Source organism: Phodopus roborovskii, unplaced genomic scaffold (genome assembly GCF_943737965.1).
Source record: "Phodopus roborovskii unplaced genomic scaffold, PHOROB, whole genome shotgun sequence".
NCBI lineage: Eukaryota > Metazoa > Chordata > Mammalia > Rodentia > Cricetidae > Phodopus > Phodopus roborovskii.
Genome location: NW_026125281.1, coordinates 35,865,739 through 35,937,649, shown reverse-complemented (window position 1 = coordinate 35,937,649; position 71,911 = coordinate 35,865,739). Strand labels below are relative to the sequence as shown.

Below are 71,911 nucleotides of genomic sequence, written 5' to 3'. Positions count from 1 at the left end.
GGGGACCCCGAGGGAGGGAGGGAGGGAGGATGAAGAGATGAGAGACACGAGAGATGGAGACAAGGCAGTATTCTGATCAAGTCTCCTTTAATGAATATAACCACAGGGTTTAAGTAGTGGAGAAATGAGGGACTGGGCCAGAGGGAGGACGTGAGGGAGGCAGAATGTCCTTCCAAGCAGGATGCAGGGGTCTGCTGTAAGATAAGTTGCTATACGATAAGCCTGCAGCTGGGACTCTTTCAGGGTCAGGCTGCATCATGTTTAACAGGAGAGCAGTCATAGGAGAATGGAAAGTATCTAAGTATCTAAGAGAGTAGTAGGAAAGATGGCTGTTAAGATGCCAACTTTGCTCTGGGTTTCCCCACAAACATTCCAATATAATTATTTATAGACTCAGCTTCATATGGAAAAATAAAAAACCCAGGATAGTTAAAACAATCCTGAATAATAACAACTTCCATAAGCATCACCATCCCTGATTTCAAGTTGTACTATAGAACTATAGTAATAAAAACTGCATGGTATTAGCATAAAAAGACACACTGATTAAAGGATCAAATCAAAAACCCAGATATAAATCCATACACATATGGACATCTGATTTTTAAAAAGAGGCCAGAAATACATAATGGAAAAAAAGTAATCACCTTCAACAAATGGTGCTTTTCTAACTGGATTTCTACATGTCAGAGAATGCAAATAGATTCACATTTATCACCCTGTTCAAAACTCAGGTCCAACTGTATCAAAGTCCACACACACACACAAACACACACACACAAACACACACACAGAGACAGACACACACACACAAGACACACGCACGCGCGCGCACACACACACACACACACACACACACACACACACACACGTTGTGCACCAAACACCTGACTCAACTTGATTCCGGGCCAACAAACAAAAGCGAAATTGTCCTATTCCTCAGTGAACCCAGGAGAAAACTGGTAACAAAATCAGTACAACTCCAAGAGAAGACACTGGGGACGAACAGAGCTGGGCTGTAAAGATTCACACAACAGCAAGACTGGAAGTTTGCACTGAATTGTGGATTGTGGTCAATCCTACGAGATGGTTGAGTTCAACATTTTTAAACTGGAGACTTGGCCATGTTTAAGTTGTGGGAGTGGTTTGTCCAGTAGTAAAAAATGTAGAGCCAGAAGAAGAAGAGGAAGAGGAGGGGGAGGAAGAGGAAGAGAAGAGGAAGAGGAAGAAGAAGAAGAAGAAAAAGAAGAAGAAGAAACTAGACACATCAGGAAACCAAACAATACAATTTAAAAAATGGAATGCAGATCTAAACAGAGAAGGAATCTCAAATGGGCAAGTGACACTTAAAGAATTGTTTCACATCCTTAGCCATCATGGAAATGCAAATCAAAATGACTCTTAGATTCCATTGTACACCTGTAAGAATGGCTGTGATTAAAAAAAAAAAAACCCACAAGTGACAGCTCATGCTGGAGAGGATGTGTGTGGAGTGAGGGGAACACTCCTCCATTGCTGGTGGGAGATCAGAAAATTTGGAATAGAAATACCTCAAGAGCCAGCTGTACCATTCTTAGGCACACACCCAAAGGATCCTCCATCCTACCACAAGGACACTTGCTCAGATGTGTTTATAGCAGCTTGATTTGCAATACCAAGGAACTGGAAATAAGCCAGATGTCCTTCAAACCAAAGAATGGGTAAAGGAAATGTGGTACATTTACACCATTGAGTATTACTCGGCAGTTTAAAAAGATGACATCGTGAAATTTACAGGCGAATGGATGCAACTAGAAAAAAAAAATTGTCCTACGTGAGGTAACCCAGACTCAGCAAACCACGATGGGTACATACTCATTTATAAGTGTACATTCGCTCCTGAGTAAAGGATAACCAAGTTATGATCCACAGACTCAGATGGGCTAAGTAACAAGGAACACTCAAAGAGGGCACCAGGATCTCCCTGGAAGTGAGGAATAGAATAGACTTTGCAGATGGATTGGGGGTGGGTGGGGATGGAGCTAGTAGGGATCAGGTTGGGAGGATGGTGAGGGAGAGTACTGGGAGAGACGACTGGAACCAGGGGGCATTTGGGGGTGACGTGGAAACCCAGTGCGGTAGAAACTGGAATTTATAAGGGTGACCCTAGAGAAGACTTCCATAATGAGGGATATGGAGCCTGAACATCCATCTTCTGTAGCCAGGCAAGGCTTTTTACGGTGGGAATGGGACACCACCCCAGCCAGAAAACCTTACTCCTGTAATCTGTCTGTCCTGCTGCAAGATGTGTAGGACAATGGAGGCACAGAACTCATAGGAATGGCCAGCCTGTGACTGACACTGCCTGGATGGCCAGGGATCAGAGGCTTAACCCAGAGACCTAGGGCACACCAAAAAATGACTGGCCAGAGAGAGAGACAGACAGACAGACACAGAGAGACAGAGAGAGACACACACAGAGAGAAAGGGAGAGATAGAGAGACACAGAGAGACAGAGAAAGAGAGAGGGAGAGAGGCAGAGAGAGATAGACAGAGAGAGGGAGAGAGAGACAGACAGGCAGAGAGAGAGGGTGGAGAGGGAGAGAGACATGCACACACACAAAGACAGAGAGAGGGAGAGAGAGACAGAGAGAGATGGAGAGAGATGGAGAGAGATGGAGAGAGAGACAGACAGGCAGAGAGAGGGAGAGACAGACAGACAGATAGACAGAGAGAGGGAGAAACAGACAGACAGAGAGGGGGAGAGGGAGAGAGACATGCACACACACAGAGACAGAGAGAGGGAGAGAGAGACAGAGAGACAGAGAGAGAGTGAGGGGGAGAGAGAGAGAGAGAATAGGGATTTTTTTTATAATGAAGTCTTGCGGGATTATCACTACATTTATCATAGAGGAGGAAGCTCTGTTGCTGCTCAGGAGTCCTGGTGGGTCTCTCAGAAGTAGCTAGTCAAACTGGGACTTCAGTCTCCAGCAGTCTAAAGCTTGTGTCAAGTTTAGCCAAGGAAGCCCACCACGGAGGGGTACCAGCTATGAGGAGCGGGAGCTGTAGGCATGGTGATCAGCCAGGAAGTTGGGAACATGGAGGACAGGCCACCAGGAGGGGCAGGCGATGCTAGATGCGGCTGAGACTGCCACCCTCAGGCAACTTTCTTTCCCAGAGAAAGTTCAGCTTGGCTCATATGACTTTGCAATGTGGGTCACATTTATGGAATGCCTCTCAGTCACATGCAGATTGGCGATCGATTGAAAGGGGGAGTGCAAGCCAGCAAAGCAAACACATCCGAAGACAGCCACAACGTTCTTTATGCTGTGCCTTCTACACATGAATGAATTCAGAGTAGGTAGACCCCCCCTCCCCATTTCAGAAGAGTGGGGGAGGGGACTCGGCAGGACACAACCTCATAAGCTCACACACTAATTAAGGACCAGACAGACCAAGCCCAGGCCTCCTCATGCTCAGCTCAGGGTTCGCCTGCACCTGTGGGGCCTGATGGACAGGGTGTGTAACAGGATGTGTGTTCCATGTGCTCAGGAGAGGCACCAGCAGAGAGCCAGCTCTGCCTTCTAGACCTTCTAGATGAGATCTGGGAAGCACACTGATGTTGGCTGGCTGTGAGCAAAGAGAATGCATTGCTGCTGGCAGCAGCAGCTGGAAACAGGTTCACCAGAGGGGAGAGGAGGAAGGCAGGAGGCCTCCTCAGAGGAGACCACAGACCTTGTAAATGGGGGTCCCTGACCTGGAGGTTCACTCACCACAATTCCAGTCACTGCAGGTCAACCGTGGTCTGAACACACTCCGTGTAAAGCTTCAGAAATCACTCACGTGTTTTTAATTGCATGCCGTCTGAGTAGCACGACGGGATTAGATGCTGCACAGCTGGCCACAGCCTGGACGGGAGACACCTCTGCCCTAGCAGCGGGAAAGAGAGCTCCGGAATTGATTTAAAAATGTTTTGAACGCTCCGGAATTGATTTAAAAATGTTTTGAACAAAGGAGAGATATTGAAGGGGTTGGAGAGATGGCTCAGTGGTAAGGCGTGCTGACTGCTCTTCCAGAGGACCAGGGTTCAATTCCCAGCACACACACAGGGCAGCTCATAGCTGTCCCTAACTCCAGGAGCAAGAAGGGGAGGGGGAGGGAAGAGGAGGAAGATGACACACACACACATCCCTAGGAGGGAACGCAAGTCTTTATAGCAGCTGGCCTAGCCTTGTCTAGCAGGCTCCTGAGTAGAGCCATATCTGAATAGGGCTCGAGTCACCTCATTATCTTGAGGCTGTAAACCTGTAATGCTGTTTGTCACTCCTGAGACTGACATTTGGGGGAGGGTCCTGCACCTTTCAGAGTCATAGTAGCTTGTATAAGATGTCACTGGTCATCGTGACAGGTTCTGAGTGGCTGGGTTTGTCTTTTGCTGTTTTATTTTGGGCCCTTTGTCTTTACAATCCTTGTGTGCAACAGTAGATGCCACCGCCTATGTGCCAGTGTGTAGCCCTGTGGTCTGACAAGGAGCAAAAAAGAGCCACTAGAAGCAAGCCCTTCAGGGCAGGGGCAAGTGTGTGGAATATTGAATCCTGAGACCATTAGCAGAGCCTGGGCGAGATGGAGCCATAGGCGTCACCTCCAGCTAGGTGAAGCATTAATCTCAAGGCACTGGGTCCATGTCCTCTTCCCTGACATAATGTGGAGAAAAAAATGCCAGGTGTGTGGTTGGCGAGTGTCCCCTGTCTACACAGACACTGCAAGAATTAAGACAGGAAGGCCCAAGGCCTGCACATCCCTTCCAGGGCAGAGCTAAGCTGAGGGGTTCAGGGTGCGTAGGACAGGTAATCAAGAAAGAAAAAGAATCAGATCCCAACTGTAAAAGGTGGAAACAGTAAACAGTTTCTGCACAGGCAGTCTCCAAAAATTAAATCCAAACCAAGTGTGTGGTGTCAAGGTCATCCGTGCTGCACATGACTTCAGTGCAGCCTAGGTCTGAACACGCAACACGTGTACTTCCTACCGCCTGTGATTTCACATGGCACAGAGCCAGCGGCTGCCTGAGAAACCCCGGGGAACCATGTACACATTTTTCTGCTATTACAGAAACAAAATGACTGAATCACAGAAAGTGAAGATTTCCGGTGTTTTTCTGTGGTGTTCTTCAGCATGTGTCAAATTGGTATATCTTCTAGATTGTGCTGTGTTAGAATGATTGGTCTTAAAATTTGCTGTTTGAGTTGCTGACGTGAGTTCCATGAGATTTGTTTAATGAATTTTAGGTTGAGTAGGATAGAGTTTTCCAGAGTTTCTGGAATGGCCCTAAATCTGCTTTTGCCATTTCGTTCTTTCCTTTTTCTCTTTTTAAAGAGTTGTTTTTATTCACACACTTGTATATGCCTGTGTTAGTGTTTGCTAGAAGACACTGTTGGATCTCTAGAGCTGCAGTTACAGGTGACACAAGTCATCTAATGTGGGGCTGAGAACTGAACTTGGAGCCTTCACCAAAGCAACAAGTGCTCCTAACCACTGGGCCATCTCCCCAGAAACACTTCCACCACCTTTTACAGATGACTATACAACCAATATATCAGTACATTGAAACACAAGACACACAGACGATTATACAACCAATATATCAGTACATTGAAACACAAGATACTTTATATCTCCAGCATCAAGTACATAGCAAAAATTTAATTCTATATTCAAAAATAACAAAGTGTGTGCTGGAGAGATGGTTCAGCGGGTAAAGTGCTTGCTGTTTAAGTGTGAGGACCCAAGTTTGATCCCTTAGCACCCATGTAAAACCTCCAGTGATGTTGGTGTGACTCTGTGACTATGCAGGGATGGTGGTGTGTGTGTGCCTGTGCAGTGATGGTGGTGTGACTCTGTGACTGTGCAGTGATGGTGGTGTGACTCTGTGCAGTGATGGTGGTGTGACTCTGTGCCTGTGCAGTGATGGTGGTGTGACTCTGTGCCTGTGCAGTGATGGTGGTGTGACTCTGTGCAGTGATGGTGGTGTGACTCTGTGACTGTGCAGTGATGTTGGTGTGACTCTGTGACTGTGCAGGGATGGTAGTGTGACTCTGTGACTCTCCAGTGATGGTGGTGTGACTCTGTGCCTGTGTAGTGATGGTGGTGTGTATGTGACTGTGCAGTGATGGTGGTGTGACTCTGTGACTGTGCAGTGATGGTGGTGTGACTCTGTGCCTGTGCAGTGATGGTGGTGTGTGTGTGACTGTGCAGTGATGGTGGTGTGTGTGTGACTGTGCAGTGATGTTGGTGTGACTCTGTGCCTGTGCAGTGATGGTGGTGTGACTCTGTGCCTGTGCAGTGATGGTGGTATGAATCTGTGCCTGTGAAGTGATGGTGGTGTGACTCTGTGCAGTGATGGTGGTGTGACTCTGTGCAGTGATGGTGGTGTGACTCTGTGACTGTGCAGTGATGGTGGTGTGTGTGTGCCTGTGCAGTGATGGTGGTGTGACTCTGTGCAGTGATGGTGGTGTGACTCTGTGACTATGCAGGGATGGTAGTGTGACTCTGTGACTCTCCAGTGATGGTGGTGTGACTCTGTGTAGTGATGGTGGTGTGACTCTGTGACTGTGCAGTGATGGTGGTGTGACTCTGTGCAGTGATGGTGGTGTGACTCTGTGCCTGTGCAATGATGGTGGTGTGACTCTGTGACTGTGCAGTGATGGTGGTATGACTCTGTGACTCTGCACTTCCACCCTTACACATGTAAGAACAACTAAATAATAATATTGGTAAAAGATATACTGGTTCATTAGTATGCAAATTTGCCATCGACTTTAGTAAAGGTTAAAATGATTTGTGCATCCAATAAATGTTTCAAAATAAATTTCTTTATGATTTCTATATGATCAGTAAATGTTTCATTTGTGTGCCCGTTTTATATAACAATATACTTGGAATCGTGTAAAAATCTCTTGGCAGAAAGGGTATGGGAATGGAGAAAGTTTAAAAAGCTCCAGCAAGGTCACGCTGTGGGACACCTGACCACAGCCAACCACCACTAAATTGCTGCTCAAGGGAGGTCTGGAGCAGCCCTGCTTGGCTCACCAGGCAGCATTTCCTTTGCTACCTCACCACCTCAGGCTTTGCGGTTCTGCGTAGAAAGAGATGCTTTTTTAGTACTGGGAGCTGTTCCTAAGGAGGAGGAAGAGCTGGAGAGAACCAAAACCAACCCCACTAGGATTAAAGTCCCAGGCGCCTTTTGTCAAGGAATCAGGGGAAGAAGTACAGAGTGTGGACAACACGGAAGTAGAGGCTGAGGAGATTCTGGAGATTCTGGTATGCCTGTGCTGTGTACGCAGGGCCTGGCCTTCAGTCATGCTAGGCTGCATCCTGGCCAAGTACACGCTGAGTCCACTCTGCCTCTCACAGAGAAGTGCTCAATCTCCCGGGTAAGTTTTTCTCCCCATGGAGGATGACGAGATGCCTATTCTGGTTGACGAGACTCAGTATGTTGAGAACTCTAAGCATCAACTGTTAATTGTCAGAGGTACAGAAGCCCTTCAGCATTTAATAGACACTTGGCTTTCTAGAGAGAGCACACATCACCCTCAGGAAATAGCCCCAGCAGTGAAGATCAGAGCAAGGGTGGCTTTCCATTTGGTGTTCAGCCTAATGCAAGGCCACGCTATTGTTTTTACTTTTATCTTTATTTCTGTGTGTGTGTGTGTGTGTGCGTGCGTGCGTGCGTGCGTGATACTGAGGATAGAACTCAGAGCCTTATACATGTAGGAAAATATGCCATGCTGAGTTATATCATTCAGCCCCCCCCCTTTTTTAATTTGATAAAGAGTCTCACTAAGTTGCCAAGGCTGGCCTTGAACGAGTTCTGTAGCTTAGGGTGACTTTGAACTTATAATCCTCCTACCTCAGCCTTCTGAGTAGTTAGCAGGGCAGGCCTGTTCTTTTCATTCATGGGTTGCTGATTTATTGCACATATGTTGAAGGTTCAGGGACAGTCAGCAGAAATGAGTCACGCAAGGGGGATGAAATACCTTTTTGTTAGCAATAAGTTGATAGTGGGAACATGGCGTTGGGGTAAACAATGGTGGATTTCTTAATACTGAATCTAGAACTGGATTAGGTGCTTCCCACATCACTTAGTATGATGAGAGAAATGTATACAGGGAGCAGAGAAAGGGTGAATCACTTCTCAGCTGGCAGCTACGCAATATCAGAATATACATAAATAGGATAATACATAAATACTAATGTAAAATAATTTTATATGTGAATATATAGTATATACGCTAATATATTAGAGGGAAGACCTGCATTTACAGGTGTGTATGTGCATGACAGTGTGTGTGCTCACTCCTGCTGCCAACACATCCCAAACATGTCAAATTCAGTAAGACACCATTAGCTGACCACACGGGTCCTAATAAAAGCTTGGCTTACCCCTTTGGAGCGTTAACTGCCTCAAGATGCTGATGTAAGACCAGACAACCATTAGCTCTACAGAAGCGTGCATACTCACAGCACAATTGTGCAAATCATTGCAGGGTGGTGTGACCTGCCTGGAGCTGGGCTCTGCAAGGCTCCATGAGAACCCTTCAGAAGATGGGACACTGGCGTTCTAGAATTCTCAGACAGCATTCCGGTTGCATTGCAGAGTTTCCTTGCTGCACCCGAGGGGAAGCACTTGAACAATAAGGTTAAAATAGAGGAACCTGCAGAACAGAGAGCCAAGAGGCCAGGTCTGACAGCTCAGCTGAAAAGTTACAGTGGTTATGAAGTCATGTTCGAAATAATGGATGGTTTTGTTTCTCTCTTTTGACATTTAAAAATTGCTGGGATCATTTTTATGTTTAAAGGGAAGAGGAGTAAATACCTGGTGTGGCTCCTGAGCAGTTGGCATTTCCGGAGACTAGCTGTTTGCCATTTTGGCTGCCTCTCCAGCTCACTATCCAGTGGACACTGTGGCTGGATACTTGATTTTAACCCTGCAGATGATCTGGGGTCCCTGCAGGTGATCGGGGGTTCCCTGGATTCCCTGCAGGTGACCTGGGGTCCTCTGGGGTCCCTGCAGGTGATCTGGGGTCCCTGTAGGTGATCTAGGATCCTCTGGGTTCCTTGCAGGTGATCTGGGGTCCCTGGATTCCCTGCAGGTGATCTGGGGTCCCTGCAGGTGATCTGGGGTCCCTGGATTCCCTGCAGGTGATCTGGGGTCCCTGCAGGTGATCTGGGGTCCCTGGATTCCCTGCAGGTGATCTGGGGTCCCTGCAGGTGATCTGGGGTCCCTGGATTCCCTGCAGGTGATCTGGGGTCCCTGCAGGTGATCTGGGGTCCCTGGATTCCCTGCAGGTGATCTGGGGTCCCTGCAGGTGACCTGGGGTCCTCTGGGGTCCCTGCAGGTGATCTGGGGTCCCTGTAGGTGATCTAGGATCCTCTGGGTTCCTTGCAGGTGATCTGGGGTCCCTGGATTCCCTGCAGGTGATCTGGGGTTCCCTGGATTCCCATCTACCTCCCTTACTTGAGTCGCAGCATGCCCTGCACTGGCTACCATACTCACCACTGCGACCACATTCCTGACAGGAAGCAGCTTTGGGGAGGAGTTATTTAGTTCCCGATCTACAGAAATTGGCGATCATGGCAGGGAAGGCATTGTGCCAGGTGTCTTCGCCATGGAGGGAGCACAGGACGGCTCATGTCACAGATCAGAGGGTGGGCAGAAGCCACGGCCAAGCTGTACTCAGCAAGTCCTACCGCACCTTTCCTAAGCCATGGGTCTTCAGGTGTGAGGGTACAAAGAGCTGGCAGGAGCTTCCTCAGCGGGCAACAACCAACTCAGTTAACGCACGGATGCGTCTCCGTATTTTGGCAGGTGTCCCCTATGTCACAACACACCAGGCCGTGTCACCTCGGCTCAGGCCCCAGGCAATCCTATGCCACAAACAAACGGCTGGGTGTGCCATGTTTCCTGTTCTTATAGAAACACAGTGGTTTAATTATGGAAAACAGACTTTAATGTTTTTCTATATTCCCCAGCATGTAATGATCTAATCAGTATTCTTTGGGTTGCATTAAGACAAACAAGTACATCCATCAAGTTAGTATGCAAACTGGCTTCCATTTTTAATATGTGATAAAATTATATGTATACCAGAGAAATGTCATAAAGTAATTTTTTCTCTAATTTATTACTGTTACAGAGTTTGTCCCCTGGGAAAAGACCATTCAATTATAATTAAGAGATTTCTTGACTAGCTGCTAGCAGGATGGACAGTCTCTGAGCCAAATCTGAGATTGCTGTGAAGGAGGAGTCTGGGGAAGGACTTTTAACGGGGAAGACCACAGGAAGACCTTCCATATCTATTATGCCCAGTTAGCACAACTGCAAAAATCCACTTCTAAGGAGGCCACTAACCAAATAGAAGACAAAGGTTCTTTTATTTCAAGCTGCAGCCTGGATTCTACACACTCAGAAGCAAGCAGAGTACACTTTACAACTAAATGGGGCTTTTAAAGGGGATAATCACAAGGCTGGAAGCCCGGAGATTACGTTTCTGTGGTGACATAGTAAAGTAATAAACATGTGTTTCGCCAGGTTAAGTGATTAAGGCAAATCAAAACCATCTTTGGGTGTCTGTAACCAAGTTGCAGAAGAAAAAAAAAGCAGTTAGTCATATCATATAACAAGTAGATAGTCACGGCTACACATTTTATGTTTTAATTACTATGCCTAAGAGATTTGAGAAACAGCAATGCCTCTGATCTGCAAGCCCCTTGCCCAAGGACGGACAGCTCCTGAAAAGCTGGAGGCTATTGTTACTGGAGATAACAAGCCACAGGTTTTCACTCCTCTAAACAAGTTCGTCTGACCCATCTGCACCAGGTGTGCGAGATCTCGTGTGGATGGGAGGTCCACAGGCAGGAACTGTGTCAGGATGCACACTTGCCCCTGGTTGGACCTGGTGGGGAATGCAATGAACTATGGGGTTTTCCTTCTCAGGCCTCTGCTGTACTTGATTCTGGTCCATTTCCTAGGAACCTGGGTATGGACCTGGCTAGAACCCATCCACCTGGCCATGATTTAATTAACACTTGCTTCAAATTTGACTTTAAACTGTAGTAATGCCTTATTCTTGATCAGTGGGATTAACACCAGGAATTTATCTTCTGGGGACTAAAGTCAGAGAGAAATGGCTGGTGAGTGGCAAGATGGATACTTTGCATACAATGGAGCTTCTTTTGCCATAAGAACTACCAGTAAAAGTTTGATTTGTGTACCAATTTTACATACCTATATACCTGGGGTTGCAAACAAAATTATTGGATGAAAAGAGGTTGCAGGTGGAATATATTTAAGAAGCCTGAGCCTAAGATTATCAGAGCCTCCCAAAGCAGGATGGCATCTGGGGGCCACGGTCTAAAGTGGAGCCCTAGGGGGCGTCCTATGTGAAGCCATTGCAAGGCTCAGGAAGAGAACAGCGAATTCCTTTTGAGCCTTTGGTGTCCCTGGGCTACTCCTGCCGGACATGAAGAAAACTGGGGGTCACTCTGGTGGTGTGTGGTGTCACTGTGGTGACACAGTGGGTCTAAGAATCGAGACAGAAAATGCCTCTGGCAAGATTGTTTCCTGGGTGTTCCCCCTCATTTTATGGCAACCTATGGCTTAAAATGGGAGGGATGGATGCTGCCCAGGGTCCCTGGTTCTGACATAGAACTGCCTGAATTTATTTTCCTGATAGAGTTGATTTCTCCAGATAGCCCGAGCTTCAGAACCCTGCAAAGCACAGCAGACTGTTAGTGCTGGGTTTCAGTGCTCTGCTGGTTTAGCGTGCTCTGCTAGCTGCACAGGAGCCATGCAGCTGACCCCGAAGAGACACTGTGGAGCCCACATGTTTGCCTGCGTCTCTTTTGTCTCTGGAGGACACCTTTATGTGGTAGGAGGGCCCTGGTCGATGGTTTTGTCCGCTCCTTCAGAGTGTCACTGGCTTGTATGGTTTCAGCTGACTGGCCTGCTGGTGGCCTTACGGAGAGTCTCTTTATATGCCACAAGGCTTTCCCTGTTGATGCTGTTAATAGTCCCCTTTTAAAATGCAATATCGGTCAGCCCGCAGTGTTTTCTTTGACGTAAAGCCATTTGGGTCTGTATGCTCACAGCTCTCCCTAGATTTAAGAGGGTTTTGGCTATTGTTTCCCTAAGTGTTTCCTGTCTTCTCCCTCTGAAGCCTCTGCAATGGACGCTGACCGTTGATTCCACATCATCCTTCTTGGAGGCTTCAATGGTTTGCAATCTTTTCCTGTTTTCGCTTCTGACTAGACACTGCCACGCGACCCATTTTTGCTTAGCTTCACCAAGTGCATACTGAAATACATTTTTTCATTTTATGTTGACTTGACACAAGCTAGAGTCATCTGAAAGGAGGGAACCTCAATGGAAAGTGCCTCCATAAGATTCAGCTGTAGGGTATTTTCTTAATTAGTGATGAATGGGGACAACCTGGCTCTGGGCGGGTGGTCCTGGCTTCTATAAGCAAGCAGGCTGAGCAAGCCATGGGAAGCAAGCCAGTGAGCAGCTCCCTCCATGGCCTCTGCATCAGCTCCTGCCTCCAGGTTCCTGCTCCGACTTCCTTCAGTCATGAACAGTGATTTGGAAGCTTACGCCAACCAAACGCTTTCCTCACCCACTTGCTTAGGTTATGCTGTTGTATCAAAGCAATAGAAACCCTGAGACAGTGCTTTATGCTCTTCAGCTGCAGGATTTGTTTAACCCATTCTTGAACCTTCATTTTTCTTCATCACTGTTTACCTGATGCTGTTGCCCCGTGTACCTACGTCCCTATCAATATCTTTGTAAATTTGCAGGTGAAGGCCCACAATGTAGGAGAGTTGATGAAGGAAATGGGGTTCTGGGGATTGGCCCCGAGGTTGTACAACCTGGCCCTGTTTCCTGTCCATTTCCACTTCCTGATCTGTGACATGAGCATGCTCCATCCATCCACCTGGGACATGAGCATGCTCCATCCATCCACCTGGGACATGAGCATGCTCCATCCATCCACCTGGGACATGAGCATGCTCCATCCATCCACCTGTGACATGAACATGCTCCATCCATCCACCTGTGACATGAGCATGCACCTTCCACCTGTGACATGAACATGCTCCATCTATCCCCCTGTGACATGAGCATGCTCCATCTATCCACCTGTGACATGAGCATGCTCCATCCACCCACCTGGGACATGAGCATGCTCCATCCATCCACCTGGGACATGAGCATGAACCTTCCACCTGGGACATGAGCATGCTCCATCCATCCACCTGTGACATGGGCATGCACCATCCATGTGCTTGCTGAGCTGGCTTTGATGTCAGCTAACCAAAGATCTCCATTTCTTTGAGTGTGCTACTATGGTAATATTTTGTTTATGATCTAACAAATAAATCTTACCTGAAGATCAGAGTGCAAAGCTAGCCACAGCCAGAGAGGCCTGCGTGTGGCGGCCCACACCTTTAATCCCAGCCCTCTGGAGACAGAGGCAGACAGATCTCTGTTAATTCAAGGCCATCCTGAGCTACACGAAACCGATGCAGTCTAAAAGAGAAACAGCTCACACAAAGGGGATCTCAGCACTTGGTGTCCCACGCCTTTAACCCCAGCACTACAGAGAATAAGGTGGGAGGAGATTGGAGCTCAGTGCAGTCTAAGGGCAATGCAGGCAGGATCCACTGAGGTTCGGATCGGCCCTTCAGTGTGAGCATTGGTAGAGGTGGGAACTCTCTGGTGGCTTGGCCAGTTTGCTTTTTTGATCTTGAGCTTTAACCCCAGTATCTGTCTCTGGATTTTATTATTGGTGCTAGATGCTACTGAACATGTCACCGTGTTACTTGGCTAGTGTCATTTTGGTTGACGATTCTTCATGTTCCTGGGAAGTTGTGTTATTGCCAGACATTGCAGAAATAGTTAGCTCTTTACACTCTTCAATAGAGGAGCACACCAGTCATCCCAGCTAAGATTTCTAATAGAGGAGCATTCTAATAGAGGAGCACATCCCAGCTCAGTACTCAGAGACTCTCAGACCTTCCTAATGGGTGTGTCCAGTCAGTCACACTGCATGTGTCCTCCTGGAAGGGAACTAGGTTTGTGTGTCCTTTGATCCTACAAAGCCAAACAAAGCAGACAGCCTCTCATTTGGTTCTCTAGGGATGACGGCTCAGAAGTGCTCAATTTCGTGACCTTTCCTCCACTCACCATCACAGGGTACATTTGAGGGACTGGCCTGGGAAAGTATCAGCAAAGAACAGAGCCAGCCAAATGTCCTTATATTACACAATGGAATTTACTAGAATGTCTTAGAACCAATAGGGCTGGATAGTTCAATAACAGCTGTCTAGGCACTGGAGAGACTGATAACCCAATAGTTGCTTGTTCCACAAAGCTAAGTACCTCAGTAATCCCCACCTGGTGCTGAAGGCCTGGAGAAGTCTTGGAGAGCTGCTGATCTTCAGCCCACATCGGAAGGCTGAAGAAGCTGGAGTCTAATGTCGTCACAGGATAAGATGTTCTAACCAATAAGGAACAAAGGCAAGCAAGCACTAATTACTCCTAAGACCTTTTCCTCTGTAGGATGCCTCCCAGAGGCAGTACCCTCTCTGGGGGTGGGTCTTCCCCCCCCCCCAGTGACTCTTTGCTGAAAATTCCCCTGTAGAGCCATCCAGAAGCCTGCCTTGTGGTTGATTCTATCTCTCCTCCAGTGAACAATCAAGACTAACCATCGCTGATGGGAGGGTGAACCGCCATACTGACTTCCAAAGTGGCTGTACAAGTTTGCACTCCCACCAGCAGTGGAGGAGTGTCCCCTTTCTCCACATCCTCTCCAGCATATGTCATTAGTGTTTCTAATTTTAATCACACTGACAGGAGTAAGATGGCATCTCAGAGTTATTTTGATTTACAGTCCCCCGATGGCTGAGGATGTTGAGCATTTCCTTAAGTGCCTTTTGGCCATTTGAGATTCCTCTGTTGAGAATTCTCTATTTAGATCTGCAGCCCATTTTGTAATTGGATTATTTGGCATTCTGGTGACTGGTTTCTTGAGTTCTTTGTGTATTTTGGAGATCAGCCCTCTATCAGATGTGGGGCTGGTGAAGACCTTTTCCCAGTCTGTGTGTGGGATTTTAAGCTTGAAGGGTTTCTCTCCCATGAAAAGGAGTCTCTCCTAGCTTTGGCACGCACACTTTTTATTTTTTTATTTTTTTTTTTTGTCGTTGTTATATGACTGTGTTGTTTTCACAATCATTTGCTTATCTACTTAGTTCAAGATGCTGAACAACACACTTTTATTTCTTACAGCTCAGATGCTGGGAATCTCCATGTCAAAGCAACAGGAGACACAGTGTGTGGTGTCTGCTGAGGACCCCTCCGTGGCGGTGGATGGCCACTCTCTTGGGTATTGTCACCGGGGCTGAGGGAGGGATACCTGATTTATCCATCTGTATATTCCTACCTGATAGCACAGTCCTTGGGGCATGGTAACATAGACACTATTTAATGAACACATGACTATGTGTGTAAGTGTCGGAGTGCAGCCCACCATCCACACCTCCAGAGAAGCTAGAGAGCAGGGAGGACCCTAAGAGAGACATGCATGGTCCCCCTGAGAAGGGGAAAGGGACAAGATCTCCCAAGCAAATTGGGAGCATCATGGGAGGGGAGAGGGAGTCAGGAGAAAGAGAAGGGGAGAAGAGGAGGGGGGAGGAGGACATGAGGGAGCAGGAAGACTGAGTCAGGGAAGAATACAGGAGAGGAAGAGAAGAGACTCCATAATAGAGGGAGCCATTATAGGTTTAAAGAGAAATCTGGCACTAGGGAAATGTCCAGAGATCTACAAAGACGATCCCAACTAACAATCTGAGCAATAGTGGAAAGGCTACCTTAAATGCCCTTCCCTTATCTGCCATCCTAGAACCTTCATCTAGTAGCTGATGGAAGCAGAAGCAGACACCCACAGCTGAACACTGAGCCAAACTCCTGGAATCCAGTTGCAGAGAGGAAGAAGTGATGAGCAAAAGGGGTCAAGACCAGGCTGTAGAAACCCATAGAGACAGCTGACCTGAGCAAGTGGGAGCTCATGAACCCCAGTCTAACAGCTGGGAAACGAGCATAGGACTGACCCAGACCCCCTGAACGTGGGTGTGAGTTAGGATGTGTGGGCAGTCTATGGGGCCTGTGGTAGTGGATCAGTATTTATCCCTAGTGTAGGAATGGACTTTGGGAGCCCATTCCACACAGAGGGATACTCTCTCAGCGGAGACACATGGGGGAGGGCTTGGGCCCTGCTCCAAATGATGGGACAGACTTTGAAGACTCCCCATGGAAGGCCTCACCCTCTCTGGGGAGCAGAAAGGGGATGGGATGGGGCTAGTAGGGGGCAGGGGAGGAAGGGAGGGTGAGGGAACTGGGATTGACATGTAAAACAAGCTTGTTTCAAGTTTAAATAAAAATATTATAAAAACATGAGTGTGTGTGTGTGAATGAACGTGTGGGTGGATGACTGAATCAGAAATGTCGCTGATGATGGAGTGAGAAGCTGCGCTGAGTGTGGGTGACATCTTCAAAGTCCTGAGAGAACAGAGAAAGAGGTGAACTATAAAAGTCTCATCCTAGTAAGTGCAGAAATAGACCAAGGTCTCAAAGCCACCAGTCAAAGAAGCGCTGTCCTAGCGTGTTCAGTCAGCACAGGTCTGATGTGCTGGGTCACCCATGTGAACCCGTGCCCAGCAGGAATTCAGTGCTCTGGGTGTATTCTCACTAAAGGGTTTCCTCTGATGGAGTCCCCACACCAGGGCCCCTGGCCGCTGTCACCGGGGTTTACCACCCCACCATTTCTTCTTCCCGTTCCTCCTGACCCGGACAGAAACAAACTCAGAAAGTCCCAAAGTTACACTGGAAACCGTGGTTTCCATAGTAACAGAATCAATCAGTAAATCAACAAGGAGATACTGAACGCCGCTTGTGAATTCGGCCTGGTGTTCCTGAGCTCATCAGAGACGAGGAGCGGTGGGAAGGGAATGAAAGGTCACACAAAGATGCGGGTGACCCAGGGTGAACCACGGGTGTGGTGTGGGTGTGCCTACTTACCTGTGACAAGGTCGCTCTGTCCGTGGCGCAAGTGGAGTGAAATTCAGATAGGCAGACAGCCTTCTCAGCTGCCACCCGCCGCTCAGGGCCGCACAGAGATTTCTGGCTGGCCCATTGTGTCTGGCTACCTTAAGAGAAGCCTGGCAGAAGAATTTGGAGCATCTGTAGTCAGTTAAGCACAGGCTAAAGTTCTGTTACGAAACTGGATCTATATAGCGGGCATACTTCTCAAATTGTGGGGCTGCTGGGTGCGCAGAATCTGAGGAAACTATGGTGGGTGAGGCCTCATTTCCCTGACTTTAACCATAAAAGATGTTTTAATCACACAACACCGTTACTTTCCACCGTGCCTTTGCAGAGACTGGAGAGAACACAGCGTTCCACCACGAATGGTGAATTGAACACATTCATAGCTAAAGCATCAAGATTAAACTGTAGGATACGCATTGGACAGCTCTGATGGGGCTGTGCACAATTCTCAGCAGGAAAGGCGGGCTCTTGTCCTGTCGCTGCGGCTGACCGTGTGGGTGTGGGCCACTTCCTCTGGTCACACCAGCCAGGGAGGCAGCTCTCGTCCCATTACTTTTAGGGTACATGGCCCTTGCTAGGCTAGCTGCACTGCAAAGGTTCAGCTCGTGCTAGGTGTGAAATTCACCCTGAGGCTCAGGAGAATGCTCCCTCTAACCTCTCCCAGCTTTCTCACACTGTGAATATTCCCCTGAGCTTTGCTTTGCTGTGTTAGCAGTCCACAATGACTTCCTGAACCCTGACCGCCTTGGCCTACTTGTAAATAAGGAAGAGAACTCACACAGGCTCTGCCAAGCCGAGCACTGGCTAGTCTCAGAGAAGGGGCGTGGTACCTGAGATGCTTGCCTCTTGGCCTGGGATGGGCAGCTGAGAACTCGGGTTGGTGCTGCCTGGCTGTTTCTGTGAATGAACACCCTGATGGCACGGGGGATCTGTCTTTCTCAGGGACTGAGGAAGAAACAGGAACATTTGCATGAAGGGAACATGAGGGCTCCAGGCAGCTAGCAGGGCTGAAGTCCAAGCATCCCCCAAGGACTCTTGGCTCCTCCGTGCTCTTTCTAACCAATAGGTGCTGGCAGCTCTTACCCCTGGGTAAGAACAGTGCCCCCTGCCTCCCCCCAACCCCCATCCCCGCTCTCCCCTAGCTTTATCTCAGCTGGTGACAGGATGGCAGTTTATAAACAGAATCCTCAGCCTTGTGACAGAGCCCCCGACTCTAGCTCTGGGTCTGCAGAGGAGCCCAGGAACATTTTTCAGGGGCGTAGTACATGCTCTGAACTGGTGAGCCTTAAACCTCAAGCAATGCTGGCATCCCTGGGTTTTGGAGGAGGCCTAACCAGGATAGGATGGGCAGGGATGCGGGGACCAGGAGAGGATGGGCAGGGATGTGGGGACCGGCGCCGGGACAGGATGGGCAGGGATGCGGGGACCGGCCAGCAAGGCTTCACCTGGAAGGAGAGGGAATGGCCAGTGGGTCTGTCTCAGTGTGGGCCTTCCTGCAGCTTGGACGTGGGGAAGGTTGTTCCCCAGTGTGCTGTGTGAAAGGCAGTGAGGCTTTCACTTCGTGGCTCTGAGAGAAGACCAGTCATGTCACTTCGGTGGTGCTGCCCTCTAGAGGGACCGACTCGTGGGACCTTGTGTTGGTTCTCACAAGAGGGGGTCGTCAGAGAAGCTGTGCCCAGCTCAGAATTACAAGCTGACTTGTCCCTTTCCGCTTCTCTGGGGGGGGGGTCATGTCTGTTTCTCTTGAGGCCCTCCTTGCTTCCTAGCTTCTCTGGTGGTGTGGATTGTAGGCTGCTTTGCTCTATGTCTAAAATCCATATACGAGTGAGCACATACCGTGTTTGTCTTATGACTGGGTTACCTCATTAAGGATGGTTTCTTCTAGTTTAAGCCATTTCCTTGAGAATTTCATGATTCCATTGTGTTTTTCCACTGAGTAGTATTCCATTGTGTAAATATACTAAATCTTCTTTATCCATTCTTCAGTTGAGGGGCATCTAGTTTGCTTCCAGGTTCTTGCTATTACAAATAGTGCTGCTATGAACATAGTTGATCAGATGTCTTTGTTGCATGGATGTACATCCTTTGGGTATATGTCTAAGAGTGTGAATGTGGTACAATGATTCCCATTTTCCTGAGGAACCGCCATACTGATTTCCAAAGTGGCTGTATAGGTTTGCACTCCCACCAGCAGTGGAGGAATGTGACCCTCTCTCCACATCCTCTCCAGCATAAACTGTCATTGCTGTTTTTGATTTCAGCCATTCTGACAGGTGTAAGATGGTATCTCAGAGTTGTTTTGATTTGCATTTTCCTGATGGATAAGTATGTTGAGCACTTTTTAAAGTGTTTTTCAGCCATTTTGGATTCCTCTATTGAGAATTCTCTATTTAGTTCTGTACCCCACTTTTTAATTAGATTATTTGGTGTTTTTGCTAACTGGTTTCTTGAATTCTTTGTATATTTTGGAAATCAGCCCTTTGTGAGATGTGGGGTTGGTAAAGATCTTTTCCCATTTTGTGGGCTGCTGTTTTGTCTTATAATAGAGGGAGCCAGTATAGGTTTTAAGAGAAATCTGGCACTAGGGAAATGTCCAGAGATCTTCAAGGATGACCCCAACTAACAATCTAAGCAATAGTGGAGAGGCTACCTTAATTGCACTTCACTGATAATGAGATTGATGACTACCTTATATGCCATCCTAGAGCCTTCATCCAGTAGCTGATGGAAGCAGAAGCAGACACCCACAGCTAAGCACTGAGCCAAACTCCTGGAATCCAGTTGCAGAGAGGGAGGAGTGATGAGCAAAGGGGTCAAGACCAGGCTGGAGAAACCCACAGAGACAGCTGACCTGAGCAAGTGGGAGCTCATGGACCCCAGTCTGACAGCTGTGAAACCAGCATAGGACCAACCCAGACCCCCTCAATGTGGGTGTTAGTTAGGAGGACTGGGCACTCTATGGGGCTTCTGGTAGTGGATCAGTATTTATCCCTAGTATACAAATGGACTTTGGGAGCCCATTCCACATAGAGGGATATTCTCTCAGCCTAGACACATGGGGGAGGGCCTGGGCCCTGCTCCAATTGATGTGACAGACTTTGAAGACTCCCATGGAAGGCCTCACCCTCCCTGGGGAGCAGAAAGGGGATGAGCGGGGGTTTGATGGGGGGAACAGGGGAGGATGGGGGGGTGAGGGAACTGGGATTGACATGTACAACTTTGTTTCAAATTTAAATTAAAAACAAAGGAACAATAAAAAACAAAAACAAAGAAACAAAACCAATCTGGCCAATCTGGCTTTCTCTCTGATCACCTCCCCCCTCCCTTTCTGTCTCCTGTTTTCTTTCTTCTTTACCTCTCTGCTTCCTTCTCTCAATTTGTCTCTGCTTCCTCCCTTCCTCCCTCCCCCACCCTCCCTCCCTCCCTTTTTTATCTCCCCTCAATCCCCCTAGTGCCCTTTAATATGTGTTTGGAGAATTCTGACACTCCCCTCCTAAACTGTCCAGACTTGAGACATGGGGGCCAAGTGTGGTTGGAGGCTTTTCTCTGCCTTTCCAAGTCCCACTGCACTAGACCCTCCCCACCCCGGCCCCTGCAGCCACTTATGAAATAACACTCAGAGGCTTAATCCCAAGTACAAGTTTGACCAGTGGCTCGGATATATTACTGGCGAGCTCTCTCTTGTAAATTAACCCATTTCTATCACTCCACGCATTGCCATGAGGCCGTGGCTTACCAGTAATGCTCTGGCAAGTTACTCCTTTGGTGGTTACGTGGCATCCCTTGACTCTGCCTTCCTTCTCCCTGAATCCTTCTTTGGATTTCCTGCCTAGCTACATTTTGTCTGGCCATTGACCAAACTAGCTTTATTCATCAACCAATAAAAGCAAAGCGTGTTTGCAGCACACAGAAGGACACCACATCATCTCCCCTACGTCTAATTAGAAAGGAAGGTTTTAACCTTAACATAGGGAAATTACATAGAACAGAACAGGTATCAAGGAAGAATTACAATTACGATATTTAGTCTGTTTGTGTTTGATAAAATTAAAGAAAATACTCTATCATCTACCCTATCTTTATGAGTCCAAAGTTTTATCTCATTTATTTATATATATCTTTTATTATAAACAAGGAAAGCTATATGTATCTAGTCTTCAACTCCATCAAAGACCCCAGAAGGACATAATATTACCTAAGTAAACAGGAAATGCATTGTAAACAACGTCCAAAATTCTAGAAATGACAGAGACATCTGGCTGCCTCAACAGTCACCCAAAGTTCCTCTGCAGTGTTGGGGCATCCCTCTCCAGCCTGTAGGCACAGAGTCTGGCTGACTTCTCAGTGAAGCAGGAAGTCTGAAGATCTGTTCTGCCTTGTACTAGCAAAGTTTGTTAGTTGCTTTCCTCTGTGTCCTGCAGAATGACTGGCAGTTTCCGCTGTGAAGCAGGAACTCTGAAGGACCAACCCATTTTATCTTGGCAAGTTTAGCAGCCACTCTCCTGTGGTCCTGTGTGTTCAGTTCATACAGCGTACCATCAAGCATTCCAGGCAAAAGCAGCTCCTTGACCAAATGGCTAGCCTTGTCACACTGAAGACAAACTCATGAGTTTCTCCCAGGCCCATCATCCTCTCTGAAGCAACTGGTGCTGCCAGGAGCAGACATGTCTCACTGTCAAGAAAAGTTTAAGTTCTTAAATGCCATAGTCTGTAGGTCTTTTGAAGTGTTTGAAGATTACCTATCCATCTGAAATACATCTCTGTATATCTAGAAAACCTAATTATCGTGACTATAAGTTTGACTATTATAGATGACTATTAATCTGTATTTCTTAATTACATATTACACTTTTAAATCATCTGCATAAACACAATACCTTAAACAAGAGTAGAAATATATACAGTATAACAAAATTGACCTTAAATTTGTATCAATAAACCAAAATCCATACCAATGTATTCATTTCTATATCAGCCAAGCAAGGCAGATGTCTGAAGTCCCTGCTTACGGCAGAATATAGACACGCTGTCACTCACACAGGCTATGTGCCAGGGTGGGGTAGGGGCAGGGAAGTCTGCCTGGACCCCAGCATGATACAGGTCAGGATACAGGTCCAAGCAGCATTGCACACAGCTTGGAGGATGGGCTCTGCCCCTCCCCCACCCAGATCCTCCAGCCTCCCCATCTGAGGCTGGGGGAGGTTCTTGCCCACCTGGTTTATTCTCTGGGGTTCTCTGAGTCAAGAGTATCCCTGGGTCGCTTTGACAATACCCCCACACACCACCCTCACCCATCTGATGGGCTCTGCCCCTCCCCCCAGCTCCCCATCTGAGGCTGGGGGAGGTTCTTGCCCACCTGGTTTATTCTCTGGGGTTCTCTGAGTCAAGAGTATCCCAATACCCCCACACTCCACCCTCACCCATCTGCCCAATCACTGCTTCCACTGACGCAGGGCCAGGAGACAAAACCCCAGTAGAGCAGGGTGTAGGCTTCTCTGAGGCAGGGAAGGTCTTGCCTCTCTTAACAACTGCTCCTTCCCCAAAGATGGATTTCCCACCCTTGAAATTCCAAATGCCTTTCTTTGCATTTAGTTATTTTGAGGCAGATAGGAAGCTACTCTGTGGACGGACGGCAGCTCATTACAGCGCTTGTCCAGCCTGCACAACAGCCTAAATCTGCCACCTAGCATTGAATAAGCCTGCATGGTGCTCCGTGCCTGTAATCCCAGCACTTCCAAGGCAGAGACAGGGGCAGCAGAAGTTCAAGATCACCTTTGGCTGCACAGCAAGTCTGAAACCAGGCTGGACTGCTTGAGACCCTGTCTCTAAACAGACAGACAGCGTCTGTCTGCAGAGCTCCCACTGAGTGCCAAGTGTAGCATCTCACTGGCTCTATTCAACAACCCTCAAAATCAGAGACACTGTGATTCTCAAGGCCAACTCAGATGTTAGAGAGAAGACCCCAAGCCAGTGTCAAAATCCAAACTGAGCCTCCTTTTTCTGCCCCTACATGAGACATTTTCCATTGTGTTCCCATAACATGGGATCTTCTAGTTTTCAAATCAAATCTTTGACTCTTGTGAGACTCAAGAAGAAACTGAAGCCTAGAAGAGCCTGGGTGAGCCAAGGTTACCCAGAAGTCACAGGCAGTCAGTCTATCAGGAGAAGACATTTCTAGGGTATTTTACCCAAAATAAACGGAATGTGCTTACTAGATAGTCAAGACCTGATATGTATGTTTAAATGCTTGGCACGTTAGTGTAGGGAGTATGGTTTTTCCCGCCGCCACGCCAGCCCCAATTAACACACTGAGACTCTGTATTTGATATAATTCTGTTGGCCAGTTACTAGTTTTTTATTGGCTAGTTCTATGTATTTCCACGTGGCTTCACCTACGGGGGAGTGCGGTCTCTCCATGCTGACTCCTCCTTACTCATTCCTCTTTCCTCCTTGTCTCCTAGTCCCTCCTCTCTTGCTTTCCTATTGGCCAACAGTGCTTTATTCATTAACCAGCATGAGAAACATATACAGAATGACATCTCCCATCACATTAGTGCTTGGGAAATGCTAGTTTTGTTTCTTTCCCTTGTCCAGGGTGAAGAAACAGATTCCAGAAACACAGACTACTGTTCCTCAGAGATGCAGTTCAAGCTGCTCTTTGGAAGAACTGCCCCTCAGTGAAATGACACGTGAAAGCCAAGAATTTACTTCCTGTGGCCTTCTTATTCCTTAGAAAACTAAACCCATGAGCATGCACGCACAGACTCACGCCCTTCAGAAGTCAGCCCCAGCTCGTTGGCTGATTCTTGCCTCTCATCTTGTTCTAGGCATGTTGGAATCACATCTGCATGCCGCCAGATCTAGCTTCCCACGTGGATTCCAGGGGATGTGGCCGGGCTCTGCACCGGAGCCATCTCCCTGACTTCCCCACTTCCCGGCTATTATTCCTAGGAAACACCGAGCCAGAGGCTTGGCACAGGAGTGGTTTCTGTTCAATGGATGTTAATGTCATCGCTGAAGGCCTTTTCTTCATGGGGTCTTGATGTCTAGGGGAAGCCAGGCATCCTCCCTCTCCACACTGACTAGATCAGTGCTCCTAAGTGATGCCCAACAGAATGCTCGGCAGACCTTCTGGGGCCATGCAAAAGGCTGGCCAGCCAGCAACAAGTTAACGGGGGTCCACTGCCTCTGAAGACTACCTCTCAAGCTGTTTTTTCTCTTAAGGAATTGCTACCAGGACAGGAGACCCACTATGCCCCGAGCATCTCTGTGTCCTCTGTGGGATGCTCACACGAATCTGTGCAGAACACTACTCAGCGAAAAAAGAAGCAACCCACCCCTGCATGCTTGGATGGGCCTCGGGGACATTGCTACACTGACTGAAAGTGGTCAGTCACGGAAAGTTATAGACCTTGATTCCATTAGTACAGCATCGTTCAAATGAGAGAGTGACAGAGCCGGAGAAGCGATTAGGGGTGGGCGCTGGGGCAGGGGTGGGCGCTGGGGCAGGGGTGGGCGCTGGGGCAGGGGTGGGCGCTGGGGCAGGGGTGGGCGCTGGGGCAGGGGTGGGCGCTGGGGCAGGGGTGGGCGCTGGGGCAGGGGTGGGCGCTGGGGCAGGGGTGGGCGCTGGGGTAGGGGTGGGCACCACTATGAAGGCAGCTAGTGTTATTTGTTATTTCCATTGCAGCTCACATGCAGGTACACACACACACACACGCATACAAATATGCCCCAAAGCAGGCAAGTCCTAAGAAGCCTATAGCGTAGATTGGGTCCCTGGGTGGTGTTTCCTATTCTGATACAACATCATTCATAAGAGGGCACCATTGAGTAAAGTAGGTGTAGCCCCGCATGGCGTCTCTCTGTTTTGGTCTTTTATTTTCTTCTCCCAGCTTCCTCTGTGTTCACAGTTAACTTCCCCGTTGGAGTGTAGTGAAAGCCTACCACGAGACTATGCCATCCTGCAGATGACAGATCACTGGGTTCACACAGGGCCACCTCACTCTGAGCTTTGATGCGCGTGCCCCGCTCCAAACTCACATGCTTCTCTCCACCACAGTCAGTAACGTGCATGTGGAAAGAACTCTCCAGAGCAGTCTCCAGATGCATGCCCAAGTTGCCCATCCAGAACATTCTCTCTAAATCCTGCAGTGCCTTGCCTGCCGGGGGAGACCACAGGAGTCAGCTTTCACCTACCTGGGCCAGGGTCTGGAGTCTGCTGCAGTGTGCTGTGGGAATGTAAGCATCCAGCACCCGTGACAACCTGACAGTGTATGGAAGCCAGAATGGTTCCCGAAAGCCTGCAATCCTGGGTCCCCTGTGTATTCTCATTTTCTACCCCAAAACCTCAAGGAGGTGCAGCCAGCAGGCTGTTCAGGCAACTTCCTGCTGTTTCGGCTAATTCTCCTCCGGGCCTTTCTGTCTCGGGCAGCAGAAGTCATGCTTGGCACATAGGCAGTACAGGCAGTACTTGGAGTAACCCACTAAGCAGACCATCACACCAGTACCTACTGATTGCTCTCTTTACCTTCTGCCTCATGTGGCCTCACGTGGCCCAGGCTCTGCTGAGGGAGAGTGGCTGGCACCGTGGCTTGCCTTCAGGGGTGAAACCTTGGAATTTCCTCCCTCCAGTCTCCCTTTGGCTTGTGCTCTGCGAGTGACCCGTCGGAAGCTAGGGTGGCTGATGAAGATTTTACCCTTGGCTACTCAGCCTGCCAATCTTTCCCCTAAGGCCCTTTAGTGAACATTATCGCAAGAACCCTCCGTGGTACCTGCTCAAGGACCCACATCTGCCTCTGGCCAGGAGTGTCTGACCTCCCCGCTCCCCGGCTGTAGTAAGTCACTCCTGAATCTACCCCACTTCTTGGGTATCTAAAACTCTTGCCCATAATGTATTTGGGATTGAGCTCCATACTTCACTGCAAATTCCCATTTCCAAGGCTTCCAAACCCACTGCAGAGGCCTTGGATAATTATTGCATCATCATAATTTAATGGTCAAAGGTGATGAAGGCACCAAGGTTTAATAGTACTTATAGCCCATTAGAGGAGAGAAAGAAGCCTACACACAAACAAAACAACAAACACTCAGGGCAAATGGCCAAGGAGTTGCAGCTGTAGCCACAGCTCTAATAAGCTCCTACTGTAGGTTAACACGTGTCAAAGGCAAGAGGCTTTTAACATGCATCTCCTCTTAAGCATGTATAAATCCCCAGAGATCTGTCAGGTTTCAAGGGAACGTGCCTCCATTAACTAAATCCACGTTCAGGGACAGACCTTTCAAAAAAAAAAAAAAAAAAAAAAAAAAAAAACAAAAAAAAAAAACAAAAAAAAAAAAACAAAAAAAAAAACCAAAAAACAGGAAAACTCAGTGGTATCACTAGGCAGGAACACAGCACAATCTATTTTGAAATGCTCTGTCAACATAATGGCCACCAGCCACACGGGACTGCTGAGTACTTTAAACAAGGCCACTCTCCGACAAGATGCACCATAAGCCAAAAATTTAGGTTGAACTTAAAATTTTTTTGGTACAAAAGATATACGGTACCTCAGCATTTCCTACACGGAAGTGTTGTTATCCAGTGGGTTAGGATGATGGTTAACATTAATTTTGCCCATTTCATTTCTTTATGTGGATAATAAATCTGAAAATTACATATGTGTCTTCCACTGTATCCCATTGGATAAGTTCTCCCATCCTGATTATGCTAGGAGCTTACTCTGTTTTTTTCTCCTGTTTCCTCTTGCAGCAGGCAGAGTTCTGGGCAATTTCTTTTTTCTAAAATGAAACATCTCCTCTCAAGGAGATGGTATTTGTAAAGTGCTCAGACGATGGTGAACAGCCTCAAGGGTCTCTGTACTTAGAGACGTTTCCTTTGTAACAGGCACTTGTCATATTCAGAACAAAGGAGAGGAACACTGAAATCTGAGTGTCCTTACCTCTGAAATCACCGTCAGAACATTTCCTTTTATGTTCCTGAAGTTTCCATGGAAGCCTGGGTTCTATATGACTATCTTCCCTGAGAGGAAATGCAGATTTCATTTCTGGGTGATGGAAGGGGTTTTGACAGCACTTTAGTTCCTTTTGTTTTTCATTTTGTGTGTGTCATTTGAGAAAAGACACGCAGAAACTTTAGAAACTGGCTCTTGAAAGGGATATTTTGACTGCCATTCACTGTCAGACCTGCCCTATCCTTCCCGCGGGGCCTACCTGCCCCATCTCTGCTGGAACACGAAGGAACACCTCTGCACAGTTCACAAAGGGGCTGCCGGAACGCTGGTGTTATTTGAGGCCATAAGAAACAGAATGTCAGTATCCATCAATTCTACAGCTGCGGCTGCTATAACTCAGTTTCATCTGCAAGAGCCCAGAGCTGTGGGCCCGGTCAGCAGCCACCAGGCAGCATCTCCTTCCTTTCCTGCTGGATCCTGGGGTTACAGGAGCGGCTGTCACAGAGTAAACCTCTATTGGAGATGGACACGCCCTGAGCACAGCTGCCCCCTTTCTTACTCTGTGGGCACCAGCACTTCCAACTGGCGATGACGTGTGTGTGTGTGTGTGTGTGTGTGTGTGTGTGTGTGTGTGTGTGTGTGTTTTGGGCAAGGTCACGTGACTTCTGGGAGGAGGATCTTCCAGGGAGGCAGTACGATAGGGTTGCTCTGAGGTTTCAGATCCTCGCCTCACTCTGGCTGTTTCCTATCTGCAGACGGGATGTGGTCAGCTGGGTCCCTTCTCTTACCGACACACTTGTCCTGCCTGTTGCCATGACTTCCCACACACAATGGACTCAATCCCTCTGGGACCGTAAGCCCAAACAAACCTTGCAGGGTTCTTTTAATCACAGAAACAGCTGCATCCTGTACAATAATGTGGGATGTTAGAACTCTTGGAAAATGAGATGGCCATGGCCGCGCAGGGCAGTGAGCACTAGAGTGGACGGGAAACAATGTCACCGAGGGGAGTCGGGTCCTCAGTCACTAGTGTGGGGGACCCAGGGGTACATCCTTGGCTGCCCTAAGTTAGGGAAAACAGGTGTGTAGCAGAGCAGTTCACTTCTGATCCGCGCTCCCCTCCACACCCAGCAATCTTAGAATTCAGAGTTGGGTGAGCAACCCTTGTATCTGGGTAATGAACGAGGAGCTGCGAGTTCAGGGACCAACCTGCCTCGTAGGCTTCTCGCGATAGTGAGAGGGACCGGGGTCATCATAGGGCGGTAAACGGAAATGTGGGGGAACTTCCTGCAAGCATTTCAGAGCTTAATAGCAAGGAGACAACAGCCAAGTGTCCAAGGCTGGAAGGCCATTAAGGAACGGTGCCTGCGGCTTCTTCAGGTAGGAGGGCCCAGGCCGAAGGCCTGTAGAGATGAGCAGCGGTAGAGCTGGCCAGGCTACCGCCGGTACTTTCTCCAGCTCAGCCTGCAGTGAACACCTCCTGCCACCCTCACATCCTGACTGCTCTCTGTGGGACCCTGAGTGGGCACCTACGGAGGCTCTGGCCAAACCCCTGGCACAGACAGCTGCAAGAGGAGCACTTGGTGCTCTGAGCTGGGCGCCCGGAAGCATAAATACATGCTATGAACTCCGCTAAGGTTGTACATGCCCATGGTTTGTTAAACCTGTGAGGTGTGTTAGCTTCTGTTGTAGAGGTGTTCTCCTCAGCAGAGGTGAGCAGGCCAGCTCACGGCCATCTGCACACAGCTGTCAATCAGCCAGCACGACTCACACTTTATAAACGCCAGCCTGTGGGCCTTTCACCAAGGGCTGCCTTCACTTATTGCCAGCTGGGTTTTTAGCAAGCATCGTGGAGACTCCTGATCGCCACCAGACAGAGCCGGGCCTGGATGGCATGTGAGTCCCACCTTCTCCCTCCATCCTCAGGGGAGCGACCCCTGCAGAGGGTAGGAAAGATCATGGCTGTCTCTGTTACATAGAGAAGTTTATTTAGGGAAACGTCACAGCACAGAACTAAAGCTCCATTCACTGCGGTCTGCAGACACTGGGAGCTCTTCATCTTCTCGGGTGAATGTCAGCATCGTGGAGTCAAGCACCTCCCACAGAAGCCAGAGTTCAGCAGTAGGCCAGGCTTTCCCACGTGACACCGAACGGAACGGAAGACGAACTTAATGAAGACGCTCTTCATTGGCTCAATGCTTTTACCAAGGGACACAGCGAAAAAGAAGATATGTATTTTTCTTGAAAGGTTTCAGAGAAATTTAATCATTAGAAATGTAATTTAGCCAGGCACAATGGCACACGTGTTTAATACTAGCACTAGGGAGTCACAACTAAGCGGATCTCTAAGTTCGAGGCCAGCCTGGTCTACACAGTGAGTTCCAGGACAGCCAGGGCCGTTACACAGAAAAACCTAAGAAAGAAAGAAAAACAAAAACAAAAACAAAAAAAACCAAAAACAAAATTCATAAACTGTCTCAACCCCTTCACATACAAAAAGCCCCCAACCCCCCCCAAAAAAATGACATTTAAATTATATACAGAACACCACTGCATGGATTGCCATCAAACTGTGATTATGGCGTTTAAAAAAGGCCAACTTGTTAAAAAGTAGGTCTTGGGGGGGGGTGGCGATACTTGCACGCGTCAGAATCCTACAGTTTTCTCCTGTGGATGAGCAAGGAAAAAAGTTTCTGAAGACACAAGAAACTTCCTACCTTTCAGGAACCTCAGTGACAAATCATACTCCACAGCTAAAGAGATCAGAAACACAATAGGTCTAATTCAATGCGGGAGGAAAAGGAGCTACAAATTAGCACCTATTATACCCTACATTCGACACAATAGCGTCCTTGTCAATCTTTTAAGAGGTTTCGCTGCTCTTGTGAGAAATAAGGCCAAATGCCAATGATTGCCCCAAAAGAACCCTCAATGCCCAAGACGAAACAGTAATTGAAAATGGCATATTTTAAGCCATGGCTGCTTTAAGAGGGTTATTCTGTGCTGCTCAGAGCAGGATCTTTGAAACCCCCACTTCCCCAGTCACTGTGAGATGACCTTGAACTTATGCTGAACTTGGAACGTGGTCACGACTCATTAGCATCAAAAGCTAAAAAGCGCCAGTGTTTAAGGAAAGCCTGCCACACTCCTACCAGCCGCTGATGTGAGCCCGCCCACTCCCCTGCAGAGGACTGCCTGTGTCTTAAGTCAGATCCTAGATGCCAACAAACTAGGATCCCTACCGTTCCCCTTGCCTGCTCACTCAACAGAGTGCCCAGTGTGTCTTGGTCACTGGTTTAAGAGTTGGTGATACAGCCTTGAATCAAACCCTCTGAAGACCCCTCTGCTGCTCTGCCGATCTGACACATGTAGACTAAACCAAGCAGCACGTGTATCTCGAAAGGTTTGGCCACCTGTCTTTCACAGGAACTAAGCCGTAGAGGCTAGGTGTTGGGTGGGAATAAGTATGTCCTAACAGGAGTTTACACATGTTAAAACAGATCCACCGAACAAGTGGAGGTTCCCAGCCCCTAACTGCGAAGGAGGGTGGCATTCTAAGTCACCATGCCTGTATGTACTCCCTGTATTCCACAGTCACAACAGGAAAAACTGGAAGGTGCTTTGACTCCAAAGAAATTATGATCAGTGCTGGCTGCCCATGCCACTGTGATCTGACCTGAGTCTGACTCTGGAAAATGATGGCGAATAATTTCATTCTCTCAGAAGTATGCAAACACAACTCAGTTAACTGAACATATAGCTGTATCGGCTGAAGGCAGCTCCACTCAGCGGGGCCCTGCTCCTCATCAAGCACAAGCTACAAGTCTTGGGTCTGTTGTAACGTTAAACAGCCCCCACCCACCCAGAGCTGGAGGCCTCTACACCGGGGAGCTCTATGTGCTTCCAGAATGATCTGTGTGAGTCTGGTTTGGAAACACCAGTAGTCCACGAAGACTGGAAATGAGGTCAGTGGCCCCACAGTGGTCATTAAGGACCTGTTATGTCTGTAATAAAAGAACAAGTCCTTACAGAAGCATTTCCCCCATCTCTAGAGAAGTCTCAAAGCCAGAGAGCCAGCAGATGGGAGGGGCTAACTCCGGCCAAAGTGCACCCTTGGGCATCAGTGCGGCCCTCTGGAGCTATGAAGCCAGGGGCAGTACCACATCCCTCATAGGCCTTTTTCCCCACGTCCTGGAAGCAGCGAAGCCAGCTGCAGTTCAAATCCATGTGGGCTGCTCCGTCTACACCCCAGCCTAGGGAGGATTTATGGCTGAAGATGGTCATCTGCCCCCAGGAAGCTACCAGACACCATAAACCACCAGCTATGAATCAGGGCAGGGAATGGGCTCCTCCCAAACCACAGAGGCTTTCCTACTTTCCGGAAGAGTCTTCACTGTGGGTATTCCACCCACGTCTTTGTTGCCGGGCTCTGATGTCCTCAATATAGGACCTGCCTGTCCATTTATGTCCCAGCCAGCACCAAGCGTGATGCCTGGGATGTCGTGGGTCCCACTGCGGCTCAGGGTAAGCATGGGAGCATGAACTCAAACAGAAGCTGAGGCCCCCAAACACACATTCTGACCAAACGTCTGCATATGGCCAGGCTCGGAGAGTTTCTGGTCTCCTAAAATATCAATTTTTACTGCCTCAAAGTACAAGTTATGCTATAAGAAAAAATGCTAAAAAAAAAAAAAAAATCCATATCCTAGAAAAAATATTTTAAAGGTCACTTCAAAATAAAAAAGAAAAAAAAAAAAAAATAAAACCCACACATACATACTGTAGAGAACTGTAATGAAATGTCTCCGACACAGCACTATAAAAGTGTACAAAACCAGTTCCTTAGTGACCTGGTCTCAGTAGTAGCATAACTCAACCCTCAACAGAAAGGTCATGGATTAGTGCCATTCAAAACACCCACTGTGCTCGATATTTATAGGAGTTTTCCAACTCAGAAACTGCCAGGACAGATAGCCACTTACCTAACTTCTGGATTCACCAAAAGCAATTAGGTTAGGTAAACAACCATCCCTAAGATTAGCTGAAAGCAAACTGGGCATTTCCTAGGGACTTTCACTTAAACAATGTGTTAAAAATGGGAAGCTCTGTGGATTAAAGAGTTTTTATATAAAGTGTAAACGTACAGCATTTCACACGGTCAGAATTGAAGGGTGTTAACAAATGCTAAGTCAGCACGAGTGTTTATAAAGCCAGGCCTGTGACTCACACCTGTGATCCTGGCAGTTGGGAGGCCAATCGATGAAAACCGACAAAATTCCAACGGCAGGCTGAGCTAGCTACAAAGCGAGATCACGTCACAAAAACTAAAAACCGTTAATAAAGCAATGCTTACATCCGTCTTGACTACCCATGTGTATAATTTATTCTGATTAATGCTAGGAATCTTCTTCTCAAATGACCTCAATTATACAAATCACTCTGCAATTTAAAAAGTTGTGCTTAAATACAAACAATCTGTCTTGACACGCATGGCAAAGGCCACTCTGGTGTTAGCTCCGTGTTCGGCTCACACTGGGCAGAGTGTACCTCCCTGTGTTCTGTCGGCGTGCTCCAGTCAAATGCGGTTCTCCTGTCTCAGAGGTCTGAGGACCAATAACCTCTACATTCAGAGTTCCCACTGGGCTGTTTCTGAAGCCTTCCTTCCGAGTCGCCATGGCACTCGGCTGACGCAATGCAACTCTGCCTCCTTAGCTGAGCTCACTGGGCACTGAGCCTGCTGTCCTTGCAGAGGGCAAAGGGCACCGAGCAGCGGTTAGTGGGCAACAGCTGATAGCAGAGTTTGCAAGTACAAGAGCCAGCAGGCCACACCCAAGTTAGGACGCTGACCCGCACAGGCCAACACTGCTGGTAGGCCAGTGAGTGCGTCTGTTGTTCAAGGGCCAGTAAGAGTACACGGAGGGCATTATTAAATTAAATTCCAACTTGTTTATTATTATCTCATAAAACAGAACATTCCCCCAAAGGGCTTGCTCTCCAGAAACTTCAGGTCTCACAATACTGTCAGTCCAGAATGGTGTTTCTCAGAGGCTCTAGAAGGCTCTGTGCTCTTAATAGTCCTTCACGTGGAGCGCACTTACTCATTTCCATGTTTTGTCTTGTGGGACATTCCTAATCCAGTCTTCCTCGACATTACATCTATTAGGGACTGGTAAAACACACACCACATCACTACCAAAAACATTTACTGCAAACTAGCCGCAGCCCCAACAGGGGTGCTTCAGACACAGAAGCCACACGCTTGAAAATCAACAACGAAACTGTTAGCACGATGAATTCAGAAGCCTCTGTCGAGAGTTCTTCTCTGGGATGTTTGCTGTAGCGTCACTGCTCAGGTCCAAATCTGCCAAAATTAAAACCACTATTTAGAAAGGAGGACTAGCAGGGAGCCCTGACACCACCCAACTGTGAGAAGGACTTCACACACACACACACTCACACACACCACACATACACTCTCACACACACCACACACACACTCACACACATACCACACACTCACACACATACACACACACTCACACACATACACACACTCACACACACCACACTCACACACACCACACTCACACACACCACACACACTCACACACACATACCACACACTCACACACATACACACACACACACTCACACACATACACACACACATTCACACACATACACTCACACTCACCCACACCACACACACTCACCCACAACACACACTCACACACAGCACACACTCACACACAACACACACTCACAAACTCACACACCACACACACTCACACACCACACACTCACACACACATACACACACTCACACATACACACACACACTCACACACACACTCACACACACATGCACACACGCACATGTCTGTTTCTTAGTCCGCAGTCTGAGGTCGGGTCAAGGCAAGAAGGCAAACGGTGGCTTTGGGAGTAACCAGCCACTCTTTTGGTTATATGAGGTCTGCTGCAGGGGAAGGAATTCACAGTAAATGTGCTCCAAAGCACTAGTTTCTCACCGCAGCTATGGTCAGCGGCACAAGACACACCCAACACGATCAGTCAATGTCCTCTGTGTGCCGCAGTGAGTCATCAATCAATCAATCAATCGACAGAAATGAAAGGTTAGGAAGGTGGGAAGGGACAGGCTTGGGGGAAGCTGACAAGATATCAAGATACACTGCAAACGTTTGAAATACCAAAGAATGAATAACCGATACTAAAAAGAAGGAAAGGCAGAGGACAAAGAGATGGGAAGTACAGACGGGAACACAAGACAAAGAAGCCAAGGGAGCTAGAAACAGGCAGGGCATGAGACAGTGAACAGGACGCAAACAGAACAAGCAGAGGCCCGAGAGGGAAAAGCACAGATCCATCCTCGTTGGTAATCTTAGGGTGACAGTAATTTGTCTCCACACTTTCCCCCAGGACGACACTGGCTTTAAGTGACCAGCAAGGTAAAGACAGCCCAGATTGCTGCAAAGCTGTGCTTGTCCAGACAGCCTACTGTACCTTTGAACTCCGCCATCCGGCTCCCCTGGTCCTCTCCCCTGATCTGTGAGGACACGCGAGTCTTTCCGTCCATGGCGTCCATCTTGATCATGCCCAGGTTGGTTAGGAGCAGCATGGGGTCGATGCCCTGCCCGTTGCTTTGGATATTCTCCAGCACTTTAAGACACTTGTATGACTTGAGCTCGCTTATGTTTTCCTCCAGGAAGAGGTTGTAGAGGCTCAAGTCGTTGTAGCCTTCAGACTTGAAATGTAGAACATCGAAGGTGGGCAGGATCTCATACACTTTGAGAACGTCCGTCTTCTGCCGGAACGGGACGAACAGCGTGTACATGACCACAGGGGCCAGCAGAGCATACACTATGAGGTTAATGAAGCTGAGCAGCTGGAAGATGCCCACAGCGATGAGCTTGCACTGGAATCGGTCAGGGATGGCACTGTCATTTCTCAGGACGCCCGATTTGATGCTGCATAGAAACTCGTCTGAGAGTGAGGACAGGCTGAAGTAATAGCCCAAGTAGACACACGCCAGCAGTATGACTGTGAACGTCACCAGCCGGCAGCTAATGTATTTCATGATTAAATGACTAGAGTTCTTCTTTGTCTTCAAGTACTGCTCCACGATTGGGTACTTGAAGTGGCTTTCCGATATCTCCCACAGACTGGAAAACAAAGGAAACAAAGATAACCAAGACCTATGTCAGTCTCATCAAATGTCAAAGGCATGGCCACGTTCAACACTGTCACCCTTACCCAACCCTAACCCTAACTTCATACACAGTAACTGTAGCTTCACTCAACACCAGGGGATAAAGCCATGCTTTCCCTTTTCATATTTTAAACATTCAAACATTTTATATGAGCACTTTGCCTGCATGTGTGCAGTGTGCCCTCAGGAGCTAGAACAGAGTGTTATGCCTGGAACTGGAATTATAGACAAGTGTAAGTCAACATGTGGTTGCTAGGGACCAGGCTGTCTGGAGGAGTAGCAAGTGCCTTAACCATTGAGCCGTCTCTGCAGGCCCCCTTTTAGTATTTTAAAGACAAGCTGGTTGATTAAATGTGAGTTAATACTCAATAATTTTTAGGGCAATGCCTGGTACCCAGGGCTCAGTGTCTGTTAAATACATTCGTATTGTTTTTAAACCAAAATCTCCTGCTAATCGTGCAGAATAAAGTGAAGAAATTTTAAGACCAACTAGAACACATGTCCTTCTGCCAGGGAGGGTTGGGAAACTGGATGGACTCAGATGGCATTGTTCAGGCCCACAAGAGCACTCACGACAGTGTCTATCTATAAAAGGGTAGAAAGAGGCAAACAAATGCATTAATTAATGATACTGCACTCGAGTCTGGAATTGTGGTGGGAGTTTTATGTCAACCTGACAGAAGTTAGAGTAATTTTATAAGAGGGAACCTCAGTTGAGGAAAGGTCCTGTTCCTGGTGTTGGCTGATGTGAGAGGGCCCAGGTCACTGTGGGCAGGGCTACCCTGGACTGGCAGTCCCGGGCGGGGCGCTGTAAGGAAGCAGGATGAGAGCTAGCCAGCTAGCAGCACTCCCCCCCCCCATGGCCTGTGTCTGAGTTCCCGCTCCCACCCTGCTTGAATTCCTGCCCTGATTTCTTTCGACAATGGACTGTAATGCTGAGCTGTTAACAAACTAAGTCCTTCTGTGGTGGTGTTTTACCACAGCAATAGAAACCCCATGACAGGAACACAGCGGGTAGTTTTAGAAATAAGACAGCTACCGCTATCACAGCCATTTCTAGCCATGACAGAAGCAGAAGAATGTGAGAAGGCAGGGCTCCACCTGCTGCGTCCTCTCCTGTCCCTTCCTTATATGCTTGGCTGCCTCAGAGTCCTCTGCGGCTCTCCGCTACAGGACATCAAAGCAAGAAAGCTTCAGGTCATTCTTTGATCTGTCATCCCCGTGAGAGCTCCTTTTCAAAGGCGAGACTGGACAGGGAGGAAGGGAGCCCTGACCTGAGGACGGTGGGACAGTGAGAGTGTGTGTGTGCGTGTGTGTGCATGCGTGTTTGTGTGTGTGCGCGTTTGTGTGTGCACGTTTGTATGTGTGTGCGCGTGTTTGTATGTGTGCGCACGTGTTTGTGTGTGCGCGCGCATGTGTTTGTATGTGTGTGCATGTGTTTGTGTGTGTATTTGTGTGTGCGTGTGTGTGTATTTGTGTGTGTGTGCGTGCATTTGTGTATTTGTGTGTGCATTTGTGTGTATTTGTGTGTGTGTGTGTTTGTGTGTGTGCATTTTGTGTGTGCGTGTTTGTGTGTGCATGTGTGTGCATGTGCACACGTGTGTGCATGTTTGTGTGTATGTGTACATGTGTTTATGTGTGTGCTTGTGTCTGTATGTGTGTGCTTGTGTGTGCATTTGTGTGTGAGCGTGTGTAAGTGTGCATTGCATGTGTGTGCATGTGCACACGTGTGTGTTTGTGTGTATGTGTGCATGTGTTTGTGTGTGCATATGTGTGTGCGTGTTTGTGTGTATGTGTACATGTGTTTGTGTGTGTGCATGTGTTTGTATATGTGTGTGTGCGTTTGTGTGTGTACGTGTGCATGTGTTTGTGTGTGTGCATGTGTGTGCGCGCGTTTGTGTGTACGTGTGCATTGCGTGTGTGTGCATGTGCACACATGTGTGTTTGTGTGTACGTGTGCATGTGTTTGTGTGTGTGCATGTGTGTGTGTCTGTGTGTGTGCGCGTGCATGTGCATAGTTGTCCATTGATGGTAGACACCCTACCTACCCCCTTCCCACTCTCGGCAATCAGCACTCTGGGCCAGTCTGGCAGGATAAAGGGCAGGGAACTTATCCTAGGTGGCTATGGGCAGCCGCCTGGAGCTGTTACCTTTGCCCCACGTTCTCATTCACTCCTGGCGGTCCAGGTCCATCTCTCAGGTCCAAGTCTCGAGCGCTCTTGGCAGCCTTGATTGCTCGGTTGTAGACTTTGTCAAGTTCTTCCATGATGAACTTCAGGTCTGAGCAGAGATGGGGCGCTGCCGTGAAGCGCCAGAACAGCGTGGGCAGGTACAGGAGTATGGCCACCAGCAGCAGGATGTAGGGGAAGAACTGAAAGCAAGAGCCAGGCGTGGTCAGCACACCGCACAGCGGCGAGAACACACCTCGTTTCGGGGACACACGAGCATTCCCACGTCACTCAAGGCCAGCTCGCTGCCTGTTGATCACTGCTTGTTTCCATATCTGACCCAGAGCTGACCCTTTTTCATCCCACAGATATGAATGTGAAGAAACTGGAGACTACAAACAGTATTTCCGTCTGAGAAGAAGAAAAGGAGGAGCAGCAGAAGAAAATGCACCCCCCCCCCCCCGTTCCGCAGTACGATTCCTCACCAGAACCACAATTAAGAGACAGGTAAATGTCACAGCGACTTTGCTGGGTTTTGTTGCTGCTGCTTTTCCTTTTATTTGTTCTGGTTTAAAGCTCTAAGTTTTTGTTTTGCTTTTTTCTTCTTTGGAATCTGGGAAAATGCCAAAGAAGCGTTATGAGAAACTGGCACAGTGCTGGGTAATTATCCTGTAAAGCGGCTGGAGTAAGCATCTAAAACCCACAGGGCGTGGGAGAGTCCTGTACACCTGGGCCAGACCATACGGTGACAGAACCATGGCCCTCAGTTTCCCTCTCGGGAGCACTCACGTGAGAAAGTGTCATGCCCGTGAAACTGGATCACTCCGCCTGTGAGGGCAGCTCCTACCTGAACAGGGGAGAGGAAGCTTGGAGTGGCTTCTGGCCCCAGGTCATAGAGCTGGCAAGTGACCCAGTTAGACTATGACCCCCAAGCTACAACTCCACATGCTCTACACAGCACTGTATCACATTGTTCCAGCTCCACGTTCACGGTAGTGACTCCAGGACCATCCTAACTGGACACACATCCTCTCCTTACACGTATCTGAGCGCATGCAGAGCCCGTGCTAACCCTGGACTGTGCCTGCCGTAGGAGAGTGATGCTGCCAAGGCACCATGGCTATTCCTAGAACCCCGCTAGCTTGTCCCACACAGCACACATGTCAAGTGGTATGTTACTATGAAGTAAAACCTCCAGGCTCTGGTTCGGACCTCACTGGCTTTTCCATGGCTGTCCCGTCTCCCTCTCGAAGACCTGGCCCCAGGTACACATTGCCCCCGCCGCCGCCGCTGGGACTTCCTAGTTCCCTTGGTTGGGTCAAAATGCCTTGGCTTTGCTTGTTTGTTTCTAAATGCACGAAGCAACGCACTGGGTTCACAAAGGAAATGTGTATGCTGATACAGCTATGGAAACATGGAAAAGTCCATTTCCGAGTCGGTCTCTATTATCAACCCTGAAACGGCCCAGTGGACTCTACCAGCTACTACAGTTCTGAAACAGAGACAAGGGAGACACATGAATCCAGACAGAACGTGCCCTTGCTGGTTGTGTCCTACATGTAATTTGCAATGGTAACTCTGTCTAGTAGAAGTTACGAAATAGGGCAATCATCCGTTCACAAACATCCTGGAATCCCTGATGTAAACGAAACAGAAAAGGAAACCCAAACGGATCCAAATTCTGTAGCACCCTCTGTGAGGCTGGACTTTGGGGATCGCACAGGACGGGGTCCTTCAGTGCCAGCCTGATGCGCAAGGAGCTGACACACAAGGTCACACTGTGGGTTGGGCATTGCTGATTCAGACGACAGTTAGTGGTACCATTCCACCCTTGTCCACTCTGGACACTGACTACTATGAGCATGAACCTGGCAGCCAAGCCGTTTCCAACACTGGGAGAGCCAAGCACTTCCTCCGGGAGCCATAGGCTCTGGGTGAAATATTTTTATGGGCCATGCTCGTTTGGGGGTTATTTGAATAACAGCATTTACCTTGGACTGTTCCCCTAAAGTAACGAGCGTACAATCTGGAGTGTGGCAGGGTAGCCCAACAGGCAGCAGAGCCCTGTTGGCTGTAATTAGAAAAATGAGTGTTTAGGGAGAGCCTTTGCCAGTCCCCAAATATCCCTGTAGCCTGGTTGCCTCTGAAGGGATGTGTAGAAATGCCTTAATTGTTGGTTCCCGTGCCCATCAAAAACAAAGGGACCATTCCGCACATCTTCAACGTGGCAGTCAAATCGCTTCAGCTGAAACATGAATCTAAAACGTGTTAAGGTCCAGCCTTTATAACCCTTTCGCCAGAGTTGGAACACGGGGAGCTGCCAAGGTGTCTGCATGAGGGGAAGCTGTTGCCGGCGCTGCCTGCCCTGACGAGGTCTGAGGTGGGCATCACTCGGAGCTCTGACTGTTCCCCTTGGTCCCGGGTGGTTGGTACTTCGTTCTTCCCAAGACAGTGAGACACTCACTGGGAACCACGCGGCCACTGCACCTGCAACTCTCAGCCTGATTATGTGTGTTGTTCACGGAAGGGGCTGGGGTCACGTGACCTCCAGAACAACCGCCTGCTATGGTCTCTTCATGTAAGGCAAAGATCCATACAAGCAGCTGAACAACCCCCTGTCTTACAGGATTAATGGGGATGGGCCGTGGGCTCAGAAACACTCGTAGCATCTGCTCTGAGCTAGGAAGTGACAGGGTGCACACCCCTCACCTCCCAGGTTCAAGTCCCAACATCTCCCCAAAGGTCACATAGCCCCACAATTAGAAATCAAACCAGAGGGAAGCCACAGAGTGTAAGCACAGAGAAAACAGGAAGTCCCTAAAGAGAGTGGTCAGAACCTTCACGAGAGAGGCAGAGCCTTCTGCTTACTATGCTGTGAAGCAACTCAGAAAAAAAAAGAAAGAACAAACTAAAATAGAATTATGACTGCTAAACTAAGATCGCATTTCTCCTCCTCAGTGGCCCTTGGAGCATCACTTTCTTCTGTCTGGAAGCTTTCCATCTGTCTGGTGAGTTCTCTCACCCACCAACACGTTATTTAACATGGTAGCATCATAAATAACACAACATAGATAGCATAATGACAAAAATCATGAGCCCGTGAGCGAGGACCCAGCAGCAAGGAGGGAGAGTTAAGGCTGGATGGTTGACAGATTGAATAAAGTGCAAGAACCGTGGCTGGAAAGATGGCTCAGTGGTTAGAAGGACCCAGGTTCGATTCTCAGCACCCACATGGGTTCATGACTGACTGTCTATAACTCCAGTACCAGGGCATCTGACACTTTTCTGGGAGTAGGCTTGGTTTGTACGGTACATAAACATACATGAAGGCAAATAAATTAATAAAACCACATAATACAAATAAACTAAAAGAAAATAGAATCAAGACCCTTGCGTGCGAAACTGCTCAGAAATAGGGCCCGTGGTGATAGAGATATAGTTAGCTCTAAGAGGACTCATACAGTAGGACCTAAACCAAAGAATAACGGCAGGTACAGACCGTAGGCGGGAGTCTGATGAAGGTAGAGGCAAGGACTGGAGACGCGTCACCATCGGAGGAACAGGTGTGACAGTGTCCCCTGTCCTCTCTGACCTCACTTCCCCTTAGGTCTGTGGGTCAAGGAGAAACTAAATGCCTGCTGCGGAGTTTGCTCTGTCTGTGATGGTCATCACACCAAATATCAGCTAGCAACTGAGCCACGGGGGCTCCCCACCCCCACACTGAACACAGCAGGAGACCACTGGAGACAGCATGATCAGAAACGCCTTAGTGCAGAGACCACCCAGAGCTGGCGAGGCAGGTGACCGCGGCAGCAGACCACAGGAGAGACGGGATGAAGTCTGCGGCACAGCGAGGGCGCTCGTGAGGCGGAAAGGCGGAAGATCTGCGGACTGGGGGCCCCGTGCTGGCCTGTGCAGGGGTGTGGCTGCTGGCATGGGCATCTGACAGCACAGGAGGACCACACCCAGAGAAGAGGGAGGGGAGAGGGAGGCAGATCTAAACTGAGAGACTAGCATGAGATGCCCGTAGTCAAGAAGACCCCGGTGGAGATGTACGTAACAGGGAGCCTGGCTTGTGACTCAGGACCTGACAGCAGACACCTGAAACCAAGAGAACAACGGCAGAGAGGACCCCAGAGCGTGGGGGAAGTCCCGGCTGGGGTCCTGGAACATTTCAGGGTCAGACGGAGAATGGGAAGAGACAGGAAGGTCAGAAAGTAGGCAAAACAAGGTCATCGGATTTGGGGACATGGCACACAAAGGTGTGAAGGATGCTGGTCCTGGCTGTGGAATGATGGGATAAAAACTCATTTAAAAGACAGTTCCAAATATGGGAGATGAAGAACGGAGGCATCGCAGCTTTCAGGATGCAGACAGCAAAGAAGTCAAGGGAAAGACGACAGGCTGGTGGGATCCGAGGGTGGGTACCACTCAGGGAGTCCGAGAAGGGAGGAGCTAAGCATCCGCACAGAGGAGGAAAGGATGGAGCCAGAAGAAACAGAACCACCTGCAACGGTGAAGCTGCATGGATGGCATGCTCCCTGTGGGTCTCCGCCCTGTGTGAACATGCAGGGTGAAACTGCATGGATGGCATGCTCCCTGTGGGTCTCCGCCCTGTGTGAACATGCAGGATGAAGCTGCATGGATGGCATGCTCCCTGTGGGTCTCCGCCCTGTGTGAACATGCAGGATGAAGCTGCATGGATGGCATGCTCTCTGTGGGTCTCTGTCCTTGCGTGAACATGCAGGGTGAAGCTGCATGGATGGCATGCTCCCTGTGGGTCTCCGCCCTGTGTGAACATGCAGGATGAAGCTGCATGGATGGCATGCTCCCTGTGGGTCTCCGCCCTGTGTGAACATGCAGGATGAAGCTGCATGGATGGCATGCTCCCTGTGGGTCTCCGTCCTTGTGTGAACATGCAGGATGAAGCTGCATGCAGTGGCATGCTCCCTGTGGGTCTCCGCCCTGTGTGAACATGCAGGATGAAGCTGCATGGATGGCATGCTCCCTGTGGGTCTCCACCCTGTGTGAACATGCAGGATGAAGCTGCATGGATGGCATGCTCCCTGTGGGTCTCCGCCCTGTGTGAACATACAGGATGAAGCTGCATGGATGGCATGCTCCCTGTGGGTCTCAGTCCTTGTGTGAACATGCAGGATGAAGCTGCATGCAGTGGCATGCTCCCTGTGGGTCTCCGTCCTTGCGTGAACATGCAGGGTGAAGCTGCATGGATGGCATGCTCCCTGTGGGTCTCCGCCCTCTGTGAACATGCAGGGTGAAGCTGCATGCAGTGGCATGCTCCCTGTGGGTCTCCGCCCTGTGTGAACATGCAGAGTGAAGCTGCATGCGGTGGCATGCTCCCTGTGGGTCTCCGCCCTGTGTGAACATGCAGGGTGAAGCTGCATGGATGGCATGCTTCCTGTGGGTCTCCGCCCTGTGTGAACATGCAGGGTGAAGCTGCATGGATGGCATGCTCCCTGTGGGTCTCTGCCCTTGCGTGAGAGCACTTTAGGACTGTAGACCACACAAGGGTGTCCTGTGAAGTGCCAGGACTTTGAGGACCACATTGCTCCCTGTGGCTTCAGTACTAGGGAAACTGTGTAGGTTAACCGGTAAAGGCAGCTGTTAGCAGTTTAAAGCATTACTTGAGAGGAGCTGGGCGAGTCTGACAACCTGACTGGACTTGGCTTGTTTGAACAGCAGTGTGGTTTTCAGTCTTCACTATTATTCCTGAAGCCGCCAGGCACTGCGATTTCCAGCTTTGTCCGCTTGATATAACCTAGGATAGTGGCTCTCCATGTGTGTGGGTCACGACCTCTTTGGGAGTGGAGAGGCTTGAGTGACCCTTTCACAGGAGTCCCGTATCAGATATCCTGCATATCTGATATTTACATTACGATTCACAACAGCAAAATTAGTTATGAAGTAGCAATGAAAATAATCACCACAGTATGAGGAACTGTATTAAGGATCGCAGAGTTAGGAAGGGTGAGAACCATCTAGAAGAGTCTCAACGAGTGACCATCTGCAGCTGGCCTGTAGCATGGCTGTGGGAGACAGCCTTAAGCTAACAGGTGTGGGGAATGGTCCCAAACTGAACAGGACTGGACGCTGAGCACAAGCCGGCAACCAGCACACGTGTATTCTTTCCTCTCCGCCCTTGACGTGGCCACCCGTGTTGAATCCTGCTGCCTTGACTTCCAAAGTGATGGGGTAGAACCTGGATGTGTACGCTGACATACACCACTTCTCCCGTACGCTGCTCTTAGCCAAGGTACCATAGCAACAGAAATGGGACTCAGACACAGAATAGCAGGCCAGTGACGGCATCTGCCCAGTGCTGTGCAGGCACACATGATCTGCAGAATGCCAGTCGTCAGGGCTCCAAGCCAGGCCAACAGCATCAGGGTCCTGCAGGGTTCAAAGACAACTGCATGCCTGGCCTTAACCCCAGCGTTAAAAGTTCCTAGCAGTGCGGATGGCGATGGACCGGACCCCTTGCTTGCCCATACTCCAGGTAATGCCAGAGGCTTCATGTGAATCCTCCAGCTAGGTCTCTGTGACTCCACGCTAGAGAAATAGTTTGCCCTTTTTGTCAAGTGCTTTTTATTCTTAGTGTTTCGTTCTTTTAAGGGCTTCGTTTCAAAGAGAAACCACTAATCTCTGCTGACAGGCTGAACTATGAACATTACTATGACCGAGAGTTCCCACAGTCTTGGGGCGCCCCCTGCTGGTCTCCTGGATGCACTCCCAGGGCCCACAAAGACTCCCAGCTCTCAGCGCCACAGGAAGCTATCTGAGAGGCGGTAAATGAAGGAGGGATCACAGTTAAGTCTACTCAGCAGAGACTGGCAATGCTGGTCCAGTGACAGTCACGTAAACATTACACTGAAGAATGTCCTTGGGGGATGTGTCTCCAGGGTTAGCTGGCATCGAACTGAGACATGCTGAAATAAACTCTAGTCCTTGTGAGCAATCCAGGAGAGCCTACCCAGGACACACAAGCCACCTCCTCCCTTGCCTCTTCCACAAGAGTGGTCACGGGGTACACTTGCCACGCGAGCCACTTAGGAAAAGTGATTTTAAAAACAATGCTCCGGACAAAGGCACTTTGTAACCTGAAAATTTTCCCTATTTTTTTCTTGTTTAAAACTATATCAAATCATCTGGTTGCAATATTATTTAAAACGAACATTGTACCACTGCCCCCTCCCTCCCTCCCTTCCTTTTTTGTTTTTACTTTGTTTTGTTTTGGGGGAGTTGGTGTTTTTAGACAGGGTTTCTCTGTGTAACAGCCCTGGCTGTCCAGGAACTCGCTCTGTAGATCTACCTGCCTCTGCCACCTGAGTGCTGGGATTAAAGGTGACCACCTAGTTTATGTTAACTACATTTCTATATTTTATTTTTAAAAGGTAAAAAACATTAAATGTATCTGGCATAGCTACTTTCCCAGTTAGAGAAAAATTTGACTATATGTATATATGTATATATGTATATATGTATTTTAATTTTGTGTGAGAGTGTGTGTGCCGGGATGGGGTATTATGCCCTGGAACTGGAGCTACGGGCAGTCATGTGGTGCCTGGTGCTGCTGTGTGAACCGAGGACCGTGCTAAGGTCCTCTGAAGAGCAGTACAGGCTCTTAACCACGGGTTCATCTCTTCAGTCCAAGATCTTGGCTTGTAAGTCCTTCTCATTCTAGGGCCATCACAATCAAATCCCACACACGGAGTCTTCTCTGACAGTTCTGTAGACCTAGATGTTCCCTCCAAGAGCCCTGAGGAGGACTTTGTGACCCTCCCAGCACCCCGTGGCCTGGTTACAGGCCACCTTCCCCACAAATGTTCCCACACTGCCTTCCCTCTATGCGTGCCTAATGTCCGAGGTTTCTCCTTCTGAGGCGACACCCGCCAAGCTGGAGGTGGAGCCTACCGGACCCCAAGATGATGTCTCCAGAGTCAATGACTACATCTATAGCGTATCTGCTCAAATAAGGCCATATCAGGGTTAAGACGGCAACATAACCTTTTAGGGGACACAGTTCAGCCCAGTACACCACACCCTTTGCAGTTCATCTTGGTCTCAGTCCCCAGCACACCCCGACGGCATTTGGCACGGGCTGCTATTTATAGGAGCCTGCTCTTCACTCCTACAGTACACCTTCTTGTTGCCTCTCCCCCCCAGGCCTGCCCTCTGAGGGCTCCTCTTAGGCCCCCAACTCTATGCTAGATGCCCCTTAGTGTCTGTCCTAAATAGCTTTTAACTGTCAGCCTGGCACAGCCTGCAGCCATCTGATGGGAAATCCTTGAATAAGGAACTGCCTAGGTTAGATTGGCCCGTCGGCACATTTTGAGGGGACTATGTAGGAGGGACCAGCCGATGATGGAAGACGTCATTCTGTAAATATGTTTCTCATACTGGTTAATGAATAAAGCACTGTTGGCCAATAGGAAAGCATGACAGGCAGGACTAGGAGACAAGGAGGAAGTAGTAAGGAGGAGTCAAGATGGAGAGTCTGGAGAGACCAGATGCCTGCCCCACTCCCCGGTAAGATAAGACCACATGGAAATACTTAAATTAATAAAAATGGGTTAATACTTAAGACAGAGCTAGCCAATGAGAAACAAGTAACAGGCCAACAGCATTATATCTAATACAGTGTCTCAGTGTGTTATTTGGGGCTGGTGCCAAAATGAGACCAGGCTGGCGGAAAACCTACTCCTTACAAGCCGGCTGTGGGCAACGCCATTCCCCGGGCAGGCGGTCCTAGGTGGCATAAGAAAGCTAGCTAAGCGTAAGCCCGAGAGCAGGGCAGTAAGGCGTGCTCCTCCGTGGCTCCTTCCACGTTCTCACCCTCCGTTTCTTCAGTGGCAGATTATAACGCGGAAGTGTAAGCCAATCAAGTCTCCCCCAGCCCATGGCGCCTAGGTCAGTGTTTACCACAGCAACAGGAAGAAACCGAAAGAGCTCCCATCCCCTCTAACACCCACCCTATAGGTCCAGTCTCCCAGCGTACACACAAATCCTAACAGATGCCAACGCTCTGTGAACCACACCTTATCTACTCATGGCCCAGGGGCCAGGGAGCCACCGGCTACTCAGATTTCCTGCATCCTCAGCCTCCATGCCCAGTCAGCTCCTCAGACACCTGGAATGCCCCCTTCCCGAATCACCAGGGATGCTGCCTGTCGCTCCAGGGCAGCTTCAGCAGGGCCTGGGACTTCACTGTCCGGTTGAGTTTGCTGACCCCTGGCATAGGCTCTCTAGTTCCTTCCTTGACCTGAGGAGTCACCCTGTGATTGGCTGCATGACAGCGAGTCGACAGCGAGTCCTGTTTGCGGTTTACACTTTCCCTTCTCTCCCTTTATGTCCCGACAGAACCTTCCCTGAGCCTGGCTAATGGTCGCCACGACTCACAAGTCTCCCTACCCAGCCTGTCTTCCTTCCCAACCTAAACTCTCCTTTTGTGCCTGGCTGGTGCCTCTCCCTGCCGCCCTCATCCTAACCGGGCGGCACAGGCTTTCCCAGCCTCTCCTCTCGCCACTGCTGAGGACCAACGCTCAGAACCAAGCCCTCTGCTCAGGAACAGCGGCTCCCTCTCCTCCCGCGGCTGCTCGGCAATCACAGCCCAAACCCTCCTCTCTCGGACCTCACCTCCACGGTAGTCAGCCAGGGCCACCTGTTCCACATCAGGGCACACATCTCCTAGGGAATGCCTCACACTCCCTAGGTTCTCAACCTTCGTAACGCTGTGACCCTTAGTACAGTTCTACATGTGTTCATTGCTACTGTGATTTACTACTGTTGGGAATTGCGATGTAAATATCTAATGTGCAGGGTGTCCTGGGGTGGCGGCCCCTGGCTGGGAACCTAGGCAGTGTCTGTGCTTGCTGGTTCAGCATCTCTGCCTGCCTCTTCTCCAGCCTCTGATTGCAGCTCCTTCTCAGCATTCTCACACAGGCAGCCTTCCCCACCCAGCCGGTTACCTCCGCCCACGTGCGTGTGTGTATGTGTGTGCGTGCGCGTGCGCGTGTGCCCATGTGTGTGCGTGAGTCTGTGTGTATGTGCGCGTGTGTGTGCGTGCACGTGTGTGAGTGTGTGTGTACGTGCATGTGCCCATGTGTGTGCGTGCGTGCGTGCACGCGTGAGTGTGTGTGCGTCTGTGTGTGTATGTGCGCGTGTGTGCGCGTGTGTGCATCACCATCATCCCTTCCACATACCCTCACTCTTCACTCAGGACCACCTGGCTGCCAGGAGCACCACCGATTAAGGATGCAGAAGGATTGGCTCCACCCCTGCAGCAGCAGGATTTAAAGAGCTCACCGCTTGGTCTGCAAGCCCGTCCCTTGGTTTCTGGGGAGACCACACTTCCCCTTTTCTGTCTCACTTTCTAATTATTCTCTTGCCCGTTCGTTTTGCCACCAGTGAACTCGGAGAATCCGACACGCCATCTGTGGCCCCTGGCTGCCGAGCATGCACCCTAGCATAAGGAGGGCCCTCGATGATCAACATCAGCTAAAAGGATGTCACTCCATGTCACCGTCTGCAGCTTCTAAAGCTCCATTTGACCCTTCTGGTTCCCTGTGACATCCTCCGTATATGTCCACTCTGAGTCCATCGCTAAGAAACACCAATGGGTCTGTCTGGTCAGGCCCTCCTGTAGGCCTGCCTCTGTTTGTGACTTTTCTCGGGGTTCCTCTGCATTGTGGGGCGTCCGCTGAATGCCACACACCCGGCATGGAAAGGACAGGTCACATCTGAGGCGCTGGACAATGTCCCCTTCCTCCAGAGAGGGCTCAGCCTCACTTCAGCAGCAGGTAACCTAGAAACACCGTCAATGCCCAAGCCAACTCACTCCCCTGGCATTGATGTGATTCCGACCAGGACTCTAACCCGGGGAGGAGGAGTCCCTTTTCCCAAGGGAAGGCCCAACCACGCCTGAGTGATAGCCAGGCAAGTCTCAGTCTCAACCTGTCCCCAGCCCTGTTAGCCTGGTGAGCACTCTCTCAGATGCTCAGAACCAGTGTCCAGGCGAGCACTGTCTCTCAGCACCAGAAGACAGCCCCGGGGTGGGGGGGTCTCACGGCACAGGGAGCCACCCATACTGCTTCCTTGACTGAAATATGAGGAGCTGGGACTCTCTCCAGGCTTCCTTAGCATTTCTTGTGGAAAAAGCAATCTGCTTACATTATGCCACCCCAGCTACAATCTGAGGTTCAGCCAATGCCACCCCAGAGACTGAACAACATGGCATTCCACGGTGACACTGTACCGTGGACTTAAACTATATCGGCATGGACTGAGACTTACAAAGGTTCTGATCCCCTGTGGTGTGCTCACTTATGTGCTGAAGGCCCTCGTAATGTGACCTGTAAATCACTCAAAGCTGACAAGGACCCGCCCAGCACTCGGGTTGCAATCAAAGGGAAAAGCCCAACCCAGCCGCCTCCACGCCAAATGCTCAGTGAACAGGTGCCGGGCAGACAGGGTCAGAGGCAGCTGACTCAGCATGCAGGGAGAGGGATCTTCCAGAGAACAGGGCAGCCTGGGCATCCAGAGGAGTCACAGCAGCAGAGGGCCTGTGGTCAGCTCTGGCACCGCAGAAGACACCGCGTGTTCCCCACAGTACATGTGAGCACCAGAAGATACAAATGTTCTACTTGTTTCTTATGATGGGCAAAAAAAACAGCAGGAGAAGGAAAGGCCAATAGAACCTGCTTTTGTGTGTACAGGGGAAGACTCAAGTGTCCATCATCACAGAAAGGACCTGGGCATCACACTGTCACTCAGAGAGAAACCACGAGGCATCACACCATCGCTCACAGAAGGCTGAAGGCGTCAGTCACACCATCGCTCACAGAAGGCTGAAGCTGTCAGTCACACCATCGCTCACAGAAGGCTGAAGCTGTCAGTCACACCATCGCTCACAGAAGACTGAAGGTGTCATCACACCACCGCTCACAGAAGGCTGAAGCTGTTACACCATCGCTCACAGAAGGCTGAAGCTGTCACACCATCGCTCACAGAAGGCTGAAGCTGTCACACCATCGCTCACAGAAGGCTGAAGCTGTCAGTCACACCATCGCTCACAGAAGGCTGAAGGTGTCAGTCACACCATCGCTCACAGAAGGCTGAAGCTGTCACACCATCGCTCACAGAAGGCTGAAGGCGTCAGTCACACCATCGCTCACAGAAGGCTGAAGGCGTCAGTCACACCATCGCTCACAGAAGGCTGAAGCTGTCAGTCACACCATCGCTCACAGAAGGCTGAAGGCGTCAGTCACACCATCGCTCACAGAAGACTGAAGGTGTCAGTCACACCATCGCTCACAGAAGACTGAAGGCGTCAGTCACACCACCGCTCACAGAAGGCTGAAGCTGTCAGTCACACCATCGCTCACAGAAGGCTGAAGCTGTCAGTCACACCATCGCTCACAGAAGGCTGAAGGCGTCAGTCACACCATCGCTCACAGAAGGCTGAAGCTGTCACACCATCGCTCACAGAAGGCTGAAGCTGTCACACCATCGCTCACAGAAGACTGAAGGTGTCATCACACCATCGCTCACAGAAGGCTGAAGGCTTCAGTCACACCATCGCTCACAGAAGGCTGAAGCTGTCACACCATCACTCACAGAAGACTGAAGGCGTCAGTCACACCACCGCTCACAGGGAAGGCTGAAGGCGTCAGTCACACCACCGCTCACAGGGAAGACTGAAGGCGTCAGTCACACCATCGCTCACAGAAGGCTGAAGCTGTCACACCATCGCTCACAGAAGGCTGAAGCTGTCACACCATCGCTCACAGAAGGCTGAAGCTGTCACACCACCGCTCACAGGGAAGACTGAAGGCGTCAGTCACACCACCGCTCACAGGGAAGACTGAAGGCGTCAGTCACACCACCGCTCACAGGGAAGACTGAAGGCTTCAGTCACACCACCGCTCACAGGGAAGACTGAAGGCGTCACACCACCGCTCACAGGGAAGACTGAAGGCGTGCTCTTCTGCACACACTTGCAAGCTCCCTACCTCCACCATAGTGCCCTGCAGGCCCCTCTGCTCTCCAATCGCAACAGCATGGTTAAGAACGCCTCTTGGGTAGTTTCTCCCCTTCCCACTAGAAACCCGTCAAGAGCTGTGTACCAGGATTTGTGGCCAGGTTTCTGGGTGTCCAGCAACACAGTGACCAGGAGCAACTCAATATATCTTATTCTTTACTTTTCCAAGTGACCCCATGTGTCACAAACAAGGCTCCAGACAATGTTCAAACCCCAGCTCTGCTTATTCAGATGTCCAAAAGGTACGGAGGGCCCAGCATGGGTGACACATTCTGCAGGGGAATTAAGGATGCAAAGGGAACAACTATGTACCAGATGCCTGTCACTAAAAAGCTAAAATTTAAAGAGCACCAATTTCTCATCTGCTCCAGAGACATCTGATACAGTCCCTGCCGAAGTTCCTGCAGTGTGGCTGACCACTCACCCCTGCACGGCTGGTGCGGGAGGGGACGAGACGCCTTTCCTGGCCTCCAGTCCCCTATCTATAAAGCAGGCGTGGCTGCATCTCCAACTCCTTACCTTGTGCAGCCACAGTGGGAGGTTTCCGGACTCACTCTGCAGGGAGCTCTTCTGCTGCACGGCAGCCCAGCAGTATGAATCCACAAAGGCAGCCTGTCGCCAGGAGAAAGAACTTGGGGAGAAGCAGCTTATCTGTGTACCTGGGGAGCCAAGCAGAAAGATCCGAATGGATGAAGCCCTGGGCACGCACCCCCTTCCCCGTCCCCACTGACTGGGGGATCTTAAGTGTTGCCCAAGTCAAAGTTTCCTGCACTGAGTCTCAGCATCACAGGTCAACATATGGGCATCAAGAACCTTTGGCGGTAAAAGGTTTCTGAATATGCAATGACCAAAATCTCAAACACGGATGGGTAACAAATGCAAGGTTTGCTGGAAGTGTTTGCCCATGTAGTGCTGCGCGGCTCCACAGCAGCCTGGGTTCTGAACACACAGTGAACACTCGGCACCACGCAGCAGCCCGCTCACAGCCAAGACTGCTGTATGTTATCATGGTACTACCTCATTTCTTGTCGAATTGACACAAGCTGGAGTCGTGTAGGACGAGGAAAGCTGGTTGAGGAATTACTTCTAACAGAGTGGCCTGTTGGCACGTCTGTGGGGCGTTTTCTTAATGATGTAGGAAGAAGACACAGACCAGGGTGGGAGGTGCCAACCCCGGGCAGGTGGGCCTGCGTCCTAGGCAAAAGGAAGCTGAACAAGCCAGCAGGAGGCAGCCAATAAGAAGCTTTCCTCCAAGCAGCTCCTGCTTCCAGGTCACAGACATTGCACATGGTGTAAGGATCGAACCAGCACGCACCTGGCTCGAATTAAGGCAGCAAGCATCTCTGTTCCATTAGTGCTGCAGTCTTTAGTAAGTGGTAAAATCATACATGCACAAGAACGGTGTTAAATAAACGTATAGCTCATGAGTACATACTTGGTTTATACACCTAGTTGACATACCCCCCCACACCTGGGTTCTGTAATGGCCAGGGAGTTCAAGAAGCTTAGTCTAGACTGTGGAGCACCAGGGCAGAGGTGGGGATGACGGTGAGGAAGGAAGGAAGATATACCCCAGCGCATGTTAAAACTGAGCACCGTGGCCGTACAGCCCACTGGCCCTGGCCCTGACAGCAGCTTGCACTCAGGTGGGAGAAAATTCTAGAAAGCAGTGAAGCCATCATAAAAAGGGAACAGAAAAAAAAATAAAGTCAGCGTAGACAAAAACGGCAAGTTTAGGAGGTCTAAGGAGAAGGGGCATCCGGCGCGTGAGCAGGCTACAGGGTAAGCATGCCAGTGCACACACGTGCACATGCGTACATGGGCATGTGGAGATCAGAGGCCAACCTTGACTACCCCTCCTCAGGCACCATCCACCCTCACTGGAAACAGAGGCTCACAGGTCAGGCTAGGCCAGCTGGCCAGCAAGGCCCAGAATCTGCCACTGGCCTCTGCTTCCCCAGCTCTGGGATTTCAAGCATGCACCACGCCTGGCTTTCTATGTGGATGAGGGCCAGAGTCAGATTCTCATCCTATGCAGCAAGCGCATCCTCCAGCGCCTTTCTCCCCAGGCCCTAAGAGAAAGGACTTTTTGTCCGAGAAAGACAAGTCTGAAGGGGCACTGTTCACAGATGGCTAGTGTGTAAAGCAGTGGTTTTCCATCTCTGCTAAAGAAGAAAAAAATGGCATAAAACAAATTGTTGCCTAAATGGTTTAGATTCGGAAGCCTCCCATCAGGACATGGGGCTGAGGGGTGAGGACTAAGGACCTGGGTGCTGCAAACGTGTTCCTCTGGGACGGGGCTGTGGGGTGTGGCTCTCTCCACAGCAGACTGAGAAATGCCTTGCTCTGCTGAGCTGGTGTGCTGGACCTGGACAGAAGTCACTCAGCTCAGGCGGCCAGCAGCTGTGTCCCTTGTCCCCATCGAGTATTCACTGGGTTAGGGATGTGCCACAAGCATGAGACACACCCTGCTTCCCCTGGCCTCTCTCTCTTCTCTCTAGCCCCCCCAACTGAGAGGCAGGCTCTCCCTCATCCCAGCAAAGGTGAGGCAGGCTGAGTGCCTGGGATCCGCAGTGGTATTTAACCCTCACCCTGCCACTTAGAGGGTGACTCATGGCTGGCGAATCACTTAACCTTCAAAGCCAGGATCTCCACTGGGAGGGCATTAGCATCAACACTGCCCACCCTCGTTGGGAAGAGGCACACAGGCAGCAGAGTTACCGGTAAGGATAGTGCTCCTGCTCATTGCTTGCTCCGTGAGTGCCAGGAAGAAGGGGCTGACATTTCCTGCTCTGCTTTAAAGACTAAAGCACACTCACCACTGAGTGGGCCTCCCTACGCCCTCATAGCCCTCCAAGGGTCACCCTCCGCTCCGCCGGGGACCGGATGATCCATACACTCACATTAAGAAAAGGACGCGAAGTCTGCAGTGTCACAGGGTGGATGTGGGAGGTGGTGATGGGGTACATGGTAAGGGCCAGGCCCTGCGCACCCTCTCCTTCACCCAGACTTCACAGCAAGGCTTGGGAGAGATCACCCTGATGTCACCAGCCACTGTGAAGTGTCTATGGCAGGGACAGTTCTTCACATCAAGTGAGGGCGTCAAGTATGAGTTGGAATGGGCGAGACCTTATCCCGTTAAACTCTGGATCTTGCATTTTATAAAACAGAGCCAGGGTACACGGGTCTTCTCACACTGCCCGTGCGACCCTGCTCATGCCTCCAGCATCGTTACCTACCATGCAGGTGAGTGTTAGTAATCAGGCATCTGCACTGGCCTGCCCTTGGGGTCCTGACAGGGTGCGTCCTCAGCCGCCTCCACTAAGAGCATCCCCTGTGCACATTCCCCTTCCCTTTTGAAAGGGCCCCGTCCACCTTCCATCTCTCTTCCTCCCTGCTTCCCTGCCTAACCACCCCCTTCTCTTCTGCTATTCCTGTCCCTTTCCCCCAAACCCTTTCCCCCAATTAAAACAAACAAAAGCAAAAGCAAAAAAAAAAAAACAAAAACAAAAACAAAAACAAAAACAACCGTCTATGTGAGCTCTGTTGCGTGGCGTCTTTTGTGCACTGTTTTTTAAATTATAACAGTGAGGAGTCCCCAGGTTCGCTGGTAAGCCTCCTGCTTGGCAACATCTGTCCAAATGCTCACGAAAAATGGACAGTGCTGTTAAGGAGTCCATGGAAATCTGACATCCTCAGAGAATTCATCTCCAACATCTATGAGCATTCTCCCTGAGGTCCTCCGGGAGCATCCCTCATCTAGATAGACAGCAGGCACCTGGCACTCGGCGGCACCACCCACTCCTTCGATTGCCACCCACTCTAAGCCTTAGTCACACCGGGAGAAACAGCCCATCTTCCTTTCCCTGGAGGGAATGAGAGCTCAGAGTGGTCCAGCCATCCCCTATCCCTCTCTGCAAGCCTCTGAACTCTGGTACTCAGTGAGCCCCTCCAGAGGAGTCCCCAGTAGCGCCTGTTAGAATAGGCTGGCCCCTCAGGCTGGGAGAGGAGAGTTTTCTGGCAAGGGTTGAGAACATTCCAGGAAATGAATGAATACAGCCCCCAGTATTTGGTGTTTTCTGCCCAGGACCCAGAAACTAAGGCAGAAAGCCCAAGGGCCAAGCTGGGGTGACGGGGACTGAGAGAGAAAAGCTGGATTAAAGGGAGGCCCCAGCTGTGCAGCCTACTCTTCCCCTGGGGACCTTCTGACTTGCAGGCATTGTCAGCCACTGCTGGGCCCTGCGACTTGACAAAAGGGCCCAGCCAGACTGCAGGTTCTACCCCACTGCGCCAGCTGAGAACACTGGGGTCTCTAGGCCCGGCACTGTCCACCACTGTGCACTGTCCACCAGTCTGCACAAACGTGTGTGTTCTGATCGGAACAGAAAACGTTCCCTGCAGGCTGGCAGGCTCGGGTACTGAACACTTAGCCCGCAGCTGGTGGTGGTACTCCTTTGAGAAGTTCTGGAAGCTTAATGCGCGGGGTCTTGTGGAGAGGTGGAGAGGGGTGTGCCTTTGGAGGATGTAACAGGTTCTCTGCCCCTTCTAGTCCCATTCTGCTTCCTCCCCGCATGCTCCCACAGACAGAGGGCCCAGCCAAGCATCCGCAGACTGCACCTCGGAGACAAGGAGCCCAACCCATTCTGAGAGAACTGGGCTACTCGTTTGAGAAAGAATGACGACGGCAGGCCAGGAGTTTCAGCTGTATGCCAAGAAGAACATAAATACTCCTCTGGTGGGCTGAAATGCAGACAGCTGTGGGCTTCACACCCGACGGTAAGATCCTGAAGAGAAAATGTGCTTACTGGGACGTCTGAAGGAAGTCTCATCCACCAAGCAGAGAGCCTGAGCCACTGAGGTCTCCCATCACCGCCCCCCCCCCCCCATTAGCACAGCCTGGACTCACATCTACTCCTGCAGCATCACTAGCTTACACAAAAACAGAAAGCAAAGGCCCAAGAAGCAGGCCCAGCAGGGGACAGAGGGAACCAGCCAAGGTTTCTCAGGACAGCAGCACCACTAGGCATTGTCTCCACCCCCCAGCTTCGGGGTGGGGTGGGGGTGGGGCTCTGGTCTGCTCCTTCCCCCCCCCCCCCCTTTCTTTACCTCACACACAGTACTGACATAGAACAAGCAGGAAAGCAAGATGGGAAGCAGGGAACGCACTCCCAGTCCGACCTGCCCCACAAGGAGGTGAGTTCCTGTGTTGCAAACTGGAAGCTGCAGGGAAGCGTAGGAAGCAGGCATACCCACCCATACACCCACACACATTTCATACAAGGGATCCAAGCAAACCGTAAAACAGCCTTCAAAGTTCTAAACTTGAAAGCCCTGGCTACCTTTTAAGGGCACCAGAAAAAAAAAAAAAAACCTGAAAACCATTCTTGTAAACTCCTAATTTCGTGAGAACCATAAAGGGAACCATGAAGACAGTGCAGACAGCCGAGGGATCGGCTCTTACAGTAACACATCTCAGGAGGCCAAGGCAGGCCCGAATCTGTTGCCAGCGACTGCAGATGGGTGCCCAGTGACTCCTCTCCTGGCACTCAGGGCTCCCAGCCACCAAGAAGCTCAGCAAAATGCCAAGAATCTCACGGTAACTTTTCCTTCTAAGCAGGGGCCTGTTCCTCTCTGGCCAACTTCTATCCAAGCCCAGCTTCAGACACAAGGCATTCTAGAAGTATATTCTGAGAAACCCAATTTGCCCACGACTGCCTTCCCCTTCTCTGCAGGAACTGACTTCCAAACATCCATATTGTTTCATACTGGTGAGAATATAAGCACTGTCTGCAGCCCAGACTTTCACAGCCATCAGGCCAAGTTAACTCACAGGGATGCCTCTGCGCGGTGGGGGCTGGGCTGCAGTGCCCACTCTGTCAACGCTGGCTCTCTGCTAAGAAGGGCGAAGGCGTGACTTACAGGACCCCCTAACACATCCCAGACACTTGATTGATGGGAGATGTCATTCTGTAAATATGTTTCTCATACTGGCTATGAATAAAGCACTGTTGGCCAATAGGAAAGCAAGATAGGCGGGACCAGGAGACAAGGAGGAGAGAGGAAGGAGTAAGGAGGAGTCAGCATGGAGAGTCTGGAGAGAACAGACCGCCAGCCCCCCCCCCCAAGATAAGACCACGTGGAAATACATAGAAATGGGTTAATAATTAACAGAGCTAGCTGACAAGAAACAAGTAACTGGCCAACAGCATAATATCAAATACAGAGTCTCTGTGTGTTATTTGGGGCTGGCGTGGCGGCGGACAAGACCGGCGGTGGAAGGAAACACCTTACTCCTTACACTTGACCACCCACCGAACAATGTTAAATACTCCGAAGCTTAGGAGAAGATGCTGCTCCACAAAGTGCACGAGGCTCAGCCAGGGCAGCTGAGAAAAGCAACAGCCTGTGCCTACCATTGGCGGGAACGGCCCGCAGCCAGAGAGAGAGACACCAGGTTGTCAAGTGTCATCAGGGAATATGGTCCACAACACAGCCTGACACACAGAAAATGGTTTGGAAATTTCCATCACAGGCATGAAGGGCTTTAAGGTGGAAAGGGTGTGTCTCTGCGCTGACCTCATCCTTTCTTAATTAACACTTCATTTTGAATGTTTTTTGGAACTACAGAAAAGTTACAGGAACATAACAATGGCACCCCACTCCGTGCTTAGATTTAAGCGCCATACCTCTCAGACCTCATGTCCTCTACCTGCTTCTATACGGCACATGCATTTGTGGCTGCAGCCGACAATCTCTTTCTGTCAGTACTGTGTGTCTTCTAAGAACATGGGGGTTAAATTAGCACAGCAATAGGAACTTGATGTATTAAGTTACCTGTACAAACTGAGTTTCCTTTACCAAAACAGCAAACACTTATATCCTTGTTAGCTTTAACTACCAGTCTGGCACAGCCTAGGGTCACTTAAATCTCAACTGAGGGATTGCCTAGACCATGTTAGCATGTCTGGGGGTGGGGTTCTCATTAAATGATGGAGGGTGCGGTCCTCTGTGGAGTACCATTCCCTGGGCTTGTGGCCTGGGCTGTATAAGGAAGCCAGCTATGAGTGGATCTGGGAGCAAAGCCTGTTCCTCCGAGGCATCTTCCTTCAGGATGTGACTCGAGTTCCTGCCCGAACTTTCTCCCAGGGACAGCTATGACCTGTGAGCTGAAATAAACCCATCCCTCCCCTAACTGGCTTTTAGCCAATGTTTTTTCACAACAACAGATCAAAACTAAGACGGCTTGGAAACAGAGGCATTTCAGAGCATGCACATGGGATTTACCAGCTCCAAACACTGGAATTCAGAAACATTCCAAAGTCTAAACTCTTTGAGCCTGATGTTGATGCTCAGAAAGCTTCAGATTGCAGAGCATTGTGCACTGCAGATTTTCAAATTAATGATGGTCAGCCCACTTCCAGGTTTCCAAGCTTCAGATTGCAGAGCATTGTGCACTGCAGATTTTCAAATTAAGGATGGTCAGCCCACTTCCAGGTTTCCCAAGTTACTGTTTACAGCAGCGACTTGCTTTTGATATAATCAGGACTCGATTCTGCCCCGCATGCTGCATTTGGCTGTCATGGCCACCGGATCCCGGGATGGTCCACAGCCTGTTTGTCATCCACACTCATAACATGTGCCAAGCACAGACTCTCCACCCGATGCCACACCCACCCTGATTTGTGCCTGTCTGTTTTTCCAAGTTTGGGGTGGAACGGTGGGAGGGGCCAAGCCTTTCCCTTAGCATCCGCCCCAGTTTGAGAGGCACGGAATGGCAGCATCCCATTGACTGGTGATGTCCTCTATGCTGCCATACTGGGTGCTACTGCAGAAGCCAGTTCTCGCCTGTGAAATGCTGAGGGATCTGAAGGGAACCATGGAGACGGTGAACACTGCATTGTAAAACCGTGTTCATTCCTCTTCAGCTTGCTGCCGCCATTGCTCTGACTCAGAAGAACAGACTATTCACACTGGGGGGTGGGAGGGGGCTTCACATACAAACCACTGTGACTCCCGTAACACACTGGGATCACACACACACACACACACACACCACACCACACCACACCCCGGTCCAACGGTGATGACTTGAGTCTGAAATGGTCCCACAAATTCACTTTGAATGCTTACTCTCCTACTGGTGAGGCTATCTGGAATGGTGGCAGAATCTTTATGGGGTGGGTGGGTGGATGGGTGGGCCCGCAGTCAGGCGTTTGGAGGTTACAGCCGAGACTTCCGGCCCACTGTTTCCCTGTCTTCTACAGTGTAAGCCGTCACAACCACAGGCTCACACCACAATAGACTAAACCACTCCGCCACATTTCCTCTGCTCCGAGGGACTGAGATCCTTCTGAAGCCGGGAGCCAAAACAAGTATCTCAGCTTTTCAGGTATTTCTGTAGTTTGGTCACAACGTAAGAGGAGCCATCCACACTGTTGCCAATAAAGGGAACCCGAGAATCCGTGCCAATATGTCCATCTTACAGAGGCGGCTCGGGTAATTTAAATGGGCCAACTGATACTTAGGTTACAGTTCAAGCCTGAGTGTGTATACATACTCTTTCCCAACTATGTATGAGTGGAGAGGAGAAAACAAAACAAGACAGAGAGCCCTGGGGCTGGGTCAAGCCTGGATAATCAGACCCATGGAATGCAAGGTTAGCCAACACTCAAGGCGGCTAGAGTCAAGTCCCCAGAAAGCCGAGCCTGAGCTGAGATCCAAGATCGTAAAAAGGTGTCATTTAAGCTACAAAGTTAGGCCGGGGCAGTGGCTGAGTGGGTTACCGGTGCTCCCTGAGCAAGCTTGAAGACCCGCATCAATTCCCAGCGCCCACATAAAAAGCAGGGCATGGCCACATGTGGGCCTGTAACCCCAGGACCACTGGGCAGAAGAGACCAGCGCCTGTCTGGCTCCCGGGAATAAGGAAGAGAGTCATAGGGCCGCTCCATCTCAAGGGAAGAAGGGCGTGACGGAGTCATTGCACGACCCACTCCTGTGCATACACGGACCTTCCCCAAGCACAGGCAGCAGAGACTGTGTGGCTGGAGCCTACCTGGTAGGACAGACACTGGCCTGCACAAACAGATTCATTACAAATGTCACACCAGACACGAGGCATGCGAAGCTCAGAAAGCAAACCCTTGCAGCAACCCAGGCTGACCAAGCTTCCCATAGGGGAAATGTGTGGGCCCTGGGGCATCCTTTTTTACAGGGCAGTGGGAGACGCTGGCACCGACCCATAGGGGGCGCTAGAAGGGGACACTGTAAAAGGGAGATGGGGAGAGTTAGCTTGAGAATAATGATGAATAAACAGACGGCGACATGGCAGAGAAAACTTCAATAATGCCTTTACGAGCAGGTTGTCATGATGGCAGTCGGGAATGCAAACCTCATGTACAGGGAGCAGTCTGGAAGTCTGCTAATGTGGCCGAGGGGATGTTAGCACACAGGGAGAGCAGGCAAGTCTTCCGCGAAGAGAGATTCATCAGAGATTTTCATCACTGATGATGCTTTGTATAAACAAAACAAACAAAACCCGCCACATTTTATAGCACTGGGTTTCTTTCCATCAAGTTACATAACCTAACTCTTATAAAGCCTCACAGATTGTCTAGAGGCACGAAAGGAGAAGCCCATCACAGGGCTACTCACATAGGGAGCTCGGCCAGTAAGGGCTTACCTTACAAGTACAAGGACCAGCCTTTGACCCCCAAAACCCATAGAGAAAAATCCAGAGATGGTAGGCTGTGCTTGTACCTACACCCCCACCCCCACGCTAAGGGGGCAGACAGGAGGATCCCGGGGGCTCCTGACCAGCTTAGCCTCTGTGTCAAGTTCTAGACCAGTGTGAGACACCACACACACACACACACACACACACACACACACACACACACACACTGCAGCTAACGTTTTTATTTCCGTTAAGCAGCATGGGACAAGAGGCAGGCTTCTTGAGTCGAATGCTGTGTTATTTTCTTCAGTGAACACATGATTAATTTCTCATCTACTTACTGGATTTATCTTCTAAAATTCTGCAGCAAACCCACCACCACGAAGGTGGATTTTGAAATGCCCCAGCTGGAGCAAGAGTGAGCTTAACTACTCCCCTCTCCATCATTTCCGTCAAAGCTGCTGTCTAAAAGCTAGCTTTTATAATTCCTGATACAAAGAAACCCTTCTGTGGGGGGAAGGCCTTGAACATCTCCACTCTGTACCGAAACAAAGATTATGACCGTGACAAGATGAAAAGAAACTACGACGACTGTCACCATTATGTGTAGTGTCACGAGACTGCTGCAAACCCAAGGGCATTCTACACAGACCACATGGGACGCACAGGACAGACTGAGACAGTCAAATAGCAAATGCTAATTTCAAGGAGCCCTGATATAGAAAAGGGGGCCGCAAGTTTTTCATCCAAAGGAGGTGTCACCCTTCACAAGATCTTGTGCCAACATTGCAAAGCCAGAGCCTGGGGTTCATGCCTTCGTGAGACACCAGAGTGCAGCTAGGTCTTAGCTCACAGCGTGGGTGGTTCAAGGCCAAAAGTGAGAACGGTAATGAGAGAGAGAGAAATAACCCATAGCTAAGCACCCCAGAGCCGGCACAACCACAGGTCCCTCTGGGAAGGCCGGGAAGTGCCTCTCGTCACTAATAATGCAGTGTCCTCACCGAGTGAGACTGATCTCAGGACAGGCACCTTCTGCTGACATCTCAGCCACCCAGCCGGTTCTCGGTGTTGGGAATAGATACCTTAAGTGGGTTCCTTTGGTTCTTAACGGGGGGCTGACCTTCTGCTCCCTTGGCCGCTCCAACGTGTGTACTGGGAGCAAAGTTTTTGGGGGAGGAATGAAGCCTTAGTAGGAAAAGAATGTTGGGCGCAACAGTCCTTGGGCTCTCTTCCCTCCAAGGCCACTGGAGGGAGGAAGGCAGGCACTCGACAGAGTCCTTATTTGCCAATCTCACTTCAGCAGAGCCAGGGAGAGCCTGAGTGGCAACTTGAAGGGTGGGCTGTGGCATCTCACAGGTACCCACCATGGTGTGTATTTCCCTCGCCTCCCTTCGGTGTGGCAGGCAGGCTCCGGCGACTACCAAGCCAGTGCCGGGCTTCTGCTGCTGGTTCTAGCTCTAGCACTGAACAGGGCTGCCCAGTGGTTTGCAAGTGAGTGGGCTGCGGTAAGAACTCGGCCTCCCAGCCAAAGAACAGCTTAGGAGAAACTGCTCTGGTTTCCCACAGGGGAACCACCAGCCAGCCCTGCGAGCTCTCGGGAAGCCCAGGTTAGACCAGGTGTGAAGTAGAGTTAACACTTAAAGGAAAACTTTCCGAGACATTCACTTTCTAACTTCCTACTAAAGTTCATGCAGTAGTTTTGCAAACAGCTGACAAAAATGTTCACTGAGCAGTGGCGGCAACACCTTCCATCCCAGCACTTGGGAGACAGAGATGGGGGATCTCTGTGTTACAGGTCAGACAGCCAGAGCTCCACAGAGAAACTGTGTCTCAAAAACAAAACAAAGCAAAAGGTTTAGGCAGGTAGAGAGTCCTACACATGTAATCTTAGCACTTGAGAGGCAGAGGCAGGCGCAGAGAGAACTTAAGACTGGCCTAGGCTACATGAAACCGTGTCTTAAGAAAGCCAGAAAGAGATGGAGGGCAGCAGGGACAGACAGACAGGGGTGGGAGACGGCTGGTTTCTGAAGAATGGGAAAGAACTTCAAAAGCGGAGGCCGGAAAGGAATGGGTTCAGCCAGAAGGGAAGGGACAAGGGCCCGACACTTCCAAGGGTGACAGCCACACCTCAGTGTAACGGTGTAATAGGGAACTACTAACGTGGACATGCCACTTCAACTGTAAGAACAAGGTAAGCATGGGCAGCACTGGGCCAGTGAGATTGAAGCCAGGAAGCCAAGCATCCTGAACTGCAGCCTCCCTCAAACGCACACAAGTGTGAACAAGGGACATGTGTGTGCGTGTGCAGTGCACACACACACGCACGCACACACACTCACACACGCACACATGCGCACACACTCACAATGCACAACACACTCACATGCGCGCACACACATGCACACACTCTCACACACACTCACTCACACATGCACACGTGAGCACACACACAACTCGCAATGCACACTCACACGTGCATGCGCACACGCACACACGCACACACACACACTTTTAAAAATGTAAACTTTTAAGTCTAAAAGGCACAAAACCCGACAGCCACTAACCCTGACAGGGAACATGCAATTGTGATGGCTCCAGAGTTCCTGCCATTGAGCAGGAGCCCTGGCGTGCACCTGCGGTAATATCAGCGTGAAGGGTCCCCGACCCCCCCCCCCAAGACTGTGACGTGCGCACCAGAAGGATGAACAACAGCAGGTAGGAGCATCTGGTCTTCTGCCAGGGATTTAGACAAGCAGAAACCAGAGTCCTAAAAAAACCCTGGGTGTAAAGCGTGCCTGAGCCGGGAGGAGACTCTGGGGGCCACTGCTCCAGAGAAATGCTTGCACAGAGCTGCCGTGAGCTGAGGACACAGCAGCTACATAAAGGGAGAAACAGTAACCCTAAAAAAGGCCTATCATGCTTAAAAAGAATTAGGTGGGCTGGGGTATAACACACACATACACACACACACACACACACAAAGACCCAGAGACTGATACTGGGTTCAAGCTTCAAGCTGAAGATCTGGGCACTAGCTCTCACTCTACCTCAGACTGAAAGGCAATCCTGGCTCCACCAACCCTCAGACTGTAATCCCAGATTGCTCTGCTCTCCTCAACGTGGCTGAAGAAGCCTGAGATTTCAGTGTCTTTCTACCCTCAACATGGTTGGAAAATGAATACCTGATACTGAAACCTTGCTCCTGTCTTACCTAACTCTCATGAGTCCTGGGATTAAAGGCGTGTGATCCCAGGTGCTGAGATCATCTGTGTGTGAGCTGTTTCTCTTTAGGACTGGGTCAATCTTGTGTAGATCTGGGTAGTCTTGGACTCACAGAGATCCATCTACCTCTTAATCCTGAGTCCTGGGATTAAAGTGTGTAGCACCATCTCCTAGCTTCTGGCTACTGGGATTAAAGGTGTGTGCCTGGCTTCTGTGGCTTGTGGCTGACTCTGCTTTCTGAATCCCCAGGCAAGCTTTAATAAATCATAAATAATCTATCACCACACACGGGAGGTGGCCCAGAGGGTCAAGGCACCCACTGCACAACCCTGAGTAGGACCAGGCAAAAAAATGGAGGTGGAGTCGGGAAGACTTCCTGGTTTCCAGGCCCGGCTAGCCAGGCCTAGAGCAGGAAGAGCAATAGCCTGCCCGAGCAGGTGCAAGAGACCCAAATATGCCTGCCTGCACACGCATGCACACACACACACACAGTCTCTCTCTCTCATACACACACTCTCTCACACACTCTCTCACACACACTCTCACACACACACTCTCACACACACACATACACACATTCTCTCTCTCTCACACACACACTCACACACACATTCTCCCTCTCTCACACACACACTCTCTCTCACACACTCACACACACACATACACACATTCTCTCTCACACACACACACTCACACACATACACACATTCTCTCTCTCACACACACACACTCTTTCTCACACACACGCACACACTCACACACACACATTCTCTCACACACACACACACTCTCCCTCTCTCTCACACACACACACTCACACACACACTCTCTCACACACACACACTCTCTCACAAACACACACATTCTCTCTCTCTGTCACACACACATTCTCCCTCTCTCTCACACACACATATTCTCTCTCACACACACACTCTCTCACACACACATTCTCTCTCTCACGCACAGAAGCATGAGTATGAAAACATCTCCAAGGCACACTAAAGATAAGTGAACACTCTGCAACACAGTACCCATGCATACCGTTTAACTCTTTAATACGTTTATGAAGCATTTGTGTGTGTGTATGTGCGTGTGGGTGCCACTGTCTGCATGTGGAGACCACAGGACAACTTGAAGGATTCCTTCTTTCCTTCCACCATGAAAGTCAAGTGGACTGAACTCAGTCTTTACCCTCTGGGCTGTCTTCCTGACCCTGTTTAAATTTTATAATAATGCTACCAGAATGATGTCTTCCCAACAAAAGAGGTGTAACATGTACTACTCCATAGAGTAGTTACCTCTGCCAAGAGAATGGGATTCGGGCATGCACTTACACAAAAAGGTGTGGGTTTAGTTACTCCCTTTAAGTCTGGGTCTTTAACAAATACACCTCAGAACTTACATACCACAGCCTTTAGAAAAGCCCAGCTAATTGATACTGTGTAGCTATCACCGAAACTCTTCCTCTGGAAGGAAATCATGCAGGCAAGAGAGACTCGCAATAAAGTTACAAGACCCTACCCTGAGAGCTACAAGCAGTGGACATCTGTCCTGGGCGCTTCAAACAGTGAACATCTGTCCTGGGCGCTTCAAGCAGTGGACATCTGTCCTGGGCGCTTCAAGCAGTGGACATCTGTCCTGGGCGCTTCAAGCAGTGGACATCTGTCCTGGGCGCTTCAAGCAGTGGACATCTGTCCTGGGCGCTTCAAGCAGTGGACATCTGGCCTGGGCGCTTCAAGCAGTGGACATCTGGCCTGGGCGCTTCAAGCAGTGGGCATCTGCAAGCTGAGATGGCATCCCAGCTACTGTTCTGGGAGCAAGGTAACGTTTATAAACTGGGGGCTTGCTGGCAGTTTTAGGGGGTTAGCCCATGATCATTGTGGCAGGGAGCAGGCAGGCGTGGTAGCTGGGAGTTTTACATCCTGACCCACAGGCACAGGCAGAGGGAGAAGCTGGGCCTGATGAGGGGTTTGAACCCTGAAAGCCCACCACCAGGGACACTCCTCTTCCAACAAGGACACACCTTCTAATCCTTCCCAAACAGGACCAGCAAAGGGACAGGGCGCTATCACACCACTACAGGCCAGGAATTAAGCCTTTGTCGCACACAGGGTTCAGCCCTGTATCCGGAGGAATCAAATCTGTTCACAGATCCCCAGGACGCGTCTAGACCCGCCACAACAGCACAGCCCGGCAGCAGTGTGACCTGCCTGCTGGTGCTGACAGACGGGACACTTGTGAGGCAGTCACTGCACTGAAGATTGCCTGCCACCAGCTGCAACACAAGCCACACGCTAACGGCATACCGTTCCCAGCAGGGTCTCCGTCTGCTAACGTGGACACGGTGTCTCACGGTGTTTTCTTGAAAGAACTGTTTTAGTCAGGGCTCTCTCTTGGGGAACAGATCCCCTAGGGGTGCACATATACGTCAGAACTTAACATTGTAGCAGCCGAATCACATCTGAGATGCTGAGAACATGGTGCTTGGTCCATGAGGCCGGGAGCCTCAACAGTCACAATAGTCTCAGAAGCTCGTGTCACTGGAGAGGATGGAGCCTCAGCTGAGAAAATGCCTTCATAAAACCAGGTTGTGGGTAAGCCTGGAGGGCATTTTTTAAATTAATGATTGCTGTAGGAAAGCAGCCCTTTGTAGGTACGGGCATCCCTGGGCTGGTGGTCCTGAGTTCTGTGAGGAGCAAGCCGGTAAGCAGCTCCCTCCATGGCCTCTGCGTCAGCTCCTGCCTCCAGATTCCCGCTCTGTCTGAGTTCCTGTCCCGACTTCCTTCAGTGGTGAACAGTGATGACGACGTACAAGCCACATAAACCCTTTCCTCCCCAGGTTGCTCTGGTCACAGCAGTAGTGACCCTGACCACCACACTAGACCACTGATGTGCACAGAACCCACCAGACAGTGGGGAGGTATCAATAATGATCTTCATGTCTTACTGAAAGAACAAAACAGACCAGGTGGAAAGTGTGAAATAAAATCACACATGTGAAGATGGTTAGGAAGAAAAAAATGGATGGTCACCTGCTACAAGGGTTAGAACATTCTAGTAATAGTGCAGCTGAAAAAATAAAATGGGCTTCTTATAAAGAGAGATCTGTACATTCACTTATTGATCTGTGTGTCTGTGTGTGTATGTGTGTGTCTGTGCTTGTATGTGTGTGTGTCTGTGTGTGTATGTGTCTGTATATGTGTGTCTGTGTGTATGTATATATGTGTGTGTCTATGTGTGTGTGTGTCTGTGTGTGTGTGTGTGTCTGTGTGTGCTGTGCCCGCGCTTCTGTATTAATATGAGGTCAGAGTCTGATAGCTGAATTTGCAGGAGTCAAGCCTAGACAGGCCCCAAGGCGTGTTTTCTTATACTTGGCTGAAACACAAACTTAGGAACGCAAAGTCATTCTGAGAGATGAGTTCATCTTTTTGGAAACTGATGTTGTTCTCGTCTTTCTCCCAGTGAGAGGAAAGAGAGGGGAACCTTCTGTAGAGATTACTGCGAGCAAACTGTCAGAGCTGACATTGGGAAGAATTTTCGTGTCTGTACAGGGGACAGCTCAGCTGACGTATGGTTGGACTATACCACGCTACAGGGCTCATCCTGTCACTAAGTCGCCAGCGAGAGGAGAAACGATTCCGTGGATAAAGGCACTTGCTCTCCAAGCCTCAAGCCTGAGCCCCAGGGACCGCATGAACGAAGGCGAGAAACCCCTTTTGCAAGCTGTTCTCTTACCGACACTCACACACACACGGTGTGGCACGCATGTGCCTTCACATACACACAGACACGTTAAATACATGTAAGCAAACTAAACAACAACAATAATAGTAATAAACCTCAGCGATGTGACACTTGTGTTATGACATGAAAAGGACTCCAAACACGCGTTGCCCGGCATAGCTGGGTCTGTGTAACAAGTGTGATGTACACATGTGGGTGAAGACGGAAGGGGACCGTGGATTGACTACTCTAGAAGCACAGACAAAGCCAAGCACCTGAACCGCCACACCCTCTTCCCGGCCCTTCGCTTCTGAGTGTGGGCTGCGGCTGTGCTGCTATTGGGAAGCTGAGATTGAGCCCATGCCCACACAAGCAGCACCAGCCATGTCTAGCCACTGAAGGAAGGGGATTATTTGGGCTAACAGCTGGATTCCTCCTGGTAGGAGAGCATGGCAGCAGCCATGTCCACAGCAGTGGCAGCTACTTGATGATATCTCAGTGCGCTGAAAATCAGGAGACAGGGTGGAGCCTTCTTTGACAATATCCTGCACACACTGTACAGAAGATTGAAAGCTCGTGAGAGATGGGCGGGGAGGGAGCTGGCAGAGCACGTGCGCCAGCCCTCCCTTCTCCACCCCCAGGTCACAACCCATTCCGACTGTCTCCTGCAGGGTGCAAGTATTAGAAGGAGTTGCCCAACTGAGTTCAAGTTCTTAGATTCCGGCCAACAATCCGTACTTCCTGGATTAAAATCTGCAAACCGTGAGCCAGGGCTTGGAAGTTGAGAGCATCTCCGAGCAGCTCCTTCCAGGGGGACTGTGTCTGTAGTTGTCCCCACTGCCGGGTCAGTTAGGACCAGTGAGCAGTCCAAGCCCCAGGTGTCTGCAAAGGCTACCAAAGCCACCTCCATCATGGCACATTCTACAGTCTTCAAGAATGGATCAACCAAAGCCACCTCCATCATGGCACATTCTACAGCCTTCAGGAATGGATCAACCAAAGCCACCTCCATCATGGCACATTCTACAGCCTTCAGGAATGGATCAACCAAAGCCACCTCCATCATGGCACATTCTACAGCCTTCAGGAATGGATCAACCAAAGCCACCTCCATCATGGCACATTCTACAGCCTTCAGGAATGGATCAACCAAAGCCACCTCCATCATGGCACATTCTACAGCCTTCAGGATTAATCAAAGCTACCTCCATCATGGCACATTCTACAGCCTTCAGGAATGGATCAACCAAAGCCACCTCCATCATGGCACATTCTACAGCCTTCAGGAATGGATCAACCAAAGCCACCTCCATCATGGCACATTCTACAGCCTTCAGGAATGGATCAACCAAAGCCACCTCCATCATGGCACATTCTACAGCCTTCAGGATTAATCAAAGCTACCTCCATCATGGCACATTCTACAGCCTTCAGGAATGGATCAACCAAAGCCACCTCCATCATGGCTCATTCTACAGCCTTCAGGAATGGATCAATCAAAGCCACCTCCATCATGGCACATTCTACAGCCTTCAGGAATGGATCAACCAAAGCCACCTCCATCATGGCTCATTCTACAGCCTTCAGGAATGGATCAATCAAAGCCACCTCCATCATGGCACATTCTACAGCCTTCAGGATTAATCAAAGCTACTTCCATCATGGCACATTCTACAGCCTTCAGGAATGGATCAATAAAAGACTAAGTACCTGACAGGTGAGACAGCCACACGGGCAGGCTATGTGACGGAAGTATTCCAGGCAACAGAGAGGGTGGGAGGAGTAAGGGCTAGAGGAGGGTCACTCAGACATGCTCGAGCATCCTGGGGCTGCTCTCCCTGACAGTGTAGTGGGAAAACTGCTTCATGTAAACGGTTCCACCATCTTTAGCTGTCTTATTTAAGTTTTCTATTGCTGTGATAAACACTATAACCAAAACCGACTTGGGGATAAAAGGGATTATTTCAGCTTATATCTCTGATTCCACCGTCAGGGCAGCAAACAGATGCAGGAACCTGGAGGCAGGAGCTGAAGCAGAAGCCATGCAAACTGCTGCTCCCTGGCTCGCTCCCATGGCTTTCTCCCAGGACCACGCACCCAGTGGCAGCACTGTCCGGTGACCTGGGCCCTCCCACAGATCATCAATCTGGCTGGGGCATCTTCTCAATTGAGGTTCCCTCTTCCCAATGACTCTAGCTTGTGTCAAGTTTTCATAAAAGTAGCCAGCACACTGGGATTACCACAGTTATTACAACTTCCATTGGCATTCCTGTGGGGGGGGGCTAAGCCTTTGACAACACACAGTTAAACTATATGAAATCAATCATTGATCGTGAACAGTAATCCACACACCTGCCTTGCCATTGAAACTCGAGCCCTTCAGAAAACGAGGGTGTCGGCCTGAGTGTTCGCCTAAGAGCCAGGCAGCCTGGTGCTCAAGATTTCCTGCTGTCTTCTCCGGAAATCACCTGGTAGCAGACTAATATACAGCCCGATGGTAAACTCCCACAAGTATAGAGAGGACCTGCCTCAGAATCCTTTCCTATACCCCACAGTGCACAGCAGAGCCCTGCCAGCTGGACCCACCTCCATACCCCCCCAGGTGCCTCTCACACAGTTCATTCATCTGGACCTGAGTAACAGACCCTACAGCTACAGGTGCTCAGGAGTCCTTCCAGTATGTGTGGGAGGGGGCGGTGCCTCTCTGTTGGCCTCTGCCCACATAGGTGTCTTAGACTTGCTTCTTCAGCACAGGGACATTTACTCCACAGGCTTTGATGCCTGACACTTGGTTCCGCCCACAGCTAGAAGGCAGCTAGAAGGCTATCATCAGCCCCAAGCAACTCTGTGGTTTCCCTTCAGCAGAATCATCCCTGCCCAAGAACCAGGAAAACAGAAAGCTGGCTTCCCACCATTGCTTTGGTAACTTTCTGCCACGGGTGTCAAAGAAGGTCACACCCTTTCCTGAGCAAGCCTGATCTCTACTCTCCTCGCATCTGCTCGCTGAGGTTTGCTGACAGCTTGGGTAAGGCCAAGCTTCTCTCCACACCTGTTAAGAGCTAGGAATCCAGGTGCTTCCTAGTGCTCTCTCATCTCTCAGAAAGGTGCCTCCTCTCCCTTCCTCCACTCATCCCCCATCCATGCCCAGACCCACCCTCTCCTCTCCTCCATTCAGAACCTGTGTGCCGCACCATTACCTATTGAGTGCTGCTGTTGACCAGCCTGTCAAGGGCCTCTCTATCCCAGGTGACGAGTATGTGCCTCTCTGTAGTAACCTGACTCAGGCCCACATACCCTTAGCTCCTAGAGTCCCCAGCAAGCCCCTGCTCTAGGCTGGCACAGCCCCCTGGGCTTCCCGTCTGAGCTCATGTAACAGTCATGTGAAATTGATCTGGGCTAATTCACACTCCGCCCACCCTGGCGACTCTGCAAGGCACTGCCCTGCCTGTGAGTGCTGTCCCCAAACACTAGACTAGATCTCGTGTGACTATATTAACATGAAATGAGGATTTATACGAAGGGGTTAGGCCGTTTCTTCACCTTTCATTCATAACAAGGCCTAGGGGGAGGCCCTCTTCACCCTCCTAGGGCAGTTACTCCCCATCGCGCACACAGTGAAACAGCACAGTGCGCACAGAACGCTTGTCTTTACATCCTCCCTGCAGCTGCTCGGGTGTGAGATTTTAGGTGACTGCACAATTACCGGGGAGAGGAGTAGGAAGAGCCGTTCTTGGCACACCTAGCAGCAACAGGCTGCACGTGAACTCCGAGCCACAATCATGGGGCGCAGGAGACAAAGGAACTGGAGTAAGGATGCTACTAGGAGGGTCAACAGAGGTATCCAGACTGCACATGAGCAGAACAAGCCTTCAGACTCAAAATCCGGTAGGGCCGGAGCGGAGTGCGGAAACGCCGGCTGTGGGCAATGAGATCTCTTCGCAGACCCTGCCAACCCCAGCCAATGCCAACCTAGCCCAGGCTGCCCCTGAGCCCCCGGCCTCACCGATGGAGATCTCTTGAGCGAAGGCCAGCGAGATGAGCAGCAGAGGCAAACCCACGGCAATGCACGTGACCATCTTGTCCACCGCCAGCTCCAGGCGCAGCCCCTTGAATTTGGGCTCGGTGGGCTCCTTTAGCAAGAAGTCCGAGAACACGTACTCCGTGGCCAGGTGAGCGATGGCCATGGTCGCGGCGCGCCGGGTGCCGCGGGGACTGGCAGCCGAGGGCAGACGCGGGTGCAGCGGGCAGCCGGGCCCTCCGGGTCACCGGCCGGGCGCGCGGCTTCCGCTTTCCCTTCCCGGGCTCCCGGGAGGGCCCAGCATCGCACCGCCTTGGCAGTCACTGCTGCACCGCCCCGTAGGGACTGCACAGGAGCCGCAGCTGCTCGGGATGCCCCAGGCTGCGCAGGGCGCACGAGCTCCGGAGCTGCGGCTGCCGCGCTCGCACGCTGCGCCCAGCCCTCGCGGGTCCCCGTTGCGCGCGACACCAGGACTTCGGCGTCTGTGCGCGCGCAGGGGCAACAACGATCCGGGAACAAAGCACTTGGCCCCCAGCGGCCACAGAAGCCCGGGCTGCACTGCACGCTCGGCTCAAAGTACCGAGCTCTTCCGGAACCTACGCGGGAAAACTCGGTTCCAGGAGAGAGCAGTTTCCGGAAGCGCGCTTACGCGGGCGGGGTGGGCGCGGCCGCACCCCGACCCTGGAGTCCGGACTAACGAAGGATCGCCCTCAGGGAATCCCGCCCCTCC

The 71,911-nt window shown here is 50.1% G+C and overlaps 1 protein-coding gene across 1 annotated transcript; it reads right to left on the bottom strand.

Moving 5' to 3' along the window:
- Window positions 1-33,016: 33,016 nt before the first annotated feature.
- On the bottom strand, window positions 33,017-71,598 carry Panx1 (pannexin 1). The gene is made up of 5 exons (XM_051198853.1): window positions 71,167-71,598; window positions 51,065-51,204; window positions 37,471-37,691; window positions 34,615-35,273; window positions 33,017-33,454 (listed from the first exon to the last, which is right to left on the bottom strand). The coding sequence occupies exons 1-5, from the start codon at window positions 71,345-71,347 to the stop codon at window positions 33,375-33,377; spliced, it is 1,281 nt and encodes a 426-aa protein (XP_051054810.1). The 5' UTR covers window positions 71,348-71,598; the 3' UTR covers window positions 33,017-33,374.
- Window positions 71,599-71,911: the final 313 nt, after the last annotated feature.

Excerpts from the sequence above, each read along its gene's own strand:
- Panx1 (XM_051198853.1), bottom strand. The coding sequence starts at position 71,347 with ATGGCCATCGCTCACCTGGCCACGGAGTACGTGTTCTCGGACTTCTTG. Across the intron at positions 35,274-37,470 it reads AATGAGAACGTGGGGCAAAG|TCTGTGGGAGATATCGGAAA; the intron begins GTAACAGCTCCA and ends TTTGTTTTCCAG. Across the intron at positions 33,455-34,614 it reads CCGGATGGCGGAGTTCAAAG|ATTTGGACCTGAGCAGTGAC; the intron begins GTACAGTAGGCT and ends TAATTTTGGCAG.